The sequence below is a fragment of the Antennarius striatus genome, chromosome 3 (genome assembly GCF_040054535.1).
Source record: "Antennarius striatus isolate MH-2024 chromosome 3, ASM4005453v1, whole genome shotgun sequence".
Lineage (NCBI taxonomy): Eukaryota > Metazoa > Chordata > Actinopteri > Lophiiformes > Antennariidae > Antennarius > Antennarius striatus.
Genome location: NC_090778.1, coordinates 17,401,919 through 17,474,007, shown reverse-complemented (window position 1 = coordinate 17,474,007; position 72,089 = coordinate 17,401,919). Strand labels below are relative to the sequence as shown.

The 72,089-nt window shown below is 39.9% G+C and overlaps 1 protein-coding gene across 2 annotated transcripts; it reads right to left on the bottom strand.

Moving 5' to 3' along the window:
* Positions 1–17,734: 17,734 nt before the first annotated feature.
* pcsk5b (proprotein convertase subtilisin/kexin type 5b) lies at positions 17,735–71,705 on the bottom strand. Of its 2 annotated transcripts, none has more exons than XM_068310190.1 (21): positions 71,019–71,705; positions 66,822–66,926; positions 55,906–56,058; positions 54,345–54,488; positions 53,447–53,523; positions 49,858–49,946; positions 49,085–49,257; positions 45,399–45,611; positions 43,919–44,019; positions 38,864–38,967; positions 36,609–36,726; positions 32,344–32,532; positions 31,770–31,906; positions 30,699–30,809; positions 30,430–30,532; positions 27,323–27,516; positions 25,423–25,507; positions 23,490–23,593; positions 23,227–23,365; positions 21,290–21,405; positions 17,735–19,994 (listed from the first exon to the last, which is right to left on the bottom strand). In XM_068310190.1, the coding sequence occupies exons 1-21, from the start codon at positions 71,196–71,198 to the stop codon at positions 19,879–19,881; spliced, it is 2,751 nt and encodes a 916-aa protein (XP_068166291.1). In that variant the 5' UTR covers positions 71,199–71,705; the 3' UTR covers positions 17,735–19,878. The 2 variants fall into 2 exon arrangements, with proteins under 2 accessions (XP_068166291.1, XP_068166293.1); XM_068310192.1 differs by having other exon boundaries at positions 17,735–19,985.
* Between the last annotated feature and the right edge of the window lie 384 nt (positions 71,706–72,089).

Here is a 72,089-nt window from a genome sequence, read left to right as displayed (position 1 = left end):
GAACCACACACAGTGTCCACTGGCATCTCTTTGCCTGTTGGTATCACAGCTGAGGCAGGATGAAGGCTCATGGCCTGAGCAGGTCAAACATGACTGGTCACAATCTGAGGAAATCAAGACAGTCTATGAGTAAATCCGCTGAGGTACAGTTTTCAATTTTATTTAGCCTGATTACAATAAACTGTACCTCTGCATTCATTTGTGTTCGTGTCATAGTAAGTAGCCTTTGGACAATGAGGAAGACACTCTCCATTGTAGCGAACAGCTTTACTATTGCGGCAAACATTACAGTCATCGATGTCCGGCCCATCACATGTGGCACAATCAGCATGGCAACGTACACACTCCTCCAACTGCGCACTGGCAAAATAGCCATCAGGACAGTCATCCACACACTCATCTTTGTGGAGGAAGTAGTAGAGGTCACAGTCTGAAAGAGAGCGACTGCGTTACTGATATGTATGTGTGTTTGATTTGAGCAGTGGGGAAATACCAAAAAATAAAATCAGACACCAGGGAGGAATTTGTGGGCAAATTAAAATGATAAGGACATCAATTGATATTTTGTTTGTGTTTGGACAGCTTTGTACAAATATTTCATTACAACTTGGACAGACATGCTCAAAGAATGTTGGGAATTTGTTAATCACAGAACAACATCGTTTTTTCAGGGTTTCATGTTTTGCAACAAATTGTTGCTTCTTTTCTCTTTGGCAGTCTCCAAAAAAGATGCCTTAGATTATTTGTAGGATTATTTTAGGATTTAGAGTAGTAATGATATTTAAAATGACCTGAAATGACAATTATAGATTGAAATTTCATAACTAACGACTTACTAACAATTTAGCTTACAAACAACCTGTATTTTACTTGTGATTGAAACAAGGAGTTATCTACATTTCTTGTCTTTTCCTCCTACAGTATATTACTTCACTTTCCTTTTCATTTGCTAATCTACTGTTTCAACACCAAACCAAGTCATCTATAAAAGTAAAGTTGCTTTAATCTTTCTCTCAACACCTACCATTTCTCTACACTTCCCTGCTTCACCCATCATACTTACTCTTACAAAGGCCATCTTGATTGCACTCTCTACAGTGAGCTGAACAGCGGTGGCATTCTGTCTCTGAGGCGTAATAGCCCTCTAGACAGTGTGACCTACAGGAGTGGTCCAGCAGCAGGTAGTCTGTCTCACAGCTCAGACAGTAAGAAGATTTTCCTTTACAGGATGCACACTCAGGAGCACATGGCTGGCATACACCATCTTGAGGAAAACCTCTGGGAAACAGAGAGAGAGGAATGAAGGAATTATCACTAACTTGTTATGATTTGAGTTCATTTAGAAGTCAAGAAAAAAAGAAAAGCACCTCTGACACTCCACTGCACACTCCCCATTGTGCAGATAAAGCCCACTGCGACAGCGCTGGCATTGTCGAGCATCTTGGCACAGTACACATTGTTTGGAGCAGGCTTCACACTGACTGGTTTTCTTGTTGGCGAACGTACCAGATGGGCACTGAGACATGCAGGTCTGCTGAGCAGTCAAAAAGCGACCTGAAAAATAATAAACAAATTACACCACTGTTTAAAAGAAAATAATTTAGGACAAGTCAATTGGAAAGGGTCTTTTTTCCACAAAGACTAAATGTATTTTGGCCGCAAATTTGCCTAAAAGATGAAACACAAGCCCACTAAACATCTTAGATGCTTGAAGCTCAGTGTCATAAAGTATGTACCGTACATGTTTACCTGAGAAGCAGCTGCTGCAGTTTTCCTTCCTAGCAGCAAAGCAAGTCTTACAGGAAGAATGGCAAAGCTCACATTCACCCTGACCTGAATGGCAAATAGGAGCCAAGATGACATATGTACAAATGAAGAAACAGGAGAGGGTTGTACCATACTGTACGCAGGCAGGATGGGATGGAAATAAGGAGTTATCATGAGTTCAGAAAAAACAAGAGGTAGGTAATAATACTTAAACTTTTTACAATTACTTAGTAATTGGTGAAATAAATATTTGCCATACTGTTTCTGAAGTATTTCTCGGGGCAGGGTACAAGCTGTCTTTCTTCTAAACACTCCCCGTTCTTCAGCAGGAATCCGTCCTCGCAGGAGTCACAGTCGTCAAACCGTGGCCCACCGCAGGCACGACAGGAACGATGACAAGGCTCACATTCATTACTCTCCACATCCACAAAGAATCCTTCCCCACAGTGATCCACACATTCTCCATCTGGACTCACAGACACACTTTTTATTAACTTCCTCTCCATGTCTTCAAACATAGTATTTAATGAAAAATTCTTGTTTTGTTTTGTTTTGGGGTTTTTTGTTAAGTTTTTTCAACTTGAATACATGTATGTGATCAGAGTGATCCAAGGATGTGGCTTTTAATGTAATGCTTTCAAACATATCGAAAGGACTATAATCTGGGATGTTTAATAAATTACAGTAATTTGTATCAAATATAAGTTACTGTTACACAAATTCGAGGAATTCCTCTTCATGGAATGATTAGATTCTGTCAATGAATTTATTTCTGGAGTCAGTTCTTCAAGCCTCATCATATCACTGTTTTTTTCTCATATTCACTAAAAAAACTCTATAATAGTTCAAATGTTACCAAAGACGTAGAAATCCTTGTCACACCAGTAACACTGGGACTGGTCACAGTTTGCACATTTGTCATCTTCACATGGAACACACACCATTGTGTCGTCCACGCTGTAGGTACGATCTGGACAGGACTGGTGACAGTCTGCTTCCAACCTGGCAGATAGTTGGATTTTAACTATATGTAGACTCATGAATGTGGTGGTATAACTTCAGAATATTATCTAGTGATAATACTTACTGGTAGTAACCTTCTTCACATTTCAAACAAACAGTTTCCTGGGACTTATCTCCTGAATCCTCTGTGGTGAAGTGAAGAAACAACAAAAAATCAATACCAGTTGATTGGACAGCAGTTAATTCTGGACAAGGAAATTAATCGGTTTACTATTTAAAAAGATGATAAAGAAGGAAATACTCTGGATCCCCCTCACGGACGCATGTATTTCAAGAAGACTGTCATTTAAAAAAGAAGTTTCAAAAGTAGTCCTTCTTTGCTGGAATTCTTGTTAACTGCATACTTCACATAAAGTGTTACATTTTCAAAAATTCCCCAAAAATCAAAAGTCACCTCTCCATATTATGGAAGATGCATGCAGAAATTGTTGTGAAACAAGATAATTCAACAGATTCGAAGTTATTCCCCAGACAACTTTAAAAACAACAACAACAACAACAACAACTCACAAATCTTCCTCAGGGAATAAGGCTGAGTTCTACTTGTACACATCACATCCAAAACTAGATTTTCTAAATGTCATAAGGTAAAACTTCAGCTGTTGGTCGTTGATCATAGAGGGTTTTGACTTCTGAGTTACACTCTTGGAGTCATACTCTTCAACTGAAATAGTTGGGCTGATGGAGAGATGGATGAAAGAACCCACGCTCTTACTTTATCCTCCTCCTTTCTTTGTTTGTGTTGGGCGATAAAAAGAGATGCGAGTGGATCAACCGGTTTAGGAGTGCAGTTCTGTAGTTTTGGAATCGACATCTGTAGAAGTTAAACAGCAATCTTACTTTATCTGCTGTCATATCCAGACTTTAAATGTCCAGTTTTCCATCTTAAAGAAGGTGAAAATAATGATATAATTGTTAGTTATAATAAAGAGTGATGTGCTCCATATTCCCTTTTGTCTTTGCTCTCAAAGGGCTGATTTCTCTAATTCCATTTCCTTTAGAGCCAGCAGGAGGCGCTCTGACAACACACACCAACTGCACAGTTCACTGCAGACCTAATGACACTCAGATCAATCACTGTCCTCCAGTGTTCAATGTAAAATTAGCGATCAAGCTATTTAATTAGCAAGAAGAGTTCAAATGAGTGTTGGAGAGCCTGTATTGGAACTTTAGCTCAATCAATAATGTCTGTTAGTTACTCCCACCTTTTTAAAGTCAGACATCACATGCTGTTTTATCGTGTTATGTATGTGTGTGTGTGTGTGTGTGTGTGTATGTGTGTGTGCGTGCGTGCGTGCGTGTGTGTGTGTGTATCCATGCTACCATTCAGCTCACAGTGTACTTTGCTGAGCGACATAAACACGAGCACCTGGTGAGTGACAGACTCCGTAAATCCCTTGGATATTTGTTTTTTGTTACTGGAGACTGAGCAACATATACAGGGGATATTAATAAGTAATTCTGGAATGCATGAGACTTTTTTTTAAAACTACACAGCAAGGATACACTTTTCTTCTAGATAATTTGTTTCTGCTGTCAATCAAACCATCCAACAGGTGACTGGAGAAGAGCTCCCTTGTCATCCTTTAGTCCAACAATGTCATCAAGTCTCCAAGGACCGAAGGAGCCAGGAAGGGCAGGAAGGGGCAGGAGGGAGAAAAAGTTAGGATCAGACAGGGGAAGAAGAGGTAGAGCAAAAAAGGAGAGGTAGAGAGTAGGAGAGAAATAACTAGTAAAAAGCATCTTCTGCGTACTTTCCCCTGGGATATTCATCCACTCCAGAAAAGCTTCCATCCACCCCTACACCCCATAACTCACAGTTTCCTCCCAGCACCCACAACAGTGCACTGGTTTATACTTCAATGCACTCGACAAGTCACTACCTGTGAAAGCAATTACGTATACAGAGAGAGACTGGGCGAGGGGAGAGGTGGGAGGGACAGAGGAGCCGGAAATCATGCCTTCAGGCTGTGTCTATGTGAAGACAGAAAATAATAGCGGCTGCATAAATATTAACTGTGCAAACCAAAGGATTGGGGATTTCAACAGAATTTAAACTGCCAAACACATCCTGAAGTATGCACTTGTGGAATGTGTGAGGACTCATACATATTTACAGTCTACAAGCGACGTGTTACACTAGCATTGACAGACAGATGACTCACACACAATACAAGTGATGATCATTAAGACTCAGGAAAAAAATGAGAATGACATTGTGAGTTTATCAAGTTATGTTTGAGATGAGGATTTCTGAAAGACAGTAGATGTGTAACGTGTGAATGTAATGAGGTACAACATCCATGAGAAAGACACTTTTTCAAGGACGTCGATGTGCTGCACAGAAACCAAACTGTGGAAAATTGGAGGCTAGGTGAGCTTTAGTGTTCCAAAATCCTCCCAGCAGCATGAGTGGAGGATTGTCCGTATAAATCTTGTTTAAAACAATGATGTCATAAAGACGTGTTCAGCAACCTTCATCAGTGCAGTGAAAACTCAAGCCGAGATGTTGTAAGTTAAGGAATGTGAGAATTACGGGCACAGATACCAAAGGGAGGAAGACTAGGGAGAGAGGGCCAAAGTAATGAAAGTTATTTTCATTCCAGCTAAGTCATTTGTAAGTAATTTGATGGGGGAGATAAAATGGTTTAGGGAATCTGTTGCATCTATCACACACTGTCAAAACGCCGAGTTCAACTATAGATGTCACCCAGCAGCAAATGAAAATGAACAGCGACAGAACTCATTTACAAAAGTGTACTCAATCCTGAATGTACAATTCACTCAAACTTTGGTACAAATATTCGGCATCAGAATATGAGGAACTTCTCCTTTTAATACATAACACTGTATGTCTTTATGTCTTGATCCTTTACTGTGTCTAATCCTGATTTGATTTAAATTCACCGTAATCCTCACCCAAAAGTAACCTCACAAAAAAAAGGCAGGCTTCCAAAACTGATGTGATCCTAAAGAATGTCTTCACATTGCTTTAAATGTGTGAAACGAAGCACAGAAATGACCAAGCACAAGCCTGCACAAAGCCATATTAGATGCCAGACACTACGCATTCCGTTTCATCTTCACTTTAACCTACAGCACTGAGTCACGGGGCCAATCGTTATTTGTTAAGCTTTCAGAATAGTCGGGGGCTGGGTGGTCCCCGTGGTGGTGGTGGGGGTGAAGGAAGGTGTTCCGCCCAGGATGCATAATGATATAATAGCAGCCCATCTTCATCTCAGACTAACTCAGCACAATGACATTTTTCTGTGCTAGTAATCATCTGTGGGTGGAGGACGTTTCTCTCGTTTTTATGTGGTTGTACTGACAGCGTTAGGTGTGCGTGAGCACATGGAATGTGATTTAGGGGGTCCTCACACCACATGGTTTACTTTCTTTCACATTTCACAATCTAGATAAATTCAATCAATCTTATTCAAAACAGCTTTAAAATATTATTCTAGTGCCCACATTGCTGGATCCATGGCTTTGTCGGTTTTTAATTTTGGACAGAAACAGAATGAAAACTAGTTGGTGAATCTATTACTTAACAACTTATTTTTTCTGTCTTTAATATGATTTCAGCTTGAGGTAGCTTTTCTGTAGTATTAACACAGCTCAATTTCACAAATGAAAAAACAAGAGAAGCATTGTGAGAAAAAAAAATCATCAACCCCTTTCAAAGTGAAACTCACTCAAAACTACATTTTGTCTTCTAAAATACCCCTTCCTTCCACCAAAACAATCCACATGTCCAATGAAAATTGTTTACAGCTTTGCAAAAATATGATTTAAATTTCTTTTTGAGTGAAAACAGTGGCACTGTGCTTTGACTTTTCAGGATTGTGAGCCTAGTTCAGTTGATGGTTTCAGTTATTGAGGTTCAATTTATGGATTGTCTGAGCAGTGACAACAAGAACCCTGCCTCATAAATATGTTGTCAAACAAACCTAAAGGGTTTTGTGTCAAAAACATTCCTAAATCTCACCATGTGTCACTCCTGAATAATAAGATAATAAAGATTGTCATGTGTCATATTTGTGAATGTGTGTTTAGAAAAAAAAGGTCAAAAAGAATAGAGAAAGAGTGAAGAGTGAGTTTCAGATGTGATCTTACTCAGTTTACATTGTTTACAGCCTTCATCACAGGACAGACAGTCCTCTTCCTCTGCATCTGCAACCTCACCTGATGAAAACAGCAGATAAATGATGAGTCACATAAATATATACAGTGTGTGATATAGGTAATGCTGATATGGAAGATGAACAAAAATGAAAGTCAATTTAAAATTCAACGATTTCTACTCAAAATGTTTTGAATCAGTTGTATCAACACTGGATGAAATAAAACGAAAATGTTTCCACATTTTTTGTCACATATTCATCAAATGAAGTGGAATATATCTCACAAATATGACTATCAAATGATCCATCTCATGAATTACCATTGCAATGTTATTTCCCAGATCAGTCAGATCTTATTTAAAGTAACATCTATTTCCAAGGAGAATGGCACTCATAGCTCTCTGACCATAATTTATAGGGCGGAGTATTCGCTACGAAAAATATTGAGTGTAGTGGAGTTTTACTTGTAAAAATAAATCAAAAGTATCTGGCTCTGCTGTGGCGTGTCTTTTGCATTTTCATACCCTACATCACCACAACTTTTCAATGCTGTCTCTCAGTGTACTGAAGTCCATCTCAACATCTCCTCTTTCCATCTCCTCATAGTTAAGACCTTTAATCTCTTTCTCAATTCATCCTTTAGCTGCGATTTACATTGGTTTCGTTGTGACAGAGGGTGATGTGTTCTTGTTTCACATCTCTCTGGGGATTCACATGAATCTTGCACATTTTGACTGAACAAATTAAGAACAAAGGGTAGAAAAAAGAACAAGGGGAATAGATGTGAGCAAATATAAACAAGTTATCGTTTGACTGGAGTCACATTTTTATTTGTTTATGTCTGTGAATATTTTCTGTGTTGTATTTCATCAAAAAAGTTGACATCAAATGTGTGATAGCAGCTCACAAATCCATGTTTATGTGTTCTGGTTAAGTTGATTGTTGTGTAATGACTAAAGTGTTATGTTTTCCTTTGGCTGATGGTACACAGATTCCTTTGTTGCATACTGCCACAGAAAATGACTTACATTATCTGTTGTTGTCAGAAGATCTTTTTTTTCTTCTTCTTTTAACTGAACATTTTTGACCTCAAACTCAAGCACAAAGATCAGTTCCAGGATGCCAATCCAAATAACTATTTCCTTTTCTTGGTCAATCTGAGAATATTTCTATTATTTTCATTATTGTGTCTCAGAATCATGTGTGTAATGTACACTGCTCAAAAAAATAAAGGGAACTTTTATTAAATACCTTGTTCTTTCCATAGTTGAATCTACTGACAACAAAATCACACAAAAATTATCAATGAAAATGAAATGTATCAATCCATGGAGGTCTGGATTTGGAGTTATACTCCAAATTAAAGTGGAAAAACACACTACAAGCTGATCCAACTTTGATGCAAGGTACTTTAAACAAGTCAAAATGAGGCTCAGTACTTTGTGTGACCTCCCTACAGTGCGTGGGCATACTCTTGATGAGACGATGGATATTCTCCTGAGGGATCTCCTCCCAGACCTGGACTAAAGCATCCAGGTCTAAAGCATCTGCCGACTCCTGGACAGTCTGTGGTGCAACTTGGTGTTGGCGGATGGAGCGAGACATAACGTCCCAGATGTGCTCAGTTGGATTCAGGTCTGGGGAACAGGCGGGCCAGTCCATAACATCAATGCCTTTGTGTTGCAGGAGCTGCTGACACACTCCAGCCACACGAGGTCAAGCATTGTCTTGCATTAGGAAGAACCCAGCGCCAACCACACCAGCATATGGTCTCACGAGGGGTCTGAGGATCTCATCTCGGTACCTAACGGTAATCAGGCAACCTCTGGCGAGCACATGGAGGGCTCTATGGCCCTTCAAAGAAAAGCCACCCCACAGCATTACTGACCCACTGCCAAATTGGTCATGCTGGAGGATGTTGTAGGCAGCAGAACGTTCTCCATGACATATCAAGACTCTGTCACGTCTGTCACACGTGCTCATGTGCTCAATGTCATCTGTGAAGAGCACAGGGCGCCAGTGGAAAATTTGCCAATCTTGGTGTTCTCTGGCAAATACCAAGCATCCTGCACGGTGTTGGGCTGTTAGCACAACCCCACCCCTCTACGGCCTCCTCTACGTCTCCTGATGTACTGGCCTGTCTCCTGGTATGCTCTGGACACCACGCTGACAAACATACCAAACCTTCTTGTAATAAATTGCCTTGATGTGTCATCCTGGATGAGCTTCACTACCTGAGCCACTTGTGTGGGTTGTAGACTCCGTCTCATGCTACCACTAGAGTGAAAGCACTGCCAGCATTCAAAAGTCCTTTATCGGGTGTATCTTGCCAATTGCCTATAATTTCCACCTGTTGTCTATTCCATTTTACACAACAGCAGGTGAAATTGATTTAGTGTTGCTTCCTAAGTGGACAGTTCGATTTCACAGAGGTGTGGCTGACTTGGAGTAAATTGTTTTGTTCACGTGTTCCCTTTATTTTTTTGAGCAGTGTATTTTCTTTACAGAGTATCGTTTTTTTTTTCTGAATTTTTAATACGTGCTCTAATTTGAGGTGACTGTGATGCATTAGTGCTGCCAAGGTGATGTCTGCCAAGCTACGAATTTAAAAAACCTGGCAGCTGTTTTAAAATCTTTCCCAGCATCTTAATCGATTCAAGGATAATCAGATGCAGATGATAATTTCAAATTGAGGAAAAACAGCATTCCATAGTGACATCAGAAAATTAGCTTTTAACAAAATTTTAAGAGGTTCTGCCAGCATCATTCACCTGCGGTGCATTCCAAAGGCACGCACTGGCCATTCTTGAGCTTGTGTTCCAGGTTGCAGCGGAGGCAGTGATTTGTTGATGTGCACATGATGCAGTCCTCAGGACACGGATCACATTTTCCCCCAGCAGAGTGGAAGAACCCCTCTGGACAGACGTCTCGACACTGACCATGAAAGAGGTACCTGGCCACCCCAAATTTATCTTGGGGGAACAAGAATAGGAGTCAACCGTGTGGAGACACACGTATGCACGCACGAAACAGCTTTTCAAAACATGAGTTTGTCCCTGAATGTCAAAACTTTCGCAGTAGCGTTTAAGACTGTACTTTCCTCTATGCAAGTACAGTGTGTGTGTGTGTGTGTGTGTGTGTGTGTGTGTGTGTGTGTGTGTGTGTGTGTGTGTTTTGATGGAATGCATTGACATTTTTTATTTGTGATCACCTGTCATCATCTCTTTCCTTTGTACCCGTCTGTTCTTCTGAAGTTCTTTATTTTTTTTTAAACTCTGTTCTGTACAAACTGTTGAGGTGTAAACCTGCATATTACCTTTGGAGGTCAGTATTCACAATGCACAGTATTAACTAGTTCTTTTGTGTGTGTGTGTGTGTGTGTGTGTGTGTGTGTGTGTGTGCGTGCGTGCGTGCGTGCGTGAGAAAGAGAGAGAGAGAGAGATTCTCTTCATGTTGCATATTATTGTTATGTCTTATGGTGCCTCAGACAGAACTGCAATTAAATGGAACCACATTTGCAAACAGTCTGACAAACTTTCCGCTAATGAGAGTGTGCGCTTATTTGAGGTTAGCGAGTGTGTTTGGAGAGAAAACTGGTGTTAATCTTCTCCTTAGTTGTCTTGTATCGTAGCTGTCTCGTATAATATCTCATATTATGTGGGCATAACAGGATTTATATTCATCACAGTCATAACACTGACTGTGACACCATTTTAATCAGTTGTAACAACAAGCTTAAAGATGATAATCCTTCATCTCTGAGCCTCTAATGAAGTCCAGGTTTATATTAAAAAGATTGTTTTCAAACTAAAGAAAAAGTTGTTCCCCTTTTAGCTTGAGCGGAGAGATCCTAGACCGTAAGTTGAAAAATGTTGGGGTAAGCTTGTCAATTAGCTAAATCTGAGAGATATACAGAAAGAAGACTCTGCACAAGGACACAATGAACAAATGATGATTCCCTTTGTTTAACAGAGCTATCAGCAGAGCTTGACAGAATCACCACTTTAATTACATTCATTTATATTTAAAGTATTTAATGGTGGCATCCACAGGGGGCTGCATTGTGTTTTTGTAGATCTGGAGAAAGCTCATGACAGGGAGCCCAGAGAAGAACTGTGGTATTGTATGAGGAAGTCTGGAGTGGCAGAGAAGTATGTTAGAGCGGTGCAGGACATGTATGAGGACTGTAAGACAGTGGTGAGGTGTGCTGTAGGTGTGACAGAGGAGTTCAAGGTGGAGGTGGGACTCTATCAGGGATCAGCTCTGAGCCCCTTCTTGTTTGCTATGGTGATGGACAGGCTGACAGACGAGGTTAGACAGGAATCTCCATGGACTATGATGTTTGCAGATGACATTGTGATCTGTAGTGAGAGCAGGAAACAGGTGGAGGAGAAGCTAGAGAGGTGGAGGTTTGTCCTGGAAAGGAGAGGAATGAAGGTTAGCCGCAGTAAGACAGAGTACATGTGTGTGAATGAGAGGGACCCAAGTGGAAGAGTGAGGTTACAGGGAGAAGAGATCAAGAAGGTGGAGATTTTAAGTACTTAGGGTCAACAGTCCAGAGCAATGGAGAGTGTGGAAAAGAGGTGAAGAAGTGTGTACAGGCAGGATGGAACGGGTGGAGGAAAGTGTCAGGTGTGATGTGTGACAGAAGAGTTTCAGCTACAATGAAGGGAAAGGTGTACAAAACTGTGGTGAGACCAGCGATGTTGTTTGGTCTAGAGACAGTGTCACTGAGGAAAAGACAGGAGACAGAGCTGGAGGTAGCAGAGATGAAGATGCTGAGGTTCTCTCTGGGAGTGACCAGGAAGGATAGGATCAGGAATGAGTACATCAGAGGGACAGCACATGTTAGAGGTTTAGGAGATAAAGTCAGAGAGACCAGACTGAGATGGTTTGGACATGTCCAGAGGAGAGATAGTGAATATATTGGTAGAAGGATGCTGAGTTTTGAACTGCCAGGCAGGAGGCCTAGAGGAAGACCAAAGAGGAGGTTTATGGATGTAGTGAAAGAGGACATGAAGGTAGTTGGTGTGAGAGAAGAGGATGCAGAAGACAGGGTTAGATGGAGGCAATTGATTCGCTGTGGCGACCCCTGAAGGGAAAAGCCAAAAGGAAAAGAAGAAGAAGAAAATTGGTGGCATCTGGAATAAAGAATTATGATCATTGCGATTTTAGGAAAAACATTTTCTCACTTTCCAGTTACACATTTTTTAAATTACCTTGCTAAACCCCTTTATGTATCACTTTAAAATCTTTGAGCCTGAAGGTTTCATAAAGAAGAAACTGTTCAAATATGTGAAAAGTTTGGTTTTTGTTCTGCTGTAACAAGAGCAGCTTTATGTTCAGTCAGTTAATGATGCAATTAATAAGAAATATAAAGGAACAGCATGTCTCTTGTGGAATGATGATTTCTTGATCAAACAAGATAAAAGAACATGGCAGATTTTTTCCCAGCAGAGGATACCTCTGTCACAGCTGGTGCAGTTGTCAGGTCCTGCGTCAGTGCACTCTTGGCAAGTGTGGTGACAGAGGTGGCATTGCCCCCCCATAGCATAACGTCCCTTCTGACATCGGATGCTGCATCGGCCATCATCTAAGAACCTACAAACGACAATGTAGTTCACATTGAACATGCCAAGTCAGTTTCAGCCATAACCTATGATCTTCAGGTCTAAATGGAGTATTTCCAAAGGGAAAACGACTTATATCAAATGCATGGAACAGCTGGATTAAAAAACAATCTTGAGTTTTTTTCCTTTCTTCCAGGGTTAATTTGCATCTTTTGAACATTGACAAATGTGGTTCTCACTGTGTTGTCGGACAGCTGGAACAATCCTCTCTCTCTGGACCTGTGCATTGCAGACAGGTGATGTCACACAGATGACACACCCCATGTGGACTCAAGTACTCTCCTGTTGATGGACAGCAGTGGTAGACAACACAATTCATATTTTACAAACATCCTTTCCACAAGTTTTTCCGACAAAATTCAAAAGGTACGTACCAATCTTCTTGTTGCTCCACACTTTGTTTTGCATTTGTTTACCCACTTTGAATGTATTTGCTCACACTTTTTTTTTCTCTGTGCTTGAGTGGCTTTAGTTGACACTGTGATGCGTCCTAGCAGCACCAATTATAGCCAACCATCAGTTGTTATTGTTTTCATCCTACTGCTGGTCCGACTCATTACTGTCTGACTCCTAACATCTCCCCCACAATAATGGCGCTATTTCAGCTTGTCTTCTTCTCTTTGTCTTGTTTTTGTATTATGTACAAAAGACATTTCAGAGGTTAAAAAATATCTATGAAAAGTTTGAAAATGTCAATCTCCTTGTAATTGCTGAGGGCTTCTACAATAAACAGATAATCAGGGATTTTCCTGGTTCTTTGTGATCTACTCTATTCATCCCTAGTAAAATACATTATTTTTTACTGTAGGCAAACCACAAATTTGTTAAAATCTTCAGCTTCTTTACATTTAGGTGTTAGCTGTAACACCTAAAAGGTCTATGCAGATTTATGCAGAAACACACAGTTAGGTTAGGGTCACAGGCTCAAATCCCAGGCCAGAAAAAAAGAGTGTGGACTATTATCTGGAGAGTTCACTTCCAGGCCAAGGTGCTCTTGAGCAAGCTTTCTTGTAAGAAATAGAGACTGGTCTGAAAGTACCATTTTAATCACTACATGGCCAGAACGAAAAGCGTTAACCATTACTGTTTTTGTTTGGACTGGAGCTCTCTTCATGATTGTTTTCTGCAACGGCTGCAGAAGTGAGCAGAGCTCCAACAGAATCCTCCACCATATCACACAAAGCAACATTTGGTGCTTGTTGTTTTACTGACTTCCTTGCAGCCTCATGGTCACATGCCGAAAATATGCACAGGTTTTGGCAGGTTGTAAAGTCGTCGTTCCAGTTCAGAGTCATGGCTGGAAAATCCAGATTTGTGCGCCAGAAATTTGAACACCTGGCAAAGCAGTTCTAGAATTACTGGCATTTTCAAAAGCATTGTGCACTCCAAGTATAGATAAACTATTGTCATGGTGACATTTGAAACCCACAAAATCATATATTTGCCCCCTTGTAATGTTATTAAAAAACTATTTTTACTAATCTTTATTTTGCTAATGATTGAATTAGTGTGTTAAACTTTGTGTGCATTCGTCCAAGTGGTAACTGGAGTTCTGAGTATTGAGAAATAAATTCCAGAGGACCCATCATCCTTCATCTTCACATCTGGCACACTGGAAGCTGCCATAACAGAGGAAGCATAAACATTGTCTCGTATTCCACCTTTGTATTAGATGAAGCTCACTGACGCTGCCTCCGGCGTGAAGAAGAAGCCGGGTGTTTGTGTGAGAGCATCCTTTAAAGCAGCGGATAGGTTGTCTGCACTGTCTGGCTTTCTATGAAAAGCTCAATTGTTACTTTCAAAACAAAAGAGCTTCTTTGTGTACAACCCCCCCCCCCCCCCCGACGCGCACACACACACACACACACACACAAACAAACAAACAACCAAACAAACAAACAGGGAGCCAAGTTCTCAAGGGACAGAAAGCCACACAGCTACACTCAACTTGAGCAGACTCCCACTGACAGATGGGAAATGAACAGAGTGGAGGAGACGGAGAGCCTGTCAGTCAGGGGAATGAGACTTCGCCTTGGTGATGGACTCGTCTGACCTCGCAAAAACATCGCCTACTCTAGAGAACGGGAGCTCTGCTGGCAGATGTCACACCGGCATCAGCCACACCTTGTCCTCTATCCCAATTCCCCTCCACCTCCTACCTAGAACCGCTGCGTCCAAGAAAGTAAATGAAATTGTAGTCACCAATAGCTGCAAATGCTCAAGGGAATATTTGGGATTAAATTTATCCTACATTGTGTACCTCAGTTATTGTTCCGTTCATGGAAATTTTTCCACAGTGTCTGACTTAGTCTAATTTAGGACGACAAGTTCAATTTCATGGTAGTGCGTAGGCCTCACAGCAAGGTCCTGGGTTCAGATCCATAGAATCTGTGATAAGTTTCCTTCTTCATGTTCTTGTGATGAACTGGTGACATGTCCGGGGTGTATCCCACCCAGAGATTTTTAAAAAATAATTTTTATTCGTTTTAATATTATTAATACAAGAACATCAAACAACACATAATACAAAGGAAAGAAAAACAGACCAAAGGGGCCACCAAAAAAAATAAATCAATATTTAGCTTGGATCTCTAAATCATAACACATAGAATATGGAGTCTCTGGTTTTTAAAAATCTGAAAAATGAACACAAAAAAAATAGGACCGAGCAATAAGAACAGCAACAAATACAGAGCAATCCAATACCTCACCTCATGAGCCAAAAATCACGTTCTGTCAACGTGCAGCATTACAGTCCAGCAAGCCCTTTAACACAACAGCAGTCTATCTTCTACCAACATATCTTAGAAAGGGTACCCAAACCTCAAAAAAGGTTCGTTGCCTTGCCCTTAAATCTGTGTGTCAGATATTCCAGTGGTCTTGTGTCAAATGTGATTTTATGCCACCCTGCAATAGTAGATGAGGTATCATCAGTCCATTTAAACAATGTATTTTTGTGGGCAGCAAATATAGGAACACAAATTTTTAATATTAGTGCTGGGCACCCCAAGAAGTAGAAACTGGGAATCAGTGTCTTGAGGATCAGATTGAGTCTCTTGACTATTTTGTACCACTATTCCTAAATATGAACACAAACAGATGCACTGATGATAACCATCCACCTCCGTTTGACATTTTGTAAACATTTCTGTCTGGTTTTGGTTCATTTTGTGTCTGCAGCCGATGCGGGATTCTAAACTGGGTTTCTCTTACCCTCTTACGTATGGAGATCTTCTTTGCACGCTACCATATGTCTTTCCATGTAGACCCGTGTATCGTGAGGTTGAAGTCGTTATTCCATACGTCTTAAGTAATCAGAAAACAAACCATCAGCACGACCAAGAGCCTCATAGCCCTGACCAAGGACTGATTTCATGCCTCTTTTCAGTAGTAACTTGTAGTAATTAGTACTGTAATAGCAGTAATCTGTGAGGTTTGACAATCAGACATCTTTTTATTCTGAATAACAGTACAAACTTGTATTACTGACAGAAATTATTCCCAGGGAGATCATATTTCTGTCGAACCTGCTCAAAAGTGAGCATTATTCCATTATCACACAGATAATCATTTTACCCATCCCTCCAGATATCAAATCCCTGCAGTAAAGTCAGTGCTATGTTGTTCAGGGGTCAGGGAAGTTAATGTTTGCATATGGCTCTCCAGGCTTTTAATTGCTTGCCAGGATTGTAATCTAGTTCTGATAATGATCCATAACATTCCTGATCTTTGTGTCCCAAAGGAATAAGACTCAGTAATAAATCAGGTGCATTAAATGATTTTAAATCCAGCCACGCTGATCCTGGATCACCATTATATACCACTCGGCTAAATAGTGAAGCAGTGCAGCCTGCTGATGAAGTTTAATATTAGGAACTCCTAAGTCACAATTCTCTGCAGGCATCTACAGTTAAGCCATCTTCATTTGCAGTTTTTTCTTGTTCCAGATGAACGACCGATCACTCTCAGTTGCTTTATTTTAAGCAACATGGGGACCATCTGAAAATAATAAAGCCTCAGCAGAATATTCATTTTGATTGAGGAAGCCCTACCCAATGTGGACGAGGGAGAAGAAATCCATCTATCCAGATCCTCACGGATACATTTCAAAAGGGGATTAAAATTAACCCTGTGGCTATCTGCCAGGAATGGAGTGACAGAGATCCCAAAGTAAATAAAACCTTTAGGCCACCACTTAAATGGAGATGGTGTGGGGAAATCCCAGTTAACATGGCCTCAGATTTTGAAAAATTTGTTTTGTACCCAGAAAACTTACTAAAAGTAGTTATGACTTTGAAAACAGCTGGCATAGACATATTCACGTTAGTCAAAAAGAGTAAGACATCGTCTGCATGCCTATCAAATAATAGCTTAACCCAAAATGCATCACCAAGTCCAAAAGTATGTAGGGCGATGAAAAGCTCTGTAATTCTTGAAGATGTATCAAACTTGACATCCAATGAAAAGTTTCAGCTACAATTTGGTCCTAGTTAAACTTTCTGTACCATTATTACAGGTATACTGCATGTTATCTTGCATTTGTGAATTTTCCATGAGCCCTACAGATATACACATCCTGGTCCACCAGGATGAAACTCATGTGATTCCAGATGATTTGATGTGTGATAGATCTCATGAAGATGCCATCATATAATTGCTGTCCAAACATCATTGGGCATCATCCATCAAGTCTGAAGTGCAAATCTTGGAATTATTTCCAATCCCTAATTAATATTTAAAAAAACTGAAGTCCACAGTCCACATTGTCTTTCAGAGTATAAGAGGTCCACAACATGGGTTGGGCTTTAACAAAAACATGAAGTGTGGCTAAAAGTTACTTAGAAAACACCTCTTTTATTGGATCAAGCAATCTAACAATAAAGACTGTTTGCTTTATAAAACAGCCCCTACCAGTCAGGACATTTGCTATTATTTTACCCCAGTGTGTATGATGAAAAACCCCTGAATTATAGCCCTTGATTTGTGTGGTTCTTTGTTTTTAGAAACCACAGTTTATAATAATTTCAATTTGAATAATTTCATCAATTATATTTTGAAGTTAGTGAAATAAATGCACTGAATATGAATGAGATGAAGTAACAAACTAATGCTGATGGTTGAAATGATTAAAAGTGTCAACAAAACCAGAACAGGACAATGTATTAAAGAGAACTGAAAAAAACAAACAAGAACAGATTAAACATTTTAATAAGAACACTTACGTAAAAAAAAAAGATTTTCAAAACTAGGACTTTGAGTAACATTAATAATGCATTGTCACAGATATGTCAGAGGTACACAATAAAAACAGCTTTATAAGAGGGTGTGTGTGTCTACTACCACACAATCTAAAGTCAATTCAAGTCATCTTAAACAATGACCAAGAATAAGTTTGTTAACCAAAACAGGGGAGTCATCAATCTTTATTACAAATCATCAAGATCCATAACCAGTTGGCAATTTAACAATTCATCTAATACTGTAAATGCTCAAGCTGCAGGTCTAAAAACCCACAAGAACAGGATAAGAATCTTAAAAATCATAAGTGACGTTCTTTATCAGAAACTAGCACCAGCAAAATAACCTTTGACTTTACTCAGGTATGGGTCAGAGACGGGAGACGAGGAACCAGACATCTGAAGGCCTCCAGCCATGATGCAGTTGTGGCTTCAAGTGAATTAACATCTTAACATATTTCTGGTTCCACAGTAATGGTGTCTAATCTCCTTCAGTTCTAATAATAATAATAATGTAAATAGAAAAATACCAATTATATATTGTGCTTGTTTGGACTTTTCTTTTGAATGCGCACAAAATTGTATTACCAAATGTGATTTTTTTATTTTTATTTATCTGAGCATAACCCAAAACCCATTTCTGGGAGGGGAAAAAAATCCGAGCTCTGACTTGTACCTCAACTGTTCTCAGTTTCTCTGTCTGTGAGACATTTTCACCTGCAAAATAAAACTGATGGCAAAATGTTGTTTGTGCCGATCATTGACCTTCTATGTTGAAAGTGTACTTCAGTTGATATGGAATGAGAGAGTAGAAATGTCCATACCACTATTTTATTTGAGAGCAGTAATAACAAGGGATGCACCGATAGAAGAAATTTAAAAAAAGATCAATGGACAAAATTACTTTCTTTTATTCAGGGATTGGAAATGGCATACGGACAAACCAAACCAACACAAAGAAGAACCCCCCTGTAAAAAATACAAGTTATATTTCATCCAGTGAAAACAAGTAATGTGAAACCTTAAATTGTCCAGTCATAGTGATTGATGGGATCAATACTCAGATCTGGGCAGAAAGTTCACTATCCTAAATTTGCATCAAGAGTGAGAAATGAGCATCGGTGCATCCCCTGTACCCCATTATAACTCACTGCAGCGTTTCCTTCCCTGCAGAAAGCTCCAGAAAGAATGACTATTGACTCATCTGTAGTACCTCTGGAATGAATCAATGCTGTCTGGGCCTACATTAGGAATTAATGCCATACACACACACACACACACTCACACGCACACGCACACACACGCACATGCGCACATACCAATAAAGAGAAACACACACTATTCAGAGAGCAGGTTTTTGTTTTTATACAAATGAAATTTGGTAATTTGGGCCATAAATGTGCATCAGTCTTAGGATACGGTGACAGTGTAGCATCTCCAAGCGGCAGCTGATTTATATGTCTGAGTTGGTGTTTATGAGTGCATGTGTGTGGTTTATATATATCTTGGAATTTGACCTCCCTCCCCCTAAACAGCCAAAGTCAGCCCAGACAGACATTATTTTCACATTACTGAGTGAGCTTTTTTTCTTTTAATGTATATTTACAGGCAGAAAACCAGAGCCTTCCTTCCCTGCTGCAAGTTCACTTTGCATCTGTTTACACTGGAAGGAAGTGGAGCCGAAATAAAAATGAGATTCAGAGATTCACAGGTGAAGCGGCTCCCGTTTTAAGCTATGCTTCCTACACTGGCAACAAGAAAGAAGGTTTGATTATTTTGGCATCGATGCTTTGGTCACAAAATACCAACAATTTTATTCTTTTGCTTGTTTTCTTTTTTGTTTTCATTTGCTCATATGTTCTTGTAATATGTCCCAGTCATTTAAACCCTGACCACATATGTGTCCCAGTACAGAAAAAAGGTAGGTTTGTTGTAGTCCTGCCATCGCACCTCCGATGCAGTCCCTTTAAGAGGCACAAATTCTCTTATAAATTATGTGACTATGAATGAGTGGGCAGGTGGTTTTGAGAATGAGGGGTGCCTGCTGTACCCCCACATCCCCCACGCACTCCCTTTTTGCCCAGTCAGTATGTCCCGTCATCCCTTTTGTGAGCATGTTCTGCAGCACAGTTGCTGCAGCACTTTCCTCTGGCAAAGATTATTCTTTTTAACTAGCACGCAGAAACTTCCTTCCGCCCAAGATTCTTCATTTGCTTTCCACAGACCAGGAAGAGGAGTACAGCGAGAGTTTGGAAAGATACCAAGGGGAAAACAAGCACACACACATACACACACAAACACACACACACACACACACACACACACAGGGCAAAACCATTAGAAACGGTTGAACGAGAGGCAGAGCCGTGTGAATAGTCAGGAGAGGGTTCAGATGACAGGAAGAGTTTTTTGATCCAATCACAGGTGATGTTCATCGAGGTGGAAAATGATTGTAGTCCAGTGGAGTGATTGGATCCATTTCAGGAGAGATTGTAAACAGATTTGTGGGGGGAAAAAAACAGAAAGGGAGAGAATCACACAATTAGCAAATTTAAAATAATTGGAATTCAACAATTCATTTCACATCATAGATATCAGAGTGGACCACCAGTCTGTAAAAAAAACTCAGCAAATAGTTTAAATGTTATATATTACTTTTGAAAATTCTCCAATGTGAAAAGAACCGGTTTGGTTTAGGAGGGCTGGAAACAGACTGAGTGTGCACTTAAGTCAAATGCTTTTTATCAACAGAAAGGTCCCACAGTCACAACATTTTCCTCCTCAGAGCTTTATCTGTTGGCCCTGGCTTCATTTTAACTAGAAAGTTGTGGATGGAGCTGCAAATCACAGGCTGTTCTTGAAACCTCATTATCAAACCGTCACCTCAGCTGGTTAGTGAGAAATAAAAGTAAGAGCAAAGCCAGGAATATAAGTCAAACATGCACATAAAGCAAGGTGAATAGAAAAGAACTAGGAACTAAGATGTGAAGAAAGGACAGACTGTTGTCGCTAAAGCGCCACTGGTGTGGAACAGGATAAAAGGAGCAGGTACAATAAGATAAATCAGAGACAGAATGGCCTTGTGTTGTTAAAAGAGGAGAAATACTGTTTGAGTTTAGTTCGACAGAGATCTTATATTATTAATATAGAGGACAATCTTTTTACAAAAAGCACAAAAGGCAAAAGCAAGGACAGACCAGCCTCCTACTACAAGACTGAGCAGTGTGGATGGAGATGTTAGTACAACCTTCAGAGACAAAGCTCGCGTCTACAGGTGCATTCAAGATTTGTATTTTACATCTCTGAGGCCTTTGGTTCTTTGATAGTTGGACATTTTTAGACGATACTGTATATTTTGCATCTACGGTATTACACACTAAAGCCAGCTTTTATTACATCTGTCGCATCGTCCAACTCCCTGCCCTAGCCAGTCTCAATGGGGAAATGCAACAAGTATAAATTGGAACGCAATGAGGGCATCTGGTAGATGAGAAAGCTGACAACTCACCATCTTTGCAGATGGTGCTGACCACGCAGACTCCAGCCTCCAGATTGTAACCACTGACGCAGCTGCTGCAGTTTCTCTCACCAGGCCCCGAGCATTCGTAGCAGCTACGGTCACACCTGTCGATAGTTTTAATAGTTTTAGGATTTTAATTAAACAATATGTCGCACTCAACACTCCTGTTTTAGCGTTACAACTGGTCTTTAATGATAGTAAAGCTGTCTATCTTACGTACTTGACATTACAATTGAGTGAGTTACTGTAGTTGGTTGGGTTATTTAGTTATAACATATTACTGCAAGGACAAATGTGTTTCATGCCAGAAAGCATTTTTCCACATGTGACCCTGCTGTGCATTTCAAAGTGCGTAAACTAAAAATAAAATGCTGCATAAACAACAATCCTGCACTTAAATGTATGGGAATGATGTACATAAAATGTGAAAACTGCTCCGATTTGTTCATCCGTTTCAGTCACAACATGACTTGGACTTTCCTTTTTTGGATACAAGAACAGATACAGACAACATTTACAATCCGGCTATTGTGAAAATGGAGCAAAGTGTTTAGTGGAGATAAACCGAGCAGATGGGAGCTGACAAGGAATCTAGACATCAAGTGAGCAAACTATAGCTGGAGTATGAGGGACTGGGAGGGGGAAGGAGAGAGAGATGGGTGGCAGATCCATGAGTATGTGGAGTTTGGCTGTGGGTGTGATTGGAGTAAAATTAGTCATCAAACAGAGGGATCCTGCTTTTGACTGTCAGAGTTATCATTAACTCGAAAACAGTGAGCCAACAGAGCTATGTGGAAAGAAACACCCGTCCGGAAAGGCTTGTTCAAGCCTTAAATCCTTGATGTCATGTTGTAACAAGGAGCGGGGGACAAGTCTCAGCTGCTTCTACAGTAAAGGGTTTGGTTTGTTCCTCACATTTTCTTATTGTCACAGTGACTGCTTGTAATTTTGTTCACGTAAGCATCCATCCATCCATCCATCCATCCATCCATCCATCCATCCTCTGCCGCTTTATCTGCCATAGCGGGTCACGGGGAGCTGGAGCCTATCCCAGCTGGCATAGGGCATGAGGCGGGGGACACTCCGGGCACGACGCCAGGGCACCGCGGAGCCACACACAAAGACATACAAACACGCACACACACACTCACTCCTACAGGCAATTTGGGACCGGCCAATCAATGCTGTTTGAGTTCAATAAGTGCCGGTATACTGCAGCACCATTTGTTATTCACAGAACATGACAATGCGTAAAGTAACTGCCGGCCCCTTTCTCGGTGTGTTAAAAAAGACAAAAATTAAGAATTGCACATTAGTAGAAAAAGTGAGGTGTAGCGGGGGCTGCAGAAATCAACACGAAAAATAATATTTTTTTCACTTTAAATAGTCCAAAACAAACTAAAAATAGGCTATAATTCATGAAAAGGGACAGGGCTCCAGAGGTTTGAGTGAGGCTGCATCATGTCTACATACACTGACACATTTCTGCAGACTTTCCATTGGTCCTCACTCTGACTGGTTGACTGAAAAAAAATGTTTTCTTGTGAAATGACTAACCAATAAGTATGTCTGTGCCCTATTGTGCCAACAGAGCAGCAGCTACACCACTATTAACATTAAGAAATAAGGTGATGAAAATCAAACTGAATGCAGAAAGTGCAGAAATGTAAAACATCTATTGAACCATTGCCACAAATACGCTCCAACCAAAGTATGGGGCTAGGGTCAGTGTGTGTTAACCCTGTTTTTGCATCAGCAGAAATTTAATTGTTGCTCACATACATTGTGTTGTTTATCTAGAGAAAAATTCAATTTGATGGAGCTCTAGTTATCGTTTTGTTTTGGGGTTTTTTAATTCTAATTGATATCCAAAAGTTTTCTACTTTCGTTACGGTGTTGAGGGCTTTGAAGGTGTGCTGACTCACTTCTTACAGGACCTCTGGACCTGCCCATTGTCTGAGTTCTGTTCTGACAGGTAGTAACCAGTGCTGCATGTCGACACACACCGCCAGTCCTCAAGTAAGTAGCCATCTGCACACTTAGTGCACGCCTCTATTCCTGTGCCTGGAAACCAAACAAACACACACTTCAGTGATGTTTTCAGTCATAAATTACCAGATCAATAAAAATGAAGCAGCATAAATGTTAGTCTGATAGTGTTTGTTAATCAATTTATTTGGCTTCCCACCTGCACAGGTAGCACAGGCCCGATGACAAGGTTCACAAGTCCTTCTGTGGCCATTGTAATATGTCCCTGCATCACAGGTCATCTGGCACTTGTTTGCTTGAAGACTGAAAAAAAAAAAAAAAAACCCCAAACAAACATGTAATTATTATCCTCATTGGAAACAAGAATTAAAAAAAAAAAGTTTAGATAATTCACATTTATTGTAGTTAGAAGCAGCAGTAAACATCAGAAACTATTCCCATACATGCTGTTTGCAGTTACAATGGAGCTTGACTGAGAAGTTTTATCGAGGACAAAAAGTAATTCCAGCATCTATAAAATGTATCTGAGCCTTGACTTTACTGATACGCAGGAAAACGACATCTTCCAGTAAATTCAAAGGGAATTTGTTGTTTTTGTGATATTTTGCAGTGTACAAGTTGAAATAAGTTAAAAGCAGGTTTAAAGGTCATTAAGTCAGGTCAGTGAAGTCACTCTGAGGACAGGTTGGTGAGTTTGATACGTGAAAAATACCAAGACAGGGGAAAAAAACCCAGCTGGTCTGTGTTAGCTAGCATTTCCCAGAAACAAACTCATCTGGTTCTCTCTTTCTTCTCAACACCATACAGAACTGAAGAGGTGGAAGAAGACAGTGTGTATGTGTGTGTGTGTGTGTGTGTGTGTGTGTGTGTGTGTGTGTGTGTGTGTGTGTGTGTGGTGTGTGTGTTTGTGTGAATTGTCTTAAAGAGGTCTTGCTGGCATTCAGAGGAAATTAAGGCTTACAAGTGTCCCCACTTCCAACAACATTGAACACTTACAGCCTGGCTCAAGACCACAATCTTCGCAAGTGTTCCCTTCATGACAAATCAGGAATTTCACCACTTTGAAACACCCTCTCCTCTGCCAGGTCAAATGTAATTGCTGTGGTTTGAGAAGGCTGCGGTGGCAGTGGCCAAGAATTGAACTGAAACATGTCCGCATGGATACCTTAATGGTTTAGAGATCAGAGGCTCTTCAAAGGAAGACTTACAACCCAAAAAAATATGCAACTGCTCTACTTCTTGTGGGTCTCCGCAAGACACAAACCACAATGTAACACAATGCCCTGGTCTAAATTAGTAACTGTGTGTTCATGCACCGTTTGTGATTTTACAGAAAAGGGTTTTATTCTGAGATTGACGTCCAAGAAAAAGAGATGAATTAATTGTGGACCTGAAGGCAACTAAAGCACATTCAATGACAATCCTTTAAAAGTACAACTTGAAACAAATTAGTTATATTAAACCGGTTTCAAACTGTTTCCCACTGTCACACCTGGAGTGAAAATAAAATCTCCACTGTCAGGCAATTTCTGTAATTTTCTGTTTTTCATTCCTCTATTTAACACCCATCTTTCCCAGAAAACATTCAACTACTGTACTTTCTGAAGTGTTGTATTTACAAAAACTGACAACTACAATTAGTTGTTTAATCCTTGCTACTTTCTGGGCTCAACACAAGTAAGCTCCCCCTGTCTGAATATCATATCTACAGTTATGGGAGGTTTTATAAGTTGTTAGACAAATCCTCCCTATCCTCTAACATCAGAGATCTGTGTACGATGGGCTATTCGATCATCCACAAAGTACAAACTGTTGAGCTGACAGATGTCTTTGGAGAGGTTATGTAGCTGAATTGGACCAATTATGCAACAAAACTGTGTGACGACACATCCCCTACACAATTTTTGCAGCAGTTAAAATCATATTTATTTTAATGTGCTTGCAGAGCATCTAATTAGACTGTTATTCTCATTAAAATTTTAAAACTGCAAGTAACAATCTGGAATCACAAGTTGTGTATCGACATACAGCGAAACCAAAATCTCCTGCGGTCAGATGGTAAAACTTTACGCAATTCAAACTGTAATCAATGACCCTGTGAGGCATTTTTCTCGATGAGGTTCCCAGCTCACCTCATCCCAGGTTTACATTCTGTGCAGACATTGGAGGAGGTGCATCTCCTACAATTCTCCGGACATCTCCTGCAAATGTTGGAATCTGAAAGACACATGATTGCACAATCAGACACAGTGGCTAATGGGAACCAGGAAGAAAAACTGAAGGAGGAAAGGAGAGAAAATTACAAAACAAGATGAGGCAGGATGAACTAAACAGGAGGACAAAACGCAGGAGGAGGAGGAGATGAGAAGAGACTGGGGGAAGAATTGTCAATTGGTTAAAGCTGTAGGGATAAATAGAGATTGTAATGTCGGTGAGGGAGGACAGGAATGTAGATGAACATTTCAAAAGGCAGACTAAAGGCAATGACACGCTTTGACGCAGTGCACATGGAAACTGCCTTCAGCAGCGATGCAGATTGCCAAAAGATAAGGCAACACTGCCTTTTGACATTCCTGAGAAACTATGACCAAGATTATGACTGTTAATCAAAACTGTTATTTCAAAACGTCTAGAGAATGTTGCTCATATATGACACATTTATGGTTTTGTTTGGGAGGTCATGTGTGAGCTGGGATCGCTGCTTTGACTTCAGGGAGTTTGAAAACAGGTCATTGGCAAATTTCCATGATGAGAAAATACTGTTGCTTTTTTATGTGTTACATTTTCACTTAAGCTTAGAGCTGGAGGTTGAAAATATCCCTGAAAGTATGATTTTGAAAAAATCAAATATAGCGAAGGTCAGTTATTTGAATTTATCAATCAGAGATACGAAACAATTGCTTGTCGCAGCTTACAAAATGTGAAGATCCTGTGCTTTTGTACTCTGAAAACACCTCTGGGAACTGTGTGGCATTTGTACCATTTTCTGACGTGTACACACCGACTGATGAATAAATGAAATAATAATGAGTAATTGATAATGAAAGCTGCATCTGTGGTTTAAATTATTTATGGGTTACTGGGATAGTCAGAAACTGTACACTCTGTGCTTCTGTGTACTTTATGACCCCAATAGTAAAATATACCTGATACAACCAATACTCACACAGCTTACAATCATACATCAACCAGTAATAACATCATCACATAAATATTCCCATGTGTTAATAAAGACAATTGTCGCCTCAGCTTGTCATCAGAATGACAAAGTTAAAACACACTCCGTCGTTCATTTAATACAACACATTGCTCTGCAGTGCCAAATTAAAGTCAAACATCCACTATAATTTGAATTTCTACGACTGAACTAGGATCAGATGACATCTGATCTGCTGCCAGAGACTCCCAGCTGCCAGGACTTACACTGTCTTTGCTGGAAACCAATATGTAGACCTAATTATAAGATACACATATCTTCAGTCTTTCATTCTTGCTTTACTTTGATCCAGGCAGGCATACATCTAGAACGCAAGACTAACCAATAAGTATATGTATAGAGTACAACTGTATGTTAACGCTACAGCACTGACAAAGAAAACAAACCAACTGAGCATAAATATAGTCAATAGAAAATCTGTTCCATTTTATGAAATTCTGTGTTATCATATTCTACTCACTGAAAAGTTAAGTAAAACAAGTGTATTAGAACTGTTGACTGGCTATTTGTTACGTTAAGGATATATTGATGTGGATTTACTCCTGTACTGAGGATTATATGGTAAGATATTCTATAACTTTAGAACTTTTATGTAATTAACCAACAAAGTAAAAGAGCTGGAGGAAGAAAACTGACACTCTGTATGTGAACCGTGTAGCACAACTGAGTATCTTTTTGGCTGTTGTTTCTTGACCTTACACAAGAAAAGCAAAAAGCAATGAATGAAATCCAGGAAGACTGAAGTCACAAATCACAATGTGTTAACTTGTGTACTCATTAAATGTAGAGCCAGTTTGGCCAACAATTAAACTCACCTAGGTCAAGGTAGAAGCTGTCGGCACAGGTGACGACACAGGTGTTGGTGCCCTCGCTGAGGTGGTAACCCGTCCTGCATGTGGTACACTGATCACTCCGGCTCCCAACGCAGGTGTCGCACATAGAAGAACACTTCTTGCAACGCTTCCTGTCGTCACGGAAAAATCCACTGGGACACTCGGACACACACATTCTGTAGAGAGAGAAATTTGTGTAAGAACACTATGCATGTAATACATATTGCAAAAATATGACCTATTGATAATAAACAATGGAACTTATTTCATGTACCCCGAGACATAGACAGATTGGACAAACGGAATTAGAAGGACAGAGCTACATAATGAACAGGTGCAACATCTGTCAGACAGAACAAAAGCCCTCTATAATCCCCTTATTTAACCCTGAGGCTCCATTCCTAAGCAGACACACGCACACACACACACACACACACACACACACACACACACACACACACACACGCCAAACAATACTGTGTTTTCTGCCAGGAAACTCATATTGCATGTGTATGATCTACACATTGCCATGCATTCGTCCAATACCATTTCCCAGCCATGTTGAAACAATTATTCCATCGATAAAGTTTACAAAAACATGATAAAGTAACACCTACGCTGACAACATCATCAAAAGGATGCAAATATTTAACAGCATTGAGCTGACCACCCTGTCAGTGTGAGCACAATTCAGTGACTCAAAAGTTGGATGTCAAACTGAAGAAAGGAAACTCCTTCCAATATGCTAAATTTATATCGGGTCAGATTCGAATGGCAGGAAATATCAATAGATCTTTTTACACTGTGTTATACTATAATGTGACTAATACATTTTACAAATAAAATTAAAAATTGATTCAAACATAAGTACAAAAAACTTTTTTCTTCATAAATTTATATCTGTAGAATAACCGTTTCCGACACATTTCCATGAATTACTGTCAGAATTAAGAGAAATTCTCTTACATATTCTGACCTTCGCCCACACACATCTGTACAAATTCACAGAAGTGAAAAAAGAAAAAAAACAATCATCATGCTTTCAAAGACCCACCTAACCTTTGGGTGAGTCTAGACCATCAAACACATAGGGATGCAATTATCTGAACATTAAACACCAGCGCCAACCCTCCCCCTTCCTCTCACCACTCCCCCAATCTTCCATCATCAATTGCTCCCTGTGGCGGCAGAAAAGGGCAGCACACCTCTAAAGCAGGCTAATGATAAGGCAGTGCTTAAGCTTACACGTTCTCATGCACCTGCACTGGTTTGCCTTTTATTAGTGCAGAGACCCACCGACACAAAGGCAATTACAACAGACTTTGATGCTAATGGGATCCTAAGGGCACACAAATGTGCACGCAGGCAAATTCAAAGTAAAACAGAGACGTACACACTCTTAACAGGAAGAAAGGAGGGATTGAACATGATATGGTCATGAGGAAATAGCATCTCTGTAATCAGAGTGACTCGCTAAAATTAATAGGGACGCCTCCTGCCCCGTTTCTCAAGTTAGCTCAGGAAAAAAAAAGAAACCTGTGACCTAAAGAGAGGCAACAATGAATCTAGTTTAGATCCAAGTGAACCACAACGAGTTTTATCGCTGACGACTGCATGAGAGCAGTTACATGCTACAAAATCAAAATGTGAATTTCGGAAAGGAAACGTCACATTAAGGTAAAAAACCAGGGTTGGAATATTTGGCAAGATAGAAAATGTGGTACAGGGAGTCCTCAACATATGAACGCAGTCAGTGTTGAGTTGTTCGTAAACTGTTGTTTATTAAATTCCAATCTATAATCGCCATTTGAGGTCATTCAAATGTCATTACTACTCTAAATACAAAAGTACTATTCTCTAAGACTTATTACAAGGTATTAAAACAACACAATGAAATAAAATGCAGGTACAGGTAATTTCAGGTTAAATAGTTCTCGATTACGCGTCAAAATCTTGAGTAGTTTTTTAAGTGCATCTAACAACAGCAGCTAGAGTCAGAGTGGATGTTAATGATCCACTGTACGGTACTGTAGCATTTACTTTATTTTAGGAGTTAAGGAAGAGGAGGAGGTGGAAAAATTATTGTTAATCAGAGGCAGAGTTGTCATCACAGAGATTGTCACCACTACCACTATTTCGCTAGATTTTGCTTTATCATCCATGATAAACAGTTAAGTATCTGAGGTACAAAGCCTGACGTTCCGAGATTCTCAGAGACGACTGTGGCTGTGGTGTGTTGTTACGCTGTAAAACTGGACAGTTTGTATTCTGAAGTTTTGGGTAGAGGAAGCATATGCTTTTATTTTGAAGAGAAAAAACTGCTGTGAGTGAGGAAGAAGAAGCTGCCCACGGAGTAAACCAGGGGAAGATGCGTACAGGATGATATAAAATCTCCCTGCTGAAACCAGACGGTGTCCTGATTTCTAATGAAAAAACCCAAAAAATATACAAAACTGCACAATGCAGGATCATAATGACTACACATCAACAAACAACAGGGGGAGGAGAGTGTTGGAGATGCGCAAATGCAGTGGTGTTGCAGTCGAATATGGCGGTGTGCGTTTAAATGTCTCTCCGAATGTTTGTAGGTTGAATGTTCGTAAGTTGAGGACTACCTGTATTTATATGAATGAAAAATGAAAAACCAACAAGATCGCGTAAATGATCATGACCAGCTAGGGCCTAGCAGTTCAAAACCCACTTGATTTTACTACAATTTTATTTGATATTGATACTGTGACAGTAACTTTCTGCTGGAAAGCCAATTATTAAGTCCGATGTAAATGGAGAAGTTTGCTTAAAGAGTTAAAAAAACAAAAACAAATAAAGTTTCGGGACTGTAAACAAGACAAAAATATTGCCTTGAATCTATTGTAATCACTGGATTGGTTAGAAGCACCACAACACTGATTGTGACTCTCAGCTATTACTGATCTCTTATTTATTTATCCCTGTGAACTTCACACTTGTCAACACAATCATATTGTCAAAATCACGTTCATGCAAAACACACCATCTACCTGTAGCTCCCCAATTCATTCATACAATTCATTTCATGCATTATTCCTCTTGGGATCTATCAGTCTAACCTGGTGTTGTTCTTGAACTTGAGGAAGTAGTGCAGACAGTTGATGCAGTGATGGGGTCCTGGACCTTCACAGCCATTCTCATTGCATTCAGAGTCACAGGGACCTGGGAACAAAGAGAAGGAGCAATTTAAAGACCGTAGGAATAGCTTTTATATTTTAATAATCATGTCAATATGAACCGAGAGGCGGACGAAAGTATGACCAGCTGTTATAATGAGAGGACAGCCGTGGCCAACCTGCCAGTTTGTGGATCAGGACTTAGCTCTTACCGTTGTACTCCTCTGTGAACTCATCAGTGGAGCGAGGCCTCTCGCTGCGCAGAGAGGAGTATGGGTGCACAGAGGTACCGTATAACACCAGCGACCACTCTTTCAGTTTGCCTGAGGAAACAGAAGATTGTAAAACTTTTCACAGCCATCTTCGACACAGACCTAGAGTGAGTTAGCAGGTCAAATATATTTCACCACTAAAACATAAACAGAGAGAACAGAAATCTCAGAATCTAAATCAATACCGTATTGGCCCGAATATGAGACGGTGTTTTTTGCATTGAAATAAGACTGAAAAAGTGGGGGTCGTCTTACATTCGGGGTCTAAACATTATACCCATTCACAACGCTAGATGGAGACAGATATCTTTAAAGCGAATGCTGAACTTAACTCCCCAGGCCAAAGCGAACCCCAGTCACCAAGAACAAAAATAAAAATAGCAGTAAGAAAGAAAAGAGAAGAAAAATAGAGAAGAGATAACAGAAAATGGAGAAACGTGGCGACAATCTGAAGAAAAGTGGGTCGGTTATCGGATGGTAGCGAGGTTGGTGCCACTCACCATTCATTTACAAATGTGATTGTACTTTAGTTTACATGTTTAAATGTTCAGATATTTAGACGTGATGGACAGTTTTTGCATGATTTGAATGAGGCCAAATAACATGCTTTTTCTCTCGAATATATTGTTATAATCATTTGTTTCAGATGTACTGTAATTATTTTCTGTATAAAAATTAAATTTGGTGTTCAAAAAGTCTTTTTTCAAACTTGAGTCTTGAAAAAGAGGGGGTCGTCTTATATTCGGGCCAATACGGTACCTTCAGCTTCCCACATCAACAATAGGTTCATTACATTAAACATAATGGAATAACTGAAAAAACACACGTTATATGTGGTTTTAGTGAACAACACACGAGCCTCTTATTTGCAGCTATTTCTCATTCGCTTTCCATTGTAACTCAATTCATCTTTATTTTAATTTCTTCTGGAATAAATAAATCATATTAAAAGAAATGCAAATTGGTAGGATGATGATTGACTGAATATTGAAAATATAAGCACTGTCATACCAGGTACTTTCTGGCTGCGGAGATGAGAGGGTGAGTCGTAGATCTCTAGGACCCAGTCGCCTGCTGCCTTCTCTCCCCAGCAGTGAGTGGTCATGAACTCCCAGTTCTTAAAACCCTCCATGGAGTGATCAAACAATCTACACACACACACACACACACACACACACACACACACACACACACACACGGAAGTTTTTCAAAGCCAAGTAAAAAAGAAATGCATTCACTCGACCAAGAACAATTACGGTCTCTATTGGACCATTTATAGAAACTTGACAGGACTGAGGCTTATTGGAGATTTGGACCTTACAGCCCTTAACATGCATTCAGTATTAAATCCCCTACAGGTTACACCAATTTATGAACCCCCCCCCCCCCCCCCCAAAAAAAATATGACTACTGTTCACAATGCAAGCAGAGATTAATCAAAATTTCATCCATCAATTTATCTCATTTTCATAAAGAGGTATTCCATCAAACTACAATAAAAATTGAAGCTCATGAGTCACAGCACTTCTAATTACTCGTACTTTGTGCTGCCATGACAAGCTGTAATATCCCAGACTGCCTTCACCTGTTAGCAAGCAGCTGAGACTTTGTCCCTGAGGGTGAGGTCAGGTTGATCGACAGGTCTCCACGTCGAGGGTGGGTGATTGTAATACGTACAACCACATGCTCCAGGTAGATCACATGGTGGTTGGGGTTGTCCGTGCATCCAGTCGCCTTGTAAACCGAACGGACGACGTGCTCTGGACGGATGGTCCTGAAAGACAGGACAGAACCGATTGAACAGGTAAACAACAAAAAATCACACTAAAGCAGGGGTTACAAAAATGAGTGTCGTGAGACACCAATGCTGGAGTTGGATCATTTTGATCTGACCGAGAAATCAGAAAAGTATATTTATACAATACAATTTATACAATAATTGTATATTGATAAAATTAGACCATCTAAAATAAACCATGTGTTTAGAGAAGCTATTTTAGTGCTTGTGCTCCTAAGGTTTCCATACTTCAACCACCACAGGGGTAGCAGGGGTTTTGAGTTTCTGGCACCGTTCAGTCAACAGTTTGGGAGCAATAAAACACAAATATCTAGTGCTGTTATTTTTGGGTGCTCTGATAGCTCAAGATATTGATTTAAGGCAATTTTTCTTAACAGTCACTGCCACAAGGAAAGAAAAATCTAAAACCATTAGCCAAGTAGCTTTTTTTTTTTTTCAAGTAACACACTAATCCCATAAAAACCAGCGGTCCATCAATGGACACAAAGAGATCAACCACAGCCAGCTCCCATGGAAAATTAAGTGTGAGAACGGAAGTTGTGGACTTAATGGCATTAACCAGGGGTATCTGGAGGTACCCAGATACCCCTGGTACATTTCTTTGTACATTCCTTTGTAGGAAAAGATACAAAAACAATAAAAATGAGGTATCCAATATTTGAGCAGAGTAGAGATAGATATGGATTCTGATTAGCTTTGAGAACTATCTCCATACCTTTATATTTGAATGAGCTCACGTGAAAAAGTCTCACGCTGTAACTCCACCCACTACCTGTCAATCAAGCACCCAACCAATCACGGCGCATCTGCCAGAAGGAATCACGTGAACAACCAAAGGTGTCTGTCATTAGTTATCAAATAAATAAATGAATTTCCAAGTTATTATTTACTATCTATCTTGGTCCATAGAACAAGATATCTATTTATTCCTTTTATATGTTTGGTATGAAGTCTGATATTACTGTTTTATCATGGAAATTCCACGGGTTCCCGCTATTAATAGTGTTTCAAATTACAGTGCAAAGTTGTGATGCAAACTTAGAAGTGAACCTGTAACATATGTAAAGCTACTAATTCCTGTGTCTCATCTGCAGATTTGTTAAAGGTGAATGATCCGGGCATCATCTTCAAACGGGCCTCTGAATGCCACAATTTGTTGCCCTCAGATCTAACAGAACTGCACCTGCGGTCTTGTCAGCTCGAGGTTGGAGACGGCGGTCGTCTTCCTAAACTGAGGCAATCTGTTCAGTCAACCATCAATAATACGTCTCTTAGTGACTGACACACCACCGAGTATCGAGTTTCACTGCCCTGGGGCACTCCAAAAAGCAATCACATATAATTCCTTTTTTGATTTAGTACAAACATGCACCACAGCTCATATTAAGATTTTCCATTTCCCAAAACAGTTTTTTTTTTTTTTAAAAAGGACTCTGAGCCTGATAAGAGAGAAAAAGTACATTATTTGTTCTATGTGCAGGTTGGCAGCAGCAGATTAACCTTACAGCCAAAGCAACTTTCTCATAACTCATTGAATATAATCTACTGTGATCCAATATTATTGCAACACCACAACCAAAGCAGACAAACCATTGCCAGTTCCAATATAGCAGACATTTAGCAATTCTGGATTACAGACAGGGTTTATGCACTGACAGCTAAAACAGAGCAGGTTTATAATACATGCTGGCAAAAAAAACCAAGGGATTACTTGTATTTTTTTGTACACGGTGGAGGATTTCCAGTGTTTGTGCCATTTGATCCTGTATTGGAAACTGCTGTCAGGTTTACAAACACAGCATCAAGACTTTTAGAGCCAAAGTGGTACAGCTCAAATAATTATCATTAAGAGCAAAATTACCTCCAGGGAACACAGCTGCTTAAGATTGTCTGACGCTTTGCAATGAAGACAACCCTTTTTACTCAGAACAACACATTCCTCAAACTTGTCGGTCTAATGATTACTAATAACTGATAAAATGCCATTTTGTTTATGGGAGGCCTAAGCTCATTGCTAAGATTTCCTTTAGTTATTTCCTTCGCAAAGTACATTTATAAGCAGACATCGGTGAAATAAATGCATCTCCCTCTTACGACTTAGACCTACAAATTAAGCTGTAAAGAGATTTTTTATTACTGTACTTAAATCAGCACATAAGCATATATATATTGTCTTTCCAAGAAAGTATGAGGCTTATACCAAGAAATACACAAAAACAAATTATGCGAAGCCGAAGCAGACATGACAAAATGGATAACAGAGAAAACTGATTGTCTCATAAGTCATCAATGACTGTTTGGAAAGCAGACAGCGGTTAAGGCTGTGGAGTTTATGGCTGATATCACATCTCTGGCTTCTCTATGACATAACACAGATAGCTGAACCATATGCATGCGAGTGAGCAAAGCAGATGCACAGCTGATTAGCACCAGCCTAACTGCACACAGATCAGGCAGCTTTCCTGGTGCGTGCTCCAAGTGGAGTGAGTCGAGCGATAGCAGACAGACATTACCGAACGCAGTCAGAGGGGCCAGCCAGAGGGTGTGTGGGAACACAGCCGCAAGATGACGACTGCACTCATGTAGCAAGTTAGAAGCACTGTAAACATCCACAGATAGTATAAGAAGGAAACAGACAGTGGCGTAGTAACATGTCCATGAGTACAGAGACATTTTTATATAAATATATTCTTCAACGACTTGTTCATTAAAACTTTTCATGACTTCTGCACCTTGGTTCCAAAGATGTAAAACATTTTGTTTGGTGGTGATTACCTTGCAAGCCTGTTATTTGGCTGGATGAACAAGGCTTAAGCTCCCAGTAACTGGACGATTTTGTCACTGGCCATTTCACACAGCTCTACAGCTACTCACAGTGTAAATGCATTACACATGGCAAAAGGATAAAAATGACTTGCGCACAGAAACAGTGGAAATCTCTCCAAAAGAGTAGAGAGGCCTTAGGACAACCGCCTTTGACACAAGTTGGACTTTACAAAAGCCTCACATGGACTGACTGGTGCACTGGAGCAGAACAGACAAAACGACGTTGATAATGCTGCAGTCGCTAGTCACCAAGCCTCCAACTGAAAGCAAACCAGTTCAGGGCCCAAGATCAGCCCGCTAGTTTAACACAGAACAGGGCTCAGGCTTCCAGCTGCATCAAGAATAACAAGCTGTGAAGCCTTGGCTCTCTCACTGTCTCTCTCTCACTGTGTGTGTGTGTGTGTGTGTGTGTGTTGTAAAAGTCTTATGTGAGAACAACCCTGCCAGAACTAATGCTTGGCCCCTATCAAGGTACAGCTTGCACAACCACACTCTCAAACACATGCTGGTGCATAAAACACCAGGGAAGAAAAATATGTGAGAAAAAAATGACAACAATGTTTTGTCACATATCGCCGTCTCAAAGCTGACTCTCTTATGAGACGTTTCATTCTCCATTTAACCAGCATATGGGGACAGGGCAGTACTACATTTATTTATATCAAGCGGGGAAGGAGGCCGTGCAATTAATAAACGTGTTTGACCATAAAATAGGCATCTATTACTGTGGTACATCAATAATTACTTTTTACGGACACCCCAGCCCACAAACTTTGCCCCTATTTGAGCAGTAACTGGTAATCAGTGGACTAGCAAGTTAGAGGAACGTGTTGTTCCAAGAAAAGAAACGGTTTGTCTTTATTACGTAGCGGAGACGATCTTCAACAGCTGCACTGCCTGAAGGTAACTTTCTTTTTTAATGATAATTACCTGTTTTTTACCACTTGGGCCTTAAAAATCTCACTGCCATGGTTCTACCACACGATCAGACGGCAGGGAGAGAATCTGGCCGCAGTCTTTTTGTGCGTTATTTTGCCAGCATGTGTTATCAACCTGCTCTGACTTATAGGTGATGGAATACACCCTGCATGGTGAAATTGGCCACAGAGGCCTCAGCTTTTGGATGAAATTAATATTAACTAAAAGCCGAGTTTGAAATAGGTTGTATTGAGGATGCATGTTGTGTTGCGTGTGTGTGTGTGTGTGTGTGTGTGTGTGTGTGTTACCTGATTTGTCGGTCTGAACTCTCCACACAGACATGCTGAGCAGGGACTTGCTTCCATCGCTCCGCCTCTTTCACCATTGCCTCAGCATCCATAAGACCAAAGCCGTACAAATGGCTGACTGTAAGAAACACAATAGTCACAGCTGATCACTGCTTTTCTGACCCTGCACCTCAAACCAATGAATCTTTATCCAAAAAAAAAGTGGTACAAATCATACACCTTTATATTTTAAATGAGGGACGGTGTTAAAATTAGTTGCCAAGTTCTGGATATATTGAGAATTGTACATTTTTTGATTTCTAAAGACTTTTATGTTGGTAACATACACATCCACTCAGAACATCACCCTGCTTTAATCGGTATTGTAACTTGTAACTACTGACATAATAAGTACAAAATAGCAATTACTGTAATATATTGAATCCACCGTCCAACCTTCTACACCCTTATTTATGTAGTTATTAGACAGCTTGTGTTTCCAGATAGAGGAAGTGTATGGCGATCAATAGCAGCAGGTGTCTGGGCAACTTGAATCGTTCCAGTAACAGTTTTGACAGTGGATTTTTAAGCAGTTATTCAAGAAGGCAATCCATCAATCAATCAATCCATGACACCTGACAATGATCATTTCTAAAGTGCACACTTCCTTAAAGATATACAACATTAATAAAGATAAATAATAAAAATACACAGGTAAAATGAAGATGTCACAATGTTAGCGCTGCATAGAAGCAGCTAAAGCGTGAACATTTAATAACCTGAATAGAGAACCGTTTTATGTTTTTGCAGTATTAGTGCATTGCACAGTGCAGTATTAGAAATCTAACTATCAGTCGATTATCGAAGAAACATATTTACTTAATCTAACAGCTTTGGAAAAAAGTTGTGCAACATTTGAATCAAGGGCCACGACTCTTTCTGTTGCAATTTTTGAAGTCAATCTAATAAAGTGCATAATAAAACTTTCAACAAAACTTTATTCCACAACTTGACAGACACATGCACACACACATTGCATTCATTATTTGGCGCTGAACAATAGCCACTAATTCTAATTTCTTTTTTTTTTGTCAGGTAAAAACAATTTTGCAAAGCATATTGGAAAGAACATATTTCCAAGTTGCAACATGTAAAATCTAGTAAGATTGATCAATGGACAGCAGATTTACAACAACCTTCCTGGCAAAATATTGCATATTTGCTGCAATGCTAGGGTCACAGTTTGGAAGTTATGAGAAAATGTGATTTAGTGTTGATTTCTTAGATATTGAGGTTCTTCTGTCCAAGTTTCAAGTCCATTAGCTCAAATCTGTAAAGTGGATGATACGTGTCAAATGCATTAAAACCTTTTAGACTAATTCTCAATGCATTGTGCTATAGCATACGTTAAAGACTATTTGCCCACCTGGAACATTTTTTTTTTTTTTTTTTACATTTTCAGTTTGAAGTGTGGAACAAATGTCAGCACAGACTGATGGAAGCCATTTCTATACCCCTGAACCACTTTATGTAACAGTGGGTAACACTAAAAAAAAAAAAAATTTAAAATGTACTCCTAACTGTATATTTGTAAAAAAAAAAAAAAGTATAGAAATGATAAACGGTGACTCCTGAAGTTATTGCCACAGCAGCTGAAACATGACTTCCTTCCATACTACTCTTAGCCCACCTTTTTACTCCAGTTCAGTTTCTCTTTAATTCCACTTTGGAAAAAAAAAAAAGCACTTGGAAAATCTGCAGGCACACTGGGTCTGCCGCCTGATTGAACCCTAGTTCTCATTTTCTCAGTTTTTCTCCACGTACGCACGCACACACACACACACACGCACACACACACACACTGACAGATGGCAGCTGGTTGCGCAGTAGTTAAGCAAGAAGGAATATTTTAAGAACCTGCTCATCATATCTCTTTTGATAGAGAATAGAACTCAGGGGTCAAGATAATGCATACTGCTTTTCCTGGGACTTTTTTTTGCCTTACAATATTTCCTGTCATAAATCAAAAACGCAGCTGTTACTTAATTGATGAGTGGAGATGAACTTTGCTTTACATATAAATACAGCCCACAGCATTATGTAAAATATATTCCTGCATTCACAGTAATCTGTTGTCAAACACTCAAACCAATCCAATCAATTTTAGTGAACTTCAAATTGATTTACAGACAGTGAGTCGAGTAGAATCACTAACAACATGAGATACACTGTAGGTCGATCTGATCTTCTGTTGTGGAGAGTGCATGTGTCTTTACCGTTGTAACCAGCAGCATTTGTCTTCCAGTCAGGGGCGCTGAGATGTCCGGCTCTGGAGGTCTTTACAATGATGTGCTGAACGTCTCTCCATGTTAAATGAGGACTAGAGAAAACAAAACATACAAAACACAAAAAAAAAAAAGAAAAATTCATCAGGATGTGAAAACGTTTTGTGCTGACGACATATCCACCTCCCTTCAACATCAGCACATGACATACAGACTATCCCTCTGGTGAGCCGACATCAGTGTAAATCAATACCACAAAGAAGATGACAAGAAAAAAAATTATGATAGATGGATGGACAGACATACTGATTAATCCCCGAAGGGAAATTAGTGGCACACTCTAGTTCAAATAAATCACTTGCACATATTAGTGTGTACAGGCCCTGAATAAACAACACACACAGGAGGCCTGTAAGAATGCAGAGGGAGGTAGAGTGGCGGGCAGCTCCTGCTTGGTGCGCCCCAAATGAGCAACGTATAAGGGGGTGCCTCGGCAGTGCTCCACCTCCAGGTGATTTTTGGGCGGGAGTGGGAATCGAACCTCCGATCTTAGATCATTGGACGACCCGCTCAACCCGCGCTCTACCACTGAGCCACTGCTGTCTCAAAGGAATGTATAGGAATGTATAACTGAGCTGGAACTAAGTAAGTACAGATGTGTTTTCTTATTTGTATATTTAGAAAGACGTGTAAAATTTGTAACTTGCAAATATGCACACACTCATAAATTAATAAACGGCAGCACTAGAATATTATGTTAAAACGAGGATGAAGGTGAGTTACACTGGGAGATGTGTCTTCCTTGTGGAGGTACATTGGATAACTTGCTGTAGGAGAATAGGTGGTTAAAAGAGGGACATAAACAATTCTGGATAAAAGGGGATGGGGTCTTTAGGAATTTGGAGGGAGGAAGGCATGCAAAACAATGTGAAGACAACATAGTAGGTAGAAGATTGCTGAGAGAAAATTAAAAAGTAGCATAGAAGGAGGGGATGGATGCCCTTTCTTCCACCCCTACGTTTTCAGATCTCACGTGAGATCCATTATAAGATGGTAGCCATGTGTCCCAACTTGTTTGATATCCAAACGCTTCGTTAAAGTGTCAAAAACCAGAAAGAAGTGGGTCGCTAATTTTGCTGGGATTCCCTTCCATCTCGTGTGCAGACTAGATGCTTTACTCCCTTTTCTTACATTAGTACCTCACTGTCTGAGACAAACAGAATCTATACTATTCTAAACTGTTTGACCTCAAATCTGTATTCAAGGTTTTTCTGCCTGTGCCATGTGGGAGAATTTTTAGCACTACACATTCGCCAGTGACAGTGTTAATCTGTGAAGCCAGGAGGTTTCATAGATTAACACTGTCAACCTTTTATTTGTAGATTATTACTGAACTAGTGAAAGGGTAGATTGACGTTGTTTTATCTGTTTTCTTATATTTTATGGATTTTGCGTAAAACACGCGTCAAAAAAAAAATCATTCGATAATCTACAGAAAGTCGATGCTGTATGTGATGCAGAGCCTCTCAGGTGGCATAATTGATATGTGGATGCTGTGTGCCTGCACTTTATAATAAGAGCACAATAAAACAGCCTATGCATAGGCATTGATCTCTAGCTAAAAAAAAAAAAAGGCTAATAAAGTACTCAACTTTTCAACTACACTGACATAACAGAGATCTGGGTCTGTCGTTTAAGCTTATCAGGTTTATATGCAAGACAAAAAATAATAATTTACGAAGAAAAAAAAATATATAGTGAAAAATAAATAATTGTAGCACACGTGAGGTGCTTTAAAAAGTCAGAATACTTAATCCATCCAATCCATATTGATGTGCTTAGCTGTCAATGTGGAATTATGATCATTATTTAACAGTGATTTTGGCATCGTTATCTAGGCCATGACAGCACATACATTGACTCCGTCTTGTACGCTCACTTCTTCAGACAAAGAAATAGTCATTTCTGAGGCACTGCTACTTGCAGTGATAGTGAGACAAATCATGCACAGACTTGGATATCTCTGAAAAAATCTGCAGAGGAGGGCAACTGACAGCAATGTAGACAATTTAAAAGGGAAAAGATTTCAAAAAAGAGAATTTAGTGAAATCAAGCATGTAGTGTTTATCAGACAGTTTACCAACTTTCATTTATCGGATAAGAGGAGATGCAATCGGCAATGCAGCTTGTCTAAGCTTTTTCCTCAGTGTCTTTCTTCTTCTTGTTTTTTGCCAGCATGTGCATGCAAGTTTATCCATGCGAGAAACTGAATGAATAAAAGAGAGGAAAGAAAGAGCATTTGCCTTGAAACAGAAAAAAAAAAGAGGAGGGGAGAGGTAGCAGAAGGGATGAATCGAAGCAGAAAAGAAGCACTATGTGATAATCTCATAGAGGAAACAGGCTTATACGCCCAGCACTGCCTGGAAACCTAGAATATTTTCTACAGTGGGGATTTGGATAGGATTATCCAGGTTAAATGAAGTGACCTCAGCTAACTGAGACGCTCAACGTGATGACTGGGTAAAACCCAAGTGAGACTCTCAGCGCTTGCACTGAACTCCTGTCCGATTCAGGTATGTAAACACAAGAACAGCACATCAACACTTTTCGAGGGCAAGATTGAATCACATCAAAACCAATTGAATGGGATTTTTTTTTAAATCTGTCTTTTATTTTCCTAATTTCTATGCACCAATTTTGAAATTGGCGTCCCAATCTCATTTAGCAGCAATGGTTAGCACGAAAGCGCCTGACCCCAAAATGCCAATGACCTGCAATGTTACTTGAAGATGGCAGGTAACTCACCTTCAAAGTTCACACTGGAAAACATTCTAAATGGTTTATTTGTTTAAAAGCAAGAACAATGAGCTTAATAAGAGACATTTAAAGACAACAACCGGACATACAAAGCAATGTTGACAAGTATTTGATATTTGTGGCAATGTAAACTAATACGAATTCAAAGCAATTATGTGAATCATGAGTGATGCTTAATTGTAGTTAATGGAACTATACTACACATGTGTATTTTAATCTGATTAGATGTTTTTATTCTTAATATTGTACAGAAACATGATATGTGCTTTAAAGGTTTTTTTGGCGACTTTAAGAGTCTAATATTTGTGGCAGACAGACGTTTAGTCTCGTACGTCGTCGTCGTCTTCAGCTTCAGCCGCTTCTTCTGCATTGCGGTTAACGGGGTTACAGTAATGGGATATTATGCGCTTTCAACAGTTCTCTAGTGATTTTATGATTCCAGTATTTGTGGTGAGCAGTCAAGTGAAATGAAACCTGATTCAAGTGAAACCTGATTTTTTAAAAATTCTTCTGTACATTTTCAATGGTTCTTTTTAAACCGACGTATAATTGAGAATTACTTGACTCAAAGTGACCTGTACATGTATTTTATTTTATTAGGCGTTGTTTTTATATACTGTAATTGTTTCTGGTAATTACTAGAAAATGTGGTAAAATCAGCCTGCTCTTACCACTAAAATGTGTTAATTATTATTAGTCTAGTTTATTCTAATTAATTTTGCTCCCCATGGTCAGCAACTCTCCAAACATTAGTTTGCTCCACATGGCCCAACTTGAAAATTTGAATACTGCTAGGGCAGCTACGCATCACAATTGTTTTTAGTTTGTACCAATTTTTATTATCTTATATGTACGTTTTATTTGGTTTACAAAAGACACACAAAGTGCCTGATTTAATCATTTATTTAAATTCAAGTCAAAATAATGCATGTGATACTTACGTCATTTTCTGGCATACATCTTCTAAAAAATAAATCTTCTCCGGTCCCTGAAACCAGGGACCGGAGCATACCACAGTTAAAGGGGTGGTTGATTTGATGTTAAAAAGCATATGCTTTTGTTACAAATGGTGAGGTTGCTTGATTTAAGCACACTGCTTACCAGAGTGGTAGAATTACGTGTCATGCGGTTTTTAAATGTTTTTTGTTCACTTCTGCCACCAAAAGTATGGTTTAGGTTATTTTCCTTTGATAGGGCAGTTGTTCATTACCACTAGTATAAAGGCCCTGGCCTAATGCATTATTGGGGAATTTTTGTCTGAATTAGTTCGAGGTGGAGGTTGTTCTGCTGACAGTCCATGGTCTTTTTGTTAAACTTGTGAGATAGAAATAAAGGGAAAAGTTTCACCTGCATCCTTTTGGTTTGTTCCTTTTTGTGCACCTGGCCCTCATCAAACAAACTTGTTGACAGGGAACAGTACTGTACTTTTATACTTAGAGCAGTAATGGCATTTAATTTACCTCAAATGGTGATTATAGCTTGAATTTTAATATAGACTGATGAACAATTCAGCTTACAAAAATCTCTCGGAAATTATGTTCATTGTTCACCAATTGTGTTCATATGTTGAGGACTATCTGTTCATGGTCAGAAGTATAATGCGTGATAGAAGAGTTTCAGCTAAAATGAAAGTAAAGGTGTACAAAACTGGTGAGACCAGCGATGTTGTTTGGTCTAGAGACAGTGTCACTGAGGAAAAGACAGGAGACAGAGCTGGAGGTAGCAGAGATGAAGATGCTGAGGTTCTCTCTGGGAGTGACCAGGAAGGATAGGATCAGGAATGAGTACATCAGAGGGACAGCACATGTTAGAGGTTTTGGAGATAAAGTCAGAGAGGCCTGACTGAGATGGTTTGGACATGTCCAGAGGAGAGATAGTGAATATATTGGTAGAAGGATGCTGAGTTTTGAACTACCAGGCAGGAGGCCTGGAGGAAGACCAAAGAGGAGGTTTATGGATGTAGAGAAAGAGGACATGAAGGTAGTTGGTGTGAGAGAAGAGGATGCAGAAGACAGGGTTAGATGGAGGCAATTGATTCGCTGTGGCGACCCCTGAAGGGAAAAGCCGAAAGGAGAAGAAAAAGAAAAGTTGTCCTCACTCCTGACCAAAATAAAAAAAAGCTTCACATGGTCCACAGAGATCACTGAGGCCATAAGACAAGAGAGCATTAGAAGGTAAGCAAGGGGGGCAAAGAGATGAGGTGAATAAAAGAGGTTAAGTGGATCTTACTTTGCCTCCAGGGCCAGAGCAATAATGGCAGCAGCCATGGGAGCCGAGGCTGATGTCCCTGTGTGACTGTCTGTGCACCGATGTCTCAGGTCTGTTGTAATCTGTAGATGGAGGAGAAGAGAAAGGGAATCAAGACACAGTCAGAAGGGGGAGGAAAGAGGAATGAAGAGGAATACAAGAATGAAGATAGAAAAGACATGTGAGTCGAAAGGTGTGAAATAAAACAAGCCTGAAGAAATCATATGAGAAAGTAGGAAGAGAAGATCATAACAGAGGATGAAGTAACAGAAGAGAAGAATGAGTGGCAGTCACGACAATAATAGAAAGTGAAAAAGAAACAAACTGGAGGGTTGGAGTCACGAGGAACAGGAGGTTTTAAACACACCTGAAACTCCTGAAAGTCACATTCCATCTTTGATTCACTCATTCAGTCATTATAGAAAACACATGTAGACACTCACGCAGAAGTACAGTATAGTAAGAATTCAAGGAATCAATTCTGTCCTGTAGGAGATAGGAAAGAATTTTAAAAATGTATTAAAAAATTGGCTGTTAAAGTGCTGTATGTTGACTTAGACTATCAGGACTTCAGACAGGCAACAAGACGGACAGCTTGACATCGAGTCAGCCAAGAAAAGCTTGGCCAACTGCTACTCTGAGTCCTCATCAAAGAAACCTCCCTGGACCAAAAACTTAAAAGGGATTATATGAAGACACACACACACACACACACACACACACACACACACACACACACACACACACACACACACACACACACACACACACACACAGAGTATGAAACGGTTTGGTAAGCAGAGACAGTGGTCCAGTAGAATTTCAGTAGATAGGACAGTATGTGCTCAAGTAGATTACAATGACAATCGGACATATGGTGTTCAACTGTACGTCTGCAGAGTCAGAGGGAAACTGAAAGTGTGTGTGTGTGTGTGTGTGTGTGTGTGTGTGTGTGTGTGTGTGTGTGTGTGTGTGTGTGTGTGTGTGTGTGTGTGTGTGTGTGTGTGTGTGTGTGTGTGTGTGTGTGTGTGTAATGCAAGAAATGTAGTAGGACACTGCAAAAAAGTAAATCACAGAAAACTGTCCACGTGGGCTATCATAGTGCTTTTGGCAGCTTAAGTTAAACCATGCCACATCTCGAACAATACGCATATCCACAGGGCTAAATTAATGCCAAATGTTCATGCTGTAGCCTTGACTCAATGCACTTGTAATTTTTTTATCCATTGAAGCTCCAGATCAAATGTTAAAGTGAAGTCTCTTCAGGTCAAATCACATACTTAAAGGCAGGAAAGAAGAACTGCCACAAACACAGGACTGAGTGAAGAATAAACAAAAAAAAAAAAGCATCACAGCACTGCAGTCACAATAAGCCATGGGGGCACTTGTGATCCTTTTGACACTACTTATATAAATTAAACAAAGGTTGTTAAAATCACTTCCAAAAAGCCTTAATCCTTACAATCTTGCGGTCATAGTTCTCCCCACTGCTGTAGGTGGTCGTTAGTGTGGACGAGCATTCCTCCAGGTACCACGGCTTACGTCCGCTCTCCGCTGTGCTGGAGATAGAGATGGTGTAGATGGAGTTGGTGTAGCCATCGCAGGAACAATGGTCTCTAATGCGTCCTCCATTGCCTGAAGCCCACACGAAGATGGAGCCACGGCCCTTCCTCCCCTGACAGGAAAAGATACAGTAACGACCCAGTGAGAGGCTACAGATACATGCATTGGCTTTTAAAAAGTAATTGCTGCTTACCAGTCTATGTTTTGACTCAATGCTTTTAAATGCACTTTTAACATCTGTCAGCAATGATGTCATGCGTTCACTGCAGATTTTTTCTCATGAAGGAAAAAGGGAATGACCACCAACAGCAGTTAAAGACTCAGAAAGGATCAGTGGGCAGCGGAGACAGTTCAAGCCTTCCGCAGTGCTGCGAGTGTCTGGCAACAGATCTGACGTCATCTGATCCAAGTTCAGTAAACAAACTAAAGCAGTGATTTTTTTTTTCCCCTCTTAGAAAAGTTGGCATTGTTGAATACTACGCTGGGTTTGTGATTTTTTTTCCAAGCAGTAGAGCAAACATTTACTGACAACAGATTTAATGTAGCATAAGAACCATTCACCCATATTAAATAGCAAAAGGACATATTTTAAAAAATTGTTGCAAATATAAATCACTATATTCCAGCTGATGCTTGAGTTAAGGTTTTAGAAAGGATGATTTGCACATTAAAATAAAAACAAAAACATAATTTCCCTAAATTCCTAAATAATCGTTTAGTCCTGAAGAAATTATTGTATTTAATAGGAAACCTTGTCACACCCAATAGCCTTCTAATTCTCTATTACACTTTAAAGACTGAAGTACAATTATGAACCACAATCTGTAAGTGATCAAAACTCAGACATGAAGGAAACATGCTGGGGTAGTTGTAGGGCTGGTGATCACCAACAGAGATGTTGAGGCAAAGATCAGACAGGAGTCAGTAAAAGAGACATCCAACAAAGTGACTGGCACTGCAATTCACACCGTTCACCATGGAACACACCCCTAACACTTGTGTACACACACAGATATGAGGGGATAAAAGCGGAAAAGAGTTTTTCAAAGGGGTCATGCGTCTGCCGCGAAGCGATAAGGGAGTGAAGTCTCTCTTGAGTGAGTGGGAGATCAGACAGGAGCAGATGTTGACAGATGAGAGTGATGGAGTGAGCTCTGAAGAGGAGCTAGCAAAAGAAGGAAGAGAACAAACAGAAAGACCAGAAATAAGGAGTGGAGAGGATATAGAGAATAGATAATCAGCAAAGAGGAAAAAAGACAAAAACTAATTGCTGATTCATATTTGATCTATACTGTATTTATTTACCCTGTCATGAAGAAAAAAGAAATACTGGTACATGTGTACATTTCATAGAACAACAATTTAAAAAAAAGAGAAGGAAAAATAAATAAATGAGACCTTATTGAAAAGGCAGTTATCCCATTCACGGGTGATGTGCACAAAGATTTTGGGGAAAATATTGAACATTTGAGCTATGCCTTTGAAAATCTCATCTGATACATATTTTCCTCACGTAATGAGCCTGAATCTAACTTGTAACTGTGGGAAAACAAAAAAGAACAGTAAGTGATGGAGCTAAACAAACCACTTCAATACCCCCAGTTCCTGTATGAGAAAAGATTCGTGAAAAATATGAAACGCTGTTGCGGTTGTGCTTCGGAAACAAGATGACAGTGTGTCAGAGACAGACAGACAGACAGACAGACAGACCCACTTTCGATACTGTATATTCTTCCTCACTTCATTCTGGGTGGGGGATAATAAATCATAATGGGCACTGGGAAATTTTGACCGTGCTCTTGTTTATTTTTACATTACTTTCTCAAATTCGTAGACTACAAAATCTGTAGAGAGTCTTAAGCTGTAAATGTGTCTAAAACAGGGAACGTTTGGATTTAATGGGGAAAAAAAGGATTTTTTGGCATCTGTGTTACGATTGAGAGTTATGAAGTATTTACAGACAGCTCAATTATAAAGACTTTATATATTGAAAGATATACACAACATTAAACGTACGGGTAGTCCTCAACATAAAAGAACATTCGAAGATACCTCCATATCTAACTCTTGTCCTGCAGTTTCCCTTTCTGCCACAACCCCCATGGAGCTACATGCTACAGTACCGGATCGTCGACATTAACATCAACAGCTGACTCGGTTGTTGGATGCTCTTAAAAGACTGGTCAAGAGTTCCTTGATGTGTTTTCTTCTTCTTCTCCTCAATGATTAAATTTAAGGAGTAAAATCTTATCGTAAACTGAATTCATGTCTGTGTAGGTTCCAGGTATCCAGGTCATGGTTATCCAAAGCTGTTCAAATCAATCCAATGGACTCAAAGTTCCTTGAAGACGTTTCACCTCTCATCCAAGAGGCGTTGTCCTTCGAAAATCCCAACAAAATGTCTCAGCAGATTAACCCAGGTGATGTGTCTCTTTAGTATACAAAGGTGAAACTCACGTTTCAAAGACACCCCATGGTACCCCCATCCACCATCGTTGAGCCAGACGGGTTTCAACTACAGTCGTTGAAATGTGGCTGGGACAAGACCAGCCACCTTCAGAACTCTTGGATGAGAGGTGAAATGTCTTCAAGAAACATTCTTAAAGTCCAGCGGATTGAACTGAACAGCTTCGGATAATCTGAATTCAAAAAAATCACGTGAATTACGATTAACGGTAGATATTGGTACGTGTACATACTGTATAATGGCATTTAAATTACCTCAATTGACAATTATAGAGTGAAATTTATTAAAAACGACTCCTGAGCAATTCAAGTTACACACAACCTCTTGAAACCAATTGTGTTCATATGTTCAGGACTACCTGTACTCTGAATGACAGAATGCAACCCTTCCAAGGCTGTCACTTATCAGCAACACCTAGGTTCTCTGTGATAAACAACTCTTCAGAGTGTCACTCCATCAAGCCATCTCCACTCAGCTTCACACACACACACACCGACAACTATACACTCCAGAAGGAGGTCACGCAGCTACGTACGCATGCCTAGCTTGTACCAGTTGGACAGATGTCTCCATCACCTCTGTCATCTCAAGAGGCTCTTCTACTCACACTCCTGAGCGATCCATCCATTTTCTTTTTTCTATTATTCCATGCCACAAGCACTCAGCCTTCCATAAAGACTGTTTAGTTTCTTTCTTTCTGTGCGTGTCTCTTTCTGGCCTTCTCAACGTCTACATCTGCTCAACCAGATGGCAGCACGCCAGCTGCTGCAGACTTTGTTAAAGTGTAGATACTTGTTTTTGAAGAAAGGCCAGTCAATGGCTCAGCCCCGCTTCCCATCAGTTATGGCTTTTCTCTGCACTGAGCCAACAACTGAGCTTGTCATGTGGCAGCGTGGAAGTTATGCTGATAGAAGAGAAACTGCACCGGTAGAAATAGCCCAGCAGGTTTGTGGTTTATATATAATCAAAATCTTCACACATCTGCTTGGAATGTGTGTTTTTATATTTCTCACCATGTGCATTCCAATGTCAGAACTTTGGCTGTGCAATGAAGCATATGGATGTAAATGTGTGTGCATGTGCGTGTGTGTGTGTGTGTGTGTGTGTTATGTGCTCACCATGCGGATGCCATTCTCAAAGGCCTGCCTGGCCAGGGATGCTGGTCCATCAACGGTCTTTCCATCGTCATCAGGCCCCCAGCTGGCACTGTAGATGTCGATATGTTGTGGTTGGAGGCTCAGAGACTTGGCCTCCACCATATCCGTTACATCTCCATCCAGCATTCGAACACCTGATAAACAGAAATGATTTACGCAACACCCAAACTTGAACATATGTTCTTTATATCTCCACAGAATATTAAATGAAAAGCTAGCCAGACAAACAGGATAATTAAACTAATAAATGCAAGCATTAGTAAGTATGTTGATGTCTTTATTGTTGTCTCAATTGATTATTTTTAGATAAACCCAGTATTAAATATGAGAAAGTACATTTAAGCTATCTGCTCATCACTACTATGCTAATTGCTACGACAAGGTCCTTCAAAATGTAATCAGATCAAAATGAATAGGAAGTTTTTAAACCTTTAGTCACCATCATAAATTGTTTTTAGTCAAAAAAGTACAAATGACAACACAGACAGACTTTGCAATGATAAACTGTCAAAAAGACATCAGACCAATCATTGAAAACAGAACTTCAAAGTTCATTTCAGTTCAATCATGCTGGTGGATGACGGCACCATTGCATCAACACCAGGGAACAGACAAGTGTTAAGTGGTAGCAGCCCCAAGTCTTTTCATGATGCACATTGTGACACAAGTCATAATATACATCTGCTGATAAAACAGAAAAGTGAAAATGCCGACAAATATGACCAACCACTCACCTCCTATTCTAGCGTTATAGGCAATTCCCACAATGCAATGGGAGTTGTTTGCTGCTGCAGCCACTTCACCCGCACACCGTGTTCCATGTCTGGGAAAAAAAGTGGGAATAAACAACTATACAAATCCAACACACACGTATACACAGGCAGGAGAAAACATGCAACCTCCCTGATAAACATGCAGTTTTCCAAGTGGAAAACGGGGACGGTGACACATAAACATGCATATTCCCAGATAAATGTCTGCATATCTGTTAAAGCAATCCTAAACAAAATGTTTTAGTGTAAGAAGTGTTACATACTACACTACATACTTTTAAAGGCTTCCACAGTTCTCTACAGGTTTAACAGAAATAAGAAACACTGTCAGGACAAGTATGTTTGGTGTTCCTCAGGGTCAATGATCCCCAAGTTCAAGCATATACAAGCAAAAGAACAGGTGGGATGTCTGCGACTCCTCCTGAGTAACATGCATGTGTGTGTGTGTTCTGAAAATATTAATCCCTGAATAATGATCAACATCAATGATAAGGAAGACCACTCACACTACTCTGAAATGTTAAAACACACGCATGCATGCAGGCACAACGGGGTAACATTCCACTAGTAACTGAAGTGGTGACAATCAGCTCGGGTCAGCAACCAGCGTAAACAAACATAAGTGTGTTTGTGTCTGCCGCCTCCTCAAAAACACCACGTTCTGGATCAGCACAAACACACTCAGACACACACGCACCTCCTGTGGAGAACATCTGCATCACAACACCCCCCGGAACCGGCTCTGACCGCTGCTATGGAAACCCAGCATCTAGCTATTGAAACCCCCCAGGGAAGACATTTTAAAGTCCAGGGAAGCACTTAGACTGAGGAAAATCAGTAACCTGATGATTACAGGTTAATATTTATTTACTGACATGATCAAAGGCTTCAAAAATATTGGAGCGCTGCTGTCCTTACTTACTTACATGTATGCTGCAATTTCAAGCTTGTCAACTTAATCAAAAATGGTCATCCTCTGCTATTTCTTATGAAGCTCTGGTAAATTTCAGTCAGGAAGACTTTTCCTCGTTCATTTAAACTGTACTTTACTTTTTGCTAAAACTTCATTCTTGCTTGTGTGGGGTTGTCAATTGATTATCTGCTCTCATCAGCTGGACAGTCTGTCCAACAGGCCTGTGACATAACTTTGTTAACCTAGATCTTGCTCCTATCCTTTTAAATACGATGCTTTCTGTACCACAGTTTTATTTGTGTCACTGTTAAATGCTCCACCTCCACATTACCACCTTTGAAGTTCATCAACCTCACTGGTCTCAGCAGATCCATCAGCCACCACCACCAATATCTGGACTCCATGGGGAGTCATGGTTCTATACTTCTTAACCATTTCTCTTATAGCGAACCTTCATCTTTTTGTCTGTTTTATTGAAGCCTTATATGGAAAATATAGTACAAACAGTTTATCAAAATAAATCACAATAGCTACGTAAGAACAAGAATAGGTGGAGAGAAAAGTGATACATTTTGACATTTTGGAAAATTGATTGATATCGCTTCCACATACTGTGCCTCACCATTATTTAAGCTTAGCTTAGCAGAAAGACTGAAAGTAGACAGAACAGGTATCCTGGTTCCATACCAATTAAGATTGTGCAACGCTCTTGTAAAAACATTTCAGTTTTACAGAAACAAATATGATATAATTTGTGACTGGTTAATTTGTGACCAATCCATCCTCTTTATTCTCTGTAGACTTTTATTGGCCTCAAAGTTTACAAAACAGATATCATGAATGACACTGTGCGCCGCACAGATTAAATGGCTGTAAATCGGTGATGTGGCCCCTTTGTCATAGATAATGTGCCAAACTGTTGGCTCGCCCTGTCAAAACCCTTTAACAGTCTTCACTCCGCTAATCCTTAAAATCGTCAGTCTGGCTGTCTTTTCAGTCTGCCTGTATTTCCCATTGTCTTTTACATCTGTGTTACATTCACAGAGAATCTGTTTCAACAATGGGTAATAGACAGTGGGAATACACACACACACACACATACACACACTTGTAGTCAATATTTTTAAGCAGTGCAAGTTGTGTTTGTTCTTCAATAAGCAAAGCTTATATATATATGCAGCTCTTTTTGAAACAGGCAAAACATGATTTTTTGAAATTCTTTTATAAGATCTGTATAGATATGCCACTAGGCCTTCTAGTTGCTGTAAGTTTAACGAAGAGACGTGATTGAGCATAAACACAGATTTCCAGATTTTACATTCTCATATTTATGTTGAAGTCAGTGGTTTGGTGTCTAATCAGTGGTGGATGAGCTGTGGACAGAAGTTAAACAACTTCACTGACACAGATACATGCTGGTGAATTCAACTATAGTTTCCTTAGATCACCTCTTTTCTTCTGCTTACATTCAGTGCTGTTAACGGCACTTGTATAACAGATTAAGATCCAGAAGCATTACCTCATTCTTATTGCTGCACAACGCAAAGTTTGACAACAATCCTCAAACTGCCAGATGTAACAAACGTAATTCTTCGGCGTATTCGTAATTGTCTTGCCTTTCAGGAATGACGATCATTTATCCTGTGCCAACCATCTCACTCCAATCTATCACATCTTTTCTGCTCCCACTTTTACCACCCTGTTTTTGATTAACTAAAATGATTTTCAGTCCGCAGACTCAAAGAGGGTAAAACAATTTTTCTCTCTACACTCGTAACATCATCGTCAACTAGGACTCATGTTCTGACAATGCATTACCAGCAGAGGCTCATCCATTGCCAAGGCACTTGAGTTGCTGCAGCCAAATACAAATACACACCAATCAATCATACATTAAGCCAAACTGCTGCAAAACATGTGACTGAACACGGTCTCCCATTTTTCTTCTAATATAGACACAAGTACATACTACCCAGATTCCTCTCGACAGAGAAACCACAAACGCCTCTACAAATGTCACAAAGGACTACGCTAACATAACCCATCACATACACAAGGTCAGGACACTGCCCATACAAACACACCGAGTTGTACAATTTCTGGTAAAAATCAATCATAAAATCACTGATAAGCAGAATCCCATGTGGTTGACAGTAACACTATAGCAGTAGAGCCAAGTCATCAACCCTTTATTCGTCCCCTGCAGGCAATTATTCTTCCCCTCTAGTTAGTAAACTTCACACGTGTGTATAAGTGGGTACAGGCCCGACACACACACACACACACACACACACACACACACACACACACACACACACACACACACACACACACACACACACACACACACACACGTGTGCATGCAGATCATGACAGGCAGAGTGGTGGACAGCTCCTTTGTGGTGCACCCCAATAAACAACTTTTAGGAAGGCGGTGCCTTGCTCAAAGGCACCACGGCAGCGCTCAAAAGGTGACCTGGCACCTCCCACTGCCAGTCCACACTGTAAACTTCTTGAACCGGTCTGCAGCCTGAGAACCTGTGGACTGAGCTACTGCTGCCCATCAAAATTACAACATAAACCCTGAGACTAAAAATTATATTTTTCTCCTCAGATGTGGAATAGTTTTGTTCTTACTTGTTCTCATTAGTGGCATCATATCGAGGCATGGGGTCCATGTCGTTGCCGTTGACATCAAAGCTGGCTTGAGGGTCCTATTAGGGATACAAATGTCAAACAGGTACATCACAAAGTGGCTGCTTCTGATCTGGGGAGAAAAAACATCCTACAGATTGTGTGTTTGTAGTTGGGTCTAGCAGACCTTTAGAATGTCAAATGTCAACACAAACACAATTAGCAGTTTTCTGAATAGAGGGCAGTTAGAGATGATTCAATCTACCGGGTTGTGTGCCTTCAGACATGAAAAAAAAATCCAGGAATTACGGAGCGATAATATGAGCAGCATGGAAAACATCACACAAAGAGTACATCATTTTATGCGCTCCAATAATTGATAGCTTTACGTGCCACCTCAAACCAACAGGGTGATCTTCCTGTCTGGCCTTGTTCTGATATAGAAAACCTTCACGTGCACAATAAGCATCCGACTACGTCAAAAATCTACACACCGCCTACTTGTACACCACACGGTTTATAAAAAGAGCCTCTTAATGCGTAGTCTATGACTCCATTATCTGGATTATTGGTTCCTTTTTTGTAAAATGAATATATTAATTTAAAAATGAAAAATTCTATTTAAAATCTATGTTCATGCTCCCAAGAATAATAAAACACACACACATACACTGTATGTATAATCAAATATATTAAAATGGTTAAACTGAAGTTCCCATAAGTCCCACATGCATTCACATAAAGACATTAATTTCACAGATGATAGAAGGCTTGAAGATCAGTGCATACACACACACACACACACACACACACACACACACACACACACACACACACACACACACACACAAACACAAACACAAACACACACACAAACACACACACAAACACACACACTCACGTAGTTCTGAAAGAGGTCAGGGTGGTTCCTCTCAATGCCATCATCTAGAATGGTGACCACTACGTCTTTACCCGTGTAGCCCCTCTTCCACGCTCCCATGATGTTCATGTCTGACTGGCAGTTATGGACGTCGTCGTTGCAGTGCTGAGATGGTGACAGAACGAGTGAGAAATGATAAAGGAGAGAAAAGGAGGAAAATGTAACAAAGAAACAAACTTCACCGCCATCATGCACACGCATAAAACGGACTTGAATGTGTTCACATAGCGTTTCGAAGGACAAAAGCACATACAGCTTCTGTCATATTTCTCTGTTTTATAATGGAAAATACACAACCATCTACAATTGTTACATTTATTGCAGGATATCAACTGTACTGATGAAAACCTTGCAAGTATCAGATCAACAGATTAGCATCTTTATTGTCATTTTTTCTTTCTGCTTTCTCTTTAGTCATTGACCGTGTCACAGGTCTGTCAACAAAGATCCATTCTTCCTCAGATGGCTATCAAACAGTCAGCACACATTGAAATTATTTTACATGTTATTTAATTGGGCTTTTTAGAATGTATTTGCCAGCCAAATAGACATTTACATAGTTTAGCGCCAACCTCAAACAAATTGGAGCATGTTTTGAGTTTTCATCAACAGCTTTTTAACCACGATTGTAAAAAGTTTAAAGTCACGTTTGAATCACATTTAAGCTGATTATCAAAGATCAAAGTCATATCTGTCGCTGGTAACCAAAACAGATATGAATAAATTATGCGCTGCTGATTCGGCGTCGACTTGTTATAAAAAAATATGAATGAACAAAGAGACGAAAACATTTCCTTCAGAGAAACGTCTCAACTGGTGCTGTGTTGACCACAGGGAGTTTTTACTTCTATAAAGTCCTGGAAAAACATGTCAAGTTCAGAGAGTTCTGTCCTCCCGCTTGAAAAATATACAGTATTTAAAACCCTTGGTCAAAGTATTAGAAATTATCTATACTCAGGTCAATAATTGACAGAGCTGAGTACATCGGCTCACACACACACACACACACAGATACACACAAATAATACGTAAGACACCAGTGATCTGAGGGTGTATGCAAATACTTGCGATAAGCTTACAAATCTGAATCTGAACGTACTGTGAGCCGCTCAAATAAAAGATTTTGAAATACATGAACAGTGTCATGTTTATTTCCTCTACGGACTTTCCAGCACAAATATTTACGAGAAACAGAATGTTTGCCTTGACCTCAAAACATCTCGTTACACGTTGAGGAAAATCAAAAACGTCATCAATACAGATCTTCTATTCGTGCACAAACACAAACACACAGACAAATCCCTCAGCTCCATTGACCCTGCAGTAATAAGGATCATGCCAGGACCTTGGCTGACCTTTGACCTACAAGCTGAATGTGAACAAACAGCAATCCTCTAAGACGACTAAATGAATGAGACAAACTTGTACTGGGCTCCATTCTGTGGGTGATATTCTTGTTATAGTGCAGTAAGCATTGAAAAGAGAATGAGGGATTCTCTTTATTTGCATACAATGTACTCACAATATACCACATACTGCTCCACTTGGCATCATTATAGAAAATGTTGTTCTGTTCTGGGTTGCTGTGGGCGGGGCTTGACAGGGGAAGGGGCGGGGCTGGTTTGTAATCCCTCTTGATCCTCCTCTTGACCACCTGCTGCTGTATCCACTCCACCTGAAAGAAAAACAGACAGCAGAGAGCAGAAACTTTACCCAGTTGTACAATTAATTCACATGTAACACCACACATATCATGTTCCTTTGAAATACTGTAATGTGTTCAAGATGTCAACTTCTTGCAAAGTATAAAATTTTGACCAAAGTTAAAAAAATACAGCGTCTGTACAGTATTTCCACTTTGTCTTAGGTAATGTCGTGAAATTAATTTCGAACAGACACGATGCAACCAGCTCAGAAGAGCTGAGGTCCTGGGTCCTTCATGGAAAAGTTGACTTTTCTGACAGGACTAGACAGAAAATAACTTTTTCTTCCAGGAAATAGCTGTAAACACACTTGAAGTAAAAATTTTGAGCATAAATGAGTTATGCGTCTGTAGCACTTGTAACAGCTTCAGCCTTGGATACAAGCACTGTCTTTTCATTCAAAATCTTTTTATGTCATCACACTTTCGCAGGAGAGTAAGCAGATGTACAAGTGGGCAAACACTTTGCTCTCTGTTGATGGAATGTATTGATCTGCAAGCAAATGGGGCATTGAGAGCGCAGTGTGGATGGCGTGCCAAAGAACAGAGGCACAGAGGACTTCCGTTCTCCTTTGCAGATGTTATGTTTTTTTTAAAAAACATAACATTTGCAATGCAAATTTAGAAATTAAGGTTTCATTACACTTTTTATATATGTATTTATGTGTAACATAGACAGTGTACTTGGGCCACGCTTGAGTTTATTTTTTATTTTTGAAAGACAAAAGTCAAATTATGATTAGACAATACATGTACTTTGTTAGGTGATCTCTTTTAAAAATATCCTATTTCATTTTTATGGTATTGCTAAGTGCAACTAATCCTAAAGAACATTTTATTCAGCTCTCCTTTGTACAGTAGAAGTTATACTTTTGAATACAGGAAAGAAATTCACATTTAAGCCCATACAAATTTACCAATGAAGAGTCATTAGATTTTGTTTTCCATTCTTTCAACGTAAAGGCATTATATTTTGCTAGTTTTGAGAAAATAGTCTTAACCAAAACACCCCTGAAGACAGAATATCTCAAAAACAGATATGTCATTAAAAAATCTTTTAGGTAAAAAATAAGTCACTCCTGTTAAAATTTTAGCACATTGCTCAGTAAAATGTTAAACTAACCCAACTAGATGCCATTATTTGACTGCAGGAACAAAAGGAAATGCATCTTTTTAGGTTTTATTGTCTTTTTATTTCCAGTTTTTTTCAGTCGCTGCAGTGACATTTTCACAACTCTAAACACAATTAGCACAGCATCGGTCTTTTGTGGCCATACCATTCACACATTTCATGTTGCTTTCACTCAGTATGCAGTCAGTGAACATATTTCGACAATGCTTTCATTTTCTTAAAAGACAAGCTATACCTCCCAACAAAATTATGGATTGTTTTTTATTATGTACGAATGTTAACAGACAACATCCCACAATAGCAACAACAATATTCAAAACCTTACAGTAGAAAAACCTCCGCTTCTGCAATGATATCAGTTCAAAAACAATATATTGCAGCTTATAAACAAACAATTAAAATTTTTTTTTTAATTTTTAGTATTTCTTTAAATTTTACATACTCAATTAATCCTGAAAGGGAAATTAGCGGCACGCTCTGGTGTTAGTAATTCATACGTGCATATATTAGTGTGTACAGGCCCTGAACACACACTCACACATTCATGTTTCATGGCTATTTTGTTCACTGTTAGCTTTTTCTTTTCTATCATATTGTCAACAGTATTTTTACTGTACCTCCTGTAATAAACTGTAAAGAAAAAAAATGATTTGCTCTTTACTGGAATGCTTTTGAATGTGAACATTACATGTGGACATACAGTTCTCAACTGTAGAAATTTTGTGTACATTTTGCATGCAAATACCAGTATAACTGAAACATAAAAGTCCATGCAATTTTTATAATGTCAACAATACCCAGTATTTTGAAACCTGGTGTACTTTGACTGCATGTACCTTATGAAGTGAAAACAAGCATTATTGTTTGACACTTGATTTCATTTTGAGTCGAATATCCAGTGTTTTGGTAAAGTGTGTGTACAGAAAAAGGAATATTCTATTTTGAAATGAAGAGTTTGTGTTTATTTAACAAAATGTGTTTTTGAGAAGAAAATTAACCATTTGGTCAGTTGTGCTTTCTAGGTGTGAGTCTAGTGTGAGAGTTTAGAAAAAGTATCTTAAGTATGGGTAAGCGCTTGGTAGCGACTGAAAAAAACTGTAAAGCTTATTTGCACTTCAGAACATTTATTTGCAATTTCATTCATTTATGAAAGAATTCAAGTTTGTAAATAATCATGTGTGTCACCAAGATAAAGATCATTTCAAATTAACTCTAGAACACAACAGGTACAGGTTAAATGTGGAGACACTACCTATTTATTCAGCAACTAGCATTGGTCCTGAAGTTATTGCCACACTTTTAGAAAGGGATGGGCTCTATGCATTGTTTTCATACAAAGTGTTTTATTTTTTTCAATTAGAGATTCTAGAGAGAAGCTTTAGTGGACAATGTCCCACAAAGATGAAGCACTCCTCTACATAAGTACAGCTTCAGCTGATGAGACAAGGGGAGAGGAAAGAAAAGCTGACAAAATGATGATGAGTGATTATCTGATCCCACACACTGAAACAATCTGCCAAGCTCTGAGGAGACTTGGAGAGGGAGGCAATGAGACGAGATAAGATGAGGGAAGGGGAGGTGATAAAGAGCTGAAGAGAACAAGTCCCGGCCGGGAGAGTCAATCAAAAAAAATGGCAGCGCAGAGGATGAAGTGAAAACGATAGCAAAGGAGACCAAAGGACTCCAGCTGAAGGGCAGGAGATTTATTTTATGAATAACATTGACGTTAAAGTTTTATTTACTCAAGACTCTTTACAGATCATGAAGGAGGGAGTGGGGAAAAATGACTGGGTAGATGATGTAATTTCATAAGTCACAAGTGTAGACCTCCCTTTTAAAATAGAAAGATATCGAAGGTGATGGTACACAACAAACACGGCAGACACGAGTCATCTCACAGCGATCTGTTTTAGACTGGGCTTGTCTGTCTGCTGAGGTATCAGGACTAAAAGTTTCAAAGCAACCTTACAGACATGGCATCAGCCTCAAAACAACGTTGTCATCAGGAATGGTGTCTGTGCAGCTGTACAAAAATCACGGGTGTATCATTACAATTTGCATATATTAGCATAGCTCCTGTCTGTAACTTTGCAATTCTCAGAAGGTCTGGTGATGATGAATGTGCTACTCCCCCTCTTCCTGCTACACTTGATTGTTCTACAGACAGAGAAGACGGAGTTAAAACCATAAACATGGTGAAAAAGGACAGGATTTTGCTGAAGTTGGAACCCAATTTAGTTCACCTCAGACAAGAATTTCAAACGCTTCAAAACTTTACAATAAACAAGGACTGCACAAAAAAATCCACATTTCTACATTTTCATGCCTACTACTGAACTACTGAAGTTCCTTTAAGCAAGATGCAGAGTTTCTAACCCTTCAGTCAGGTGACCACCACTGCGGAAAGTAATGGGAGTAAAGGAAATCAAGGTCACCTTAGTACCAGATGTGATAATTGTCATTTATTTCATATCTGACATACTGCCTCAGTGCAGTAAATTAAAGAATCATAAGGGACTTCTAACACACTGTCTTTATCTGCAGCAAAAATCCTGAAATGTTCATCTTCCTTATGAAGTCCAGATGATACTGGTTTTTCCATCTTAGCTTTCATCAGTTTTATCTGTTCAGTTGAAAAAATATTCTCTTCAGGTTTTTCCATCTGATTACTTTCAGGCTAGACAGACTGAAAATTACTCTGAAGTTGATTTTCAACTGGCCAAGATAGATAAAAAAAATTTCATTTGTAAACCAGAAATGTGTTGATGTCAGTATGTGTCTAAAGTAATGTGAAACACATTCTGCACTAGTGGGGAAACAATTCTAAAGCCAAATGAAACACAAAAACATGAAATATTCAGAATTCCCCACCTCAGGTTCATTTCAGAGGGGGAGTTGAAAAAGTTGAAGTTGACCCAATAATAACTTTTATTTCCAGAAATAAAAAAACCCCAAAAACTTACCATATAAAAAACATCTGTACATTACATGAGAGATGAGTACCTAAATTTTGGTGACAATGGAAATAATGGAAACTAAAGAAAAACACCGAAAGGTCCTAAATAACAAAAAGCGCAAATTACTGTGTAAAAACATTTTCTTTCACATGCCTCAATTCAAGGTGGAGCATCATTATTTAGGAGAAAAACAACCAGCATGAGTACAAAGGAAAAGGATTCATAAAATCCAGAGGTTTTGAAGAGCATGAGTTTAAATCAGAATCTGATATATTGAGGATATCTAAACTTATCAGCTGCTACTGGTGTTCTTTGCCAAGCAAACAACAGTGATCTGTCAAAGCATGGACTCTACTAGACCCCTGAAGCTGTGGCATCTGGCACCAAGACGTTAGCAGAAAATGCTTGAAGTCTAGAATGTTGCATGGTGGGGCCCTATCGATTGGACTTGTTTGACCAGCACATCCAATAGACCCTTTCTTGGACTGAGATGCTGGGAATTTGGACACCAAGTCAACATCTTGGATTACGCTGTTGCAATACTAACACTATTCCCGAGCCACTGTTACAGGGTGGCAAGGCGCATTGTCCTGCTGAAAACAGCCACTATTCTGTTCAACAGCATTCTTGGTCTTCATAACAGAGCCACATCGACATAAGAGATCCCAGGGTTTCCCTGGAAAACCTTGCACAACCCATCACAGTACTCTACTGACTCGCCTTCTTCCCATCATGTGTCCTGGTGCCATCTCGTTTCCCGAGTAGGTGATGTACTGTATATGCACACCGCTTCCCACATGATGTAAAAGCGATTATGAATTATCAGGCCCGGCAGACTTCTTCAAAGTGCTTAGTCGTCTAGTTCCGATGCACAACTGCCCAGTTTAGGCACGTTCTGTGTCAGACAGGGACCAGCTTGGACCAGCTGCTAGGGCACCTTTCTAACAAAGCCAGCATTACCTTTTCTGCTACTGCCGATCCAGTGTGCATCAGCCAACACTGGTTAGCCTTCACCGTATTCATTATCGCAGCTTCACCGGTTCTCTTTCCATGGAAAACATTTGCTAGCTAACCACTGTAATCCAGGGACATCATAGCACAGCTCAACTTTTAGAGACGCAATTATTGAAATGTCTAGCCATCACAATCAGACCCGATTATCACACTTTCCTATTTTCCTGGTTCTGAAACATCAACTAAAATGTCTGCATGATGTCTAGTGTATAAAATCACACTCACTGATAAGTGCCATTTAGAGAAAATAATCCACTTCACCTGTCAGTGGTTACGTTATGAGCTTAAAAAGCATTCTGCTGACAAGAGTCAACAGGATGAACAGAGGAGACAAACAGGAAGAGGTGGGTCAAGACAAGTTGGTGTCTGTTTGTGTTTATCGGTCAACACCACTAAAAAGGGGACAGTTACATTGAAACATCCCTTAGAAACAGACAAATAATGGAATAAATTATTTACAACAATTACAATCACAGCATGTTCCCTGTTACGTAATGTAGAGCATCTACAGTAGAAGTCTTTTATTTTGGATTTTTATCTTCATACACCTTAAACTTTAACATTTCTTCATTTAGGAAATACACGTTTGTCCTCTATTTGCACCACTAACAGGAAGAAATGGCATTCAGCAGATTTTTATTGTACTAAGAAGGACAATGACCCATGCTAAAAATCCTCTAGCCTTCCGTCATCTACATCAATTCTTTCAAATTTGCCAGTCTCTTCCCAAAGACAGCATTGCCCTCTATTACTGCCTCTTAAAACCTTGCCCTTGTATCATTGCTTTAATTTCTGTGCCAATATGATGACAGGCCCTGAATCACTGTGATTGGAAGTGCTCCGTTTTTAACTTCGACTTAGTGGAACAGAGGAATGGTCTGCTTGTACCTGTGCCTCTCTGGTCTCCTTTTAATTTCCTCCCTCGTCTGCTTCCCCTTCTCTGACTCTTCTCTGCAGATGCCCATTTTTCCCTGAGATCGCTTGTCTCCCTCCCCACTCGTTCTCATTTGCTTTCTCTGTAAGGATTTGCAGGTGGCTCTTGCTAGCTGGGCCAGTAACCAGGGGAAACTGGGGAAGAGTTCACTTCAATAGAACAAATGGGAACAAATCGATCCACTTTCACTGGTGTTTTTGAGAAGCTGTTTGAGTTTCAGGAAAAAGAACCAAATCCTGTGAGTTTTAGAAAAGGTCAAAGACCAGTGTAGCAGAACACCCAAATCAACCTTTGGACAGACATGAGGAGCCAGTTCCTTTCTCTACAAAGTGGAGTTCAGAGCTTCAGCCCAAACACATTACACAGCTACACAATTTTTCAGAAGGGCTAAATCCGATGGCTAGTTGTATATGCACAACTCATTTTGTCAATTTTTAAGACAGAACATATTCTACGATGGAAAGTCAAAACCTCTGGACCTCATGGAAGTCTGTACCTATGATAGAGTGGAGTCTCATTTCACTTGAGGGAAAACAGATTAATCCTACATCTCTGCCAGGTATATGGCAGGTACGTGAGTCACAGATGGACGTCAGCATGGCTGTCCAAGGTTCAAGCTGCATGTTGGTTAAAACACAAAGAGAAGACGTCCTAACTAGCCGTTTCATAAATTGCATTCTAGCTGGTGACAAAGCTTATCTTTTATCATGGAGAAATGTGGCCTGAAACTGATGGTCAGCCCAAATCTAGTCTCATATCTCCTGATCTGCTTTTGGAGCAAAAAGATCATAAATACTTGTCTTGTTTTCTCATTTCACGATAAATCGATTGCTATTTCATCATTTACTTTGTTACCCTTCCCTTCTGCCTTCAAGGGCAAAGTAGTGGATTCATACCTCTTTCTGGGAGTCTTGGTGAAATCTGGTAGTGTGTGATGCATAGCAACGCATGTGCCACTGAGTACTGTGGATGGCATGGGGCACCTTCATGGCACTGGTACAACTTCAGTATGAGACTCACTTATACAAACATATGGCTGTCATTAAAGCTGATTGTGTAAAAAGCTGGGTTGGTCACATCATGTGGATTCAAAACCACAGTTTACACTGAAAGCATAACAGAGCGCTCCATTCCTCTCTACTCACTCACTTTTCCTCAGTTGGTTTTTCTAATCAATCTCTCTCCTCTTTCCTTCTCCCTCCAGCTCCTCTTCACACTTGTTCTTTTGTAGTAGCTCCTTTTCTGTCCTTAACCTCTCCTTTCTGATCTAGTCTTCTAAAATCTCAGTCTCTGAGCCAGCTGGCATCAGGGCCCAAACCTTCCACTGTGGCCAATGTTTCAGGCCCATGACAGGAAGAAATCCAAAAATGGAGGAAAGAAGATGAGTCGACTGAAAGAAAGAGCAATGAAGGTAGGTAACGGAGGGAGTCCAAGGAAGAGAATAGGAAAGTGATGACAGGTAAATGGAGCAGGTACATAAAGCCTGTAGGACTAAAATCAAGTACAAATCAGAAAGAAAACAGGACAACAACTTAGTGGAAAACAAAAGTTTAGAGGCATTGTCTTATATTTGCCTTCACCTACAGGCTACAGTACATTCTGGCATACAATGATCTGTCCATTCGTCTGTTAGCAGGATTAATCAAAAACCATTTGATACGCTTTCAGAAAATTCAGTAGGAAGATTGGCGTACAAAGGGCAGAACCTACTCAGATTTGGAGTAGACAGTTAATGGGCCAAATCCAGAAAAACTGTTCCAACGTTGCAACATTCGATTACATCAAATGTGTCATACTTAGGCCCGGGGGCCAAATATGGCCCGCAACATCATTTAATGTGGCCCGCGAGAGCATAAAAGGTCAGAGTATCTAAAAATAAATAGGTCAAAAGTGTGCTTTGACCAAAACTACATTTCCCATAATGCAGTAATTAAGCCCATTTTAACATTGACAAGAACGTTTTGAACAAAGTTATTGTCAAACAAAGCTATTGTGTTTGAGTTATTTTTCTTTATTGAGTTTTATACTTTGATCCTTGATTGATGGAGTTAAATTAGTTTCATAACCTGACAAATTAAAAGGATTTGTTATAAAAGAGAAACAAACATTTTTTCTGTGCAACTGTAATGTTTGTAACTTGAAAAAGTAATAAATGCCAAGTTATTTAATATTAAGGATTAGTTACATTTATTTTATTTTGCATTTTGTTACATTTATAATTTACGTCTGGACCTTTGAGGACAACCATTATGCTGATGTGTCCCTCGGTGAAACTGAGTTTGACACCCCAGGATTACATAAACTATCAGATGGATTTTAATGAAAATGGGTATAAGGTTTAGGAATGTAGTAAAGATGGAGTTCTTGAACTCTGGTGTGGATCTGGATGTAGAGGCAGAGTTAACAATTTCCTTTCTACTTCGATGAACACTGGAAGACAAGGGGTTTCAAGGGTTGCTTACATTTAAACCACTTGACAGATTACCATGAAACGGGATGGAATGGTGGGTCACATGCCAAAGAGGAAGTAATCCAACTTTAGAGGAAACTGCTCTGAATGAAAATCTACTTTGATGTTTGCTGGGATTTATGTCAAAACATGAAAAGAAAAACTTAAACCCAAGTATATTTAGTGCCAATAACCACATCCACTTTACTACGATCACCAAGGAGGTCATGTTGTCACCCGTGTCTGATTGTTTACTTGCAACCACAATTACAAAAAATATATTTTTATTTTTTTTTAAATGGCTTGATGGTTTTTCAGTTTCTTGATAAATGCTGGAAGGGTTGGGTTGGAAAATGTTTGACAAATGCTGTTACTTATAGCCGTTATTGTTAGGATGAAGTTTGTACCAAGAGCAAAGTTTTACTTAATATTTTTTAATATACCCCTGGATATCATAAACAATAAGTTTTTCTCTGCATCTGCTCATTTTGCTGCTTGGATAATATTTCAGTTCCAAATCCAATGCACTGTGATTATGTACATCCAGTGATGATACACATAGCTTTATTATGTTAGGTCACTCATTGGTATTTGGATGACTGATTAATTTGATTAAAATGGGACGGTTGGGCCTTGGCAGAGGTAAGCACTCTACTGGGTGGCCTTCTAGCTTCTGTTCTCTGTCATGTGTTTTCATCCCTCTTGTTCCATTTACACGTATAATTCAGTATCATTCCTCAGCTGTCACTCATCAAGCAGTGCGTGCAAATATAGGGACAAACATCTTCCCTATATGTGTATGCAAAGTCAGTGATCTTCCACAAATGGGGGAGATCACTGACTGATCTTCCCCATTTGGGTAATGCGAACATAAAAAAAAAAAAAACTACAAAAGCATGAGACAGCATTAATTTTAACTTATCCTAAAACTGGATTAGTTAAAATTATGGTCATTTTGACACAAATTGCATGTTATGTTGACTAGAGTGCCTGATAGATCTGTATCTTATATTTTAAAATGCAATCACAGCTTTGCGTCATTAAAAACCAAGTCAAATTATATGAAATCTATATATTTTGTTCATATTCCCTAACTTATGGCTGTACTATAATTCGGTGAATGTATCTAACATTTTAGATAAACCGCTGTTTTGTTCTAATTTGAGGGCTGTGGCAAACGTTCTGGCAGGAGATTTAAGTTGTGAGTCTGAAACACAGCCCGGTACCTTTGACGGGGGCTGATTGATAGCAGGTTATAGCAGGTTAGCTTCAAGAAATCAGCTGCTGTGGTAGAGACAAGAATTATTTGTGTACTTCAAATGGAAAAACTAGGTTTCCCTGAGTTTCACTGATTCAATTAATGGCTAGCCCTCCTTTCTGGGTCACCACCCTGTCCACAATGCGGCCTTGTGGAACTCATACTTCTCTGGAGGGGTTGTATATGTATATCCTGATGGAATCATCATGGTTACAAAATGAAATCAATAGGAAGAAGCTGCTATATATTCTGAACTGTAATGAAGCAGAATTTAAAAGAATTTAAAAATTTTTAGTACCTGCTCGAGACAAGTTATATTCAAACAAAGCTTGACCTCCCACTTCTAAATCTATCCATAAAACCTGCTATTACTGGATTTATGGAACAGGAAATTATCAGCACTCATTCAACACAGTTCATGTCAGATATTATGAGTTCAGCATGACATGTTGGAGATTCCTGCCATTTTACAGGTCCTGTCCTCATAACCTATTTCTGTGCAGCAACAAAGCCAAGAATGATAACTGAGTTGGGGACAATTGTCTTTGAATAGGTTACAGGTATAAAATGGCAACGCGTACTTCACAATCAAATATATTATCATTGTCCTCACTCAACATCCTTCCCCACCATCTGATTTGATGCACATCATGAGTGGGAGATTAGCCTTCGAAAGCCAAAAGCTACAAGGCACAGAGACTGCAGGTCCTCTGCTTAGTGGGAGAGGGAAGGCAGCAGATATTTCAAGATTCAATAAATTCAATAGATTCAATTACATTTCTGTGATAATGTTTCCTATTTATAACATTTCATTTTAACAAGCCGAAGGCAGCAACCGGCTTTTGACAAAAAGCTAAGTCAGCTTAATGATAACTAACTAAAGTGAGCAGCAAAAGCAAACAGACTTTCAGTAGATAATTTTTACAAATTATCACAGACATCATTTAAATGAACATTTGATTCTAAATCTGTATCATTCTAAACTGGCTTACTTTGGGCTCCATGGAGATGAAACTATGGCGACCACGGCTGGATAAAGTCGACCTCTTGATGGTCCGGCTATGGAAGAAGTGATAGTGGTCTCTGAGATCTCCAATCTGCAAAACAGAAATATAGACTTAAGAAAGGTATTTGAGACTCCACAACTGTTTCTTTATTGCCATGATGCAAAGACATTTTACCGCAATATCCCAAAACACATTGTGATTAACTATAATTTTTATTCTTGAATAAAAGGCAATACAGACAAGGCAAATAAAACACAGATGTAAAAACTGATACGGGCAGACTGAAAGTCAAACATCCACAAAGCTGCAGAGACTTTGAGTGAATAAATGAAGAGGATAGAGGAGCTGCAGACAGACAATGATAGACAAAGGGCAAGCTGTTGGAAGGTGATTAGTTTTAATAATTGATAAAGACCATACAATCCCTCAGATGATCAAACTGTCATGGCTGCCAAGGGTCCTGTGGTGCATCACTGATCAGTGCCTGTGCTCCATTACAGAATGAGATGCGAGAAGCATCAACAGACTCGAAACATCTTTCAGCAAACATCAGACGATAGGCTCAACAGACGCTACAAGTCACAGGTCCTGGGTGAACAAATTAAAAAGCATACGACTTAACTAACGAAATGTGCTTCCATAATAGGCTGCTACCATTTCAGAAGCTTGTCTTTGTGTAAACAGGTCTCAACATATTTTGCTTCCACCGCCTATTTAATCTACCCAACATCTGCACTGACATTAAGCAGGCCACACATCTCTCTAGGAGTGTCTGCTGCGGAATTACAAAAACCCCAAAGTCCAAATCTAAACTTCTATTTCACTGTTATTTTTAAAGTCATCAATCATTTTTATTTTCCAAAAACCATCCATTTGTAGAATGGAATTTTAAAATTCATGACTTTTCACATACTGTAACTTTAACACCTCATTAGCTTTTTTCACATACGATTTGCAGCTCGTCAACCATTGCTCATCCTAAACTCAACCCTAGATATGGAGTTGATACAGTTGGAGAGGTGGCTATACATGACCAGAAAGAAAAGGAGGTTTAGACAGCACCAAGGTGTAAGGAGACCTCATGGCCCTTCGCCACATGTCAACCCGCTGATTCTTTCTCCCCATTTCCTGTCACAAATCTCTTGTGAAGTCCAATCCAAAATGCAAAGGTTGTGTTCACTCACCCAAGCTGTCAATATAATGCAGTAACACCAGAGTGAATCACTACCTCTTGGCTTTCACGGATAAGATGTTGAAACAAATTAAAGAAGTGAAACTGTTAGTGATCTTCGATGTGTTGCATCACAAACTTTTTCACTGGACGTATTAAAACATCTCGTCAGTCACAACAAAATCTTTCTGTTGTGATGAAACTGGTTCAGACGAACAAACCTCAAGTTCAAGTTCTTATTGAATGAGTGCAGTTCAAACTAAACCCCGTTAAAAAACAAACAAACAGGAAGAGCGATGGCATCAGGCATGAGGAGAATTACGTCATCGTAAATCACTTCGAATGCATCATTAGAAGAGTAAATGAAATTACATCCGTTGGTGTCTTATGGAACCCACACTGATGAAGCAACATAAAAAGGAAAAAACTGTGGATACTTATTTTTGTGTCAGACTAGGTAATCTGGAACAAGCTCCATCCCCTCCTTGGGCATTGTTAAATATTGTTTCTAAATTACTAGCAGTTCAACTCACATCGCAGACATACATAGGCACCGGTGATTAGCTTGGATAGAAATTATCAAGCATGATCAATGTTGCCCCACCATAAACTTTCCAAATAACAACACCCGGTTGGCTTCATGCCTGTAAGAAATGATGATTCAGTAGATGCTGCTCATAACTCTTTGTTGATGCAGCCACCTCCAGCTCATGTCCAGATCATCAACCTCCCTCTCAACTGCTCCAAATCCTCTTCCATCCATTCAACGCAGCGCTGAGAACAGATATCCACAACTACAGCCACTTCAGTTGATTTTGACTTAATTTGGACCAGTGTCTTATTCTGGGAATGGGGCTCCATGGTTAAGAGGATTACCCAAAATTCCCCTACAAGGTGCTCTCTCACTCCATGCCAACTCTTTTCATCCATCAGTCCATCTTTCATCCCCTCTTTCACTCTCTCCTCCCTCCATCTGAAAATGTGTAGTTATCTTTGTCGGTTCTTTTTTTTTTTCCACCCGTCAAGAAGATCATATTGTCCCTCCGTCACATTTTTGACACATCCCCCTTTTCTCTTTTTTAACTACTTTGCTTCACTCTCAACTTAAAACTTGCCCTCCTTTAGCAGTCATATGCCCAAAATCATGAATCAGAAAACAAATGAAGGTGAACAGCATCCACATTAGATTCTTCTTAAATCAGTCCCTTTACAATCTAAGGCTCCATAAATATGATCGGTTTTAATTTATTCCTCCATGTCTGCATGTGCCTGTATGGATCTATGAAGGAGACAGTGATGATGATGATGAGAATGTTAAAGTTCAGATTAGGAAACAAATCTCTTCAATTATCATTCCCATGGGAGCAGCTTTCAGCTGACCCCAAACCAGGAAGTGAAGTAAAAATCTTGTCTATGAGGTGTCAAAGTCCAATGGAACGCTCCATATTGAGATGGAAATTAGGGCGAATAGTGGGGGTTGGGGAGACACTGCACTCCACAGGGGAATTCCTATTGGGGGCTGGTATGGAAAAAGCAAGGGGGGACTCAACACATTAGTTCCCGTCAAAGAGAGGGGATAAACGAGGACATTAAGGCCTGTTCTCTGAGGAGTATAGTGGGTGGGCGGGCTGGATAAGGAGAGGAGTGAGGGAGGAAGGGAATGAAGGAGGGAGGGAGTGAGGGAGGGTTCAATAGCTGTTGACTAGGCTACCCCACAACAACCTGTCAGAATGCCCCCCCTCCGTTCCACCGTGTCTTCACGTCTGTACTAGCAAGCGCAGGCTTTAACTGCCGTGTGTTTCACTCACAGTTGTCAGGAGTGTGTGTAAAGGTCCACGTTCATGTGTTACACTTCTTTTGTCCACAAAGCACCAACACAAGACTTCTCCTGAAACTGTGTCAAAATATATTTTCAAGTTACCAATTAAACCCTTCCTCCAGCACCCGTGCAAAATGGTGTGGAGTCAGACGGATCTCACACATTTCCCCTCTGTAGATTTGCTACAGCTGTGGTTGGGGGCTATTTTTGAACTCACTGGCCTTTAAATTTTACCAGCTCCACTGAAAATTCTAGAGCTGCACACTATAGAATCATACAGTACATGTACGTGATGAGTAAGAACTCAGGCTGGAAAACGGAGCATGGGGTTTTTTTCTGGTGAAATACAAGATACCTCCTTTTTTTTTTTTTTTTAACATTTTCTCTAGGAGATGTTCTTCATTTTAAACCCATGAAAAAGCCTGAAGAAAAAACAGCTTCACTCTTAAGAAAACCAAAAAAGTATGAGAGAATCTTCTAAAGAATTTCCCCTAAATGTAAACAGACCTCACCAGTGATGTTTAACAGCAGCTGACCCAGCGGGCCTATAGTGATGGAATATGTGGAGCTCAGGGATCAAGAAGTGCAAACCTTAAATCTTCATTTTTGCCCTCTGTATAAAATTAAAAAATATATATACTTTTTTTTTTTTTTTACATTTTAAAAGTATAATTAAAGAGAATAAGCCAGTGGAGTTTCTTGAGAACAACTACTGCAAAAACACCTCGAAAACTGATATTTTTTGGGACACCTTCTGCTGTCAGTGCCATGACCTCACATTAAAACGCCCCAGCTGTCCCAGTCGTGCGTCAAAGGGACCAAACGCATGAGATTGCCGTGGTTGGTGCGGCTGATTTGTGAGCTCGTCGAGCGTGTGCTCCGGCTCCAGAGAACCAAACGTGACCAGGAGCGGAGCGAGCAGGCACCTGTTGTGCCCTCCTCCTGGTCTCCTCCGGTCAGCTTCTCTCCTCTGGTCCGAACGACGGCTCACTTCAGAAAGACTGACTTCACACCTTTGACCCCAATCATTTGTCTGCTGTTAAAGGAATTAAGTGCGTTGATGACATACCCCCCCCCCTCTTTTTTTTTAAAAAAAAAAAGAGTTGAAAAAGCAGGACAATAAAGACACACACACACACACACACACACACACAAACGAAGCACCTTTTGGATGGAGCAATTGGCGACCTACCTGTCCCATGTTTCTATAGCCATATTTTTCCGCTATCCGGTCGGCTACATCGGGTCCGCCGCCTATCCTGACCGCCCAGTGGTTGGTGTAAATCCGAGCTTTGCACGGCGGGGACGCAAAGCCGAGACTGAGCACCAGGACGCACAGCAAGCTTCTTCTCCAGGCGGCGTTGCGGACCATCTTCCCCCACTTTGAACCCCGACTCTTCTTCCTCCTCGGCCGACAGGCAAACAACCAAACTTATCTTCTGGGCCGAGCAAGACTCTCATAGAAACACAACTATCCGGCCAAAAAAATAAAAAAATAAAAAAAACAACCAGTGAGAGAGACAGATAAAGAAAAGGGAGAGAGAGAGAGGGGGGAGAGAGGACGGAGGCCCAGAGAGGAAAATATAGACCTTATCCTCAAACCTCTGCTTTCCACATGGGAGAGTTGGAAGTTTTGCGTTTCGTGTGTTCTCTCTCTCTCTCTCTCACACACACTCTCACACACACTCTCTCTCTCTCTCTCTTTTTCCACCTCGGAGGAGGAGGAAGTGTAACGTGTCTGCGCGCCGTGCGTCTTGGCGCTCGGTGCGTGAGCGGCTTGGTGGCGCGGAGCTCCTGAAAGCTGATTTCGCTTCTCCTCGAAGCCGCTCGGATGGTGGTCGCTCAGCTCATCGGGCTCTCATGTGGCGAAATGGCTACAGCGCCTCCCCACAAATAACTAGCTGACACTATGTGAAGTAGAAACAACTAAAGCCGCGGGGTTTCCCTGTCGAGCTCCGCTGGGTCTTAAAGACACTCTTTTCGGGGCCACCGTGGACCCGCCAGGACGCCAGACATTGGGGGCTGGGGTGGAGGGCTCGTAGCCAAGTGGCCTCTTAGCTGCCAGCTTCAAGGGTTGTCCCCAAAGAACAACGGATACTGAATACTTTTAACAGAAATTGATGTTACCCCCAGTGAGGCGATTACAGAGGTGATTAGATTGGGGGCATTTCCACGAGGAAACTATAACCCTGACCTCATGTTTAATTCTAATCCTGACCCTCCTCTGACCCCATTTAACCAGAGATTAACATTACTTGATATT

Coding starts and splice junctions, on each gene's coding strand:
- pcsk5b (XM_068310190.1), bottom strand. CDS start 71,198: ATGGTCCGCAACGCCGCCTGGAGAAGAAGCTTGCTGTGCGTCCTGGTG. Junction 30,810..31,769: donor CCGCAGCCAGAAAGTACCTG/GTATGACAGTGC, acceptor CTGTTTCCTCAG/GCAAACTGAAAGAGTGGTCG. Junction 21,406..23,226: donor GTCCAGAGGTCCTGTAAGAA/GTGAGTCAGCAC, acceptor AACTATCGACAG/GTGTGACCGTAGCTGCTACG.